The sequence below is a fragment of the Diabrotica virgifera genome, chromosome 4, assembly GCF_917563875.1.
Source record: "Diabrotica virgifera virgifera chromosome 4, PGI_DIABVI_V3a".
Taxonomy (NCBI): Eukaryota; Metazoa; Arthropoda; class Insecta; order Coleoptera; family Chrysomelidae; genus Diabrotica; species Diabrotica virgifera.
The window spans coordinates 238,291,954-238,364,042 of NC_065446.1; the positions used below are offsets into that span (position 1 = coordinate 238,291,954).

The 72,089-nt window shown below is 33.2% G+C and overlaps 1 protein-coding gene across 1 annotated transcript; it reads right to left on the minus strand.

The window, feature by feature from the left end:
- Positions 1–2,679: 2,679 nt before the first annotated feature.
- On the minus strand, positions 2,680–57,052 carry LOC126883356 (uncharacterized). Its single transcript, XM_050648815.1, has 4 exons — positions 56,935–57,052; positions 38,034–38,206; positions 34,744–34,881; positions 2,680–3,519 (listed from the first exon to the last, which is right to left on the minus strand). The coding sequence occupies exons 1-4, from the start codon at positions 57,026–57,028 to the stop codon at positions 3,244–3,246; spliced, it is 681 nt and encodes a 226-aa protein (XP_050504772.1). The 5' UTR covers positions 57,029–57,052; the 3' UTR covers positions 2,680–3,243.
- Between the last annotated feature and the right edge of the window lie 15,037 nt (positions 57,053–72,089).

A 72,089-nucleotide genomic window follows, 5' to 3' on the forward strand; every position in this document is an offset into this window, starting at 1 on the left:
CTTAAAAGCTTAAAAGCTTTAAGGAGTGACATGAAAAAATAATGACAATTTGCTTTAATCCCGGGAGTAGTCGCGCTCACTTCTGTAACGTCGATAGTCGCGTGTGAGATTCTATCTCAAAATACGAATTTAAAACAAATTTTTATTTTGTACTATTTTTATCTACTTTTTATATTGAAAATATACATTTCTAACAATTTTATTATAGAAACCTGTGTTAACGGCCACCTGCCAACATCGGCCACCTGTCCTAACGGCCAGTTTAAAAATTTCCCAAACCAATTTATATGTAGACTACAAAAACTGGCAATACCGTCCACCTTTCTATATCGGCCAATAGTTCTTTCATTTTTAGTGGCCGTTACTGACAAATTTTACTGTACAGTAAAACCTGTGTTAACGGCCACCTGCCAATATCGGCCACCTGTCCTAACGGCCAGTTTAAAATTTTCCCAAACCAATTACAGTAAAACCTGTGTTACCGGCCACCTTCCAAAATCGGCCACCTGTACTAACGGCCAGTTTAAAAATTCCCCAAACCAATTACATCTGGACTACAAAAACTGGCAATACCGGCCACCTTTCTATATCGGCCATTCGCTTTTTCATTTTTAGTGGTCGTTACTGAAAGGTTTTACTGTATATGTAGACTAAAAAACTGGCAATAGCGGCCACCTTTCTATATCGGCCAATAGTTCTTTCATTTTTAGTGGCCGTTACTGACAGGTTTTACTGTATTACGAAAAAGGATGAAATGTGAGATTCTACCTAACGGCGCAACTACTCGCGGGTTAAAGCTAATTGGCTCTCCCCAAAGCCATAAATTCCACAAAAAGAAGAAGAAAAAAAATTCCTACGCATTACTACACCCTTCCTCGAGGTACTTACGAATTTTTTTCAAAATTGCAAAATTTTTCATCAAGTTATCGCGAAAAAGGATAAAAATTGAGATTCTATCTCACCGCGCGACTACTCGCGGGTTATAAACGTATGTTCGGAAATGCCTTGTTTCCGAAATGCGGGGTGTTGAAATTTTTATTTCAAACTGCGAATTTTTTAATTGCTCTAAGACCGTTTAAGCTATAGAAATTAAATTTAGTGGGTTTTAAGAGGTAGTTAGTTATTGCGCATTTTTTGACATACAAATAACAATTTTGTATTCATCATTGGCGCGCCTACGGGTAATGGTATAAATTTTTTTAAATGAAAAAAATAGTACTCCACTGAAATATTTCAAGTTAAAATTTATTTTTGCATTCCACGTTTAATTTATGATAAAGAACCTTTCTTGTCTTTTTTCCATATGGTGCATTGTTTTTATGCAAAAAAATAAATCATGTTCGCGCTTATTTTTCATTTCTTAATACATTATCAAGAACTCTCCAATATAATAATACCAAACTGGAGCAATAACAGAAAATATTTCTAAAAAGATTTTAACTATGTGCAAGGCTACAACAAATGTTCAAAATTACCTCCTTTAAAGGTGACAGAGTAATTCTATATTAACCATTGTCGCGCGTATGGATAATGGTCTGAATTTTTTAAAGAAAAAAATAGTACGCCACTGACATATGTAAAATTAAAAATCATTTTTGAATTCCTCGTTAAATTTACGACAAAAAATCTTTCTTGTCTTTTTTTCACATGAGACGCCGTTTTATGCAAAAAAAAATAAAATCTCTTAACGTTTACAAAGTATTTGAAATAAGTTTCTATGCACATGGAATCTACCTCGAATAATTTGTAACAGTTAAGATGTTTTATTTTTTTTTATAAAAACGACGCCACATATAGAAAAAGGTAAGAATGATTTTTTTGTCTTAAACTGAACGAGGAATTCAAAAATGATTTTTAATTTTACGTATCTCAGTGGCGTACTATTTTTCTTCTTTAAAAGAATTCAGACCATTACCTGTACGGGCGCCAATGGTGAATATAAAATAATTATGTCACCTTTAAAGGAGGTAATTTTGAACATTTGTTGTAGCTTTGTACCTAGTTAAAATCTTTTTTGTAATATTTTCTGTTATTGTTCTACTTTGGTATTATTATATTGGAGAGTTCTTGATAATGTATTAAGAAATGAAAAATACGCGCGAAGATGTTTTATTTTTTTGCATAAAAACGGTGCACCATATGAAACAAAGACGAGAAAGGTTCTTTATCAAAATTATACGTGGAATACAAAAATAATTTTTAATTTGAAATACTTCAGTGGTGTACTATTTTTTTCTTTAAAAATTTCAGACCACTACCCGTAGGCGAGCCAATGATGAATATAAAATTGTTATTTGTATGTCAAAAAATTTACAATAACTACCACTTAGAACCGACCAAATTTAATTTCCATAATTCAAACGGTCTTAGAGCAATAAACAAATTCGCAGTTTGAAATAAAAATTTCAACACCCCGTATCTCGGAAACGAAGCATTTGCGGACATATGTTTATAGAACAAACTGTCATTATTTTTTCATGTAGAATAACCCCTAAAGTTTTTCATACTTATTTACTAACATCCTGTATATTTGATTTGGTCACTTTGTATCCTTTTTTTTCTATGTAATCTTTTGCAGATCATTTCTAATGCAAGTAGGCGTCGCTCCATAGAGCACTATACTTTTAAAGATGGAGTTAAAGATGAATAAAGTTAAAGGTAAATAACAAAAATAGTCCAAATAGTTGAAAGTTTTATTGCAAAAAGTTAACAAAAGTGCAATAACACGGATAAATATAAATAAAGAAAAATTATTATAAGTCGCATGTTTTTTGTACATAATCAATCAGCCAATCAATCACTAAAATTAACGATATAATTAAATTATTCTTCGAATACAATCTTGTCGTTTCCAAATTCCAAAACGGTCGATATCTAAAATTTATTCAACCATAAACTTCAGACACTATGAAATAACTCGTATAAGCCTAAACTACTGCCAAAACTTCATTTAATATGCAGAAAATTATAATTTCCATAAAACGAAGAAAATTGCAAACAATGGCAACGTCTTAACATAATATTCGTACAAGTAAACCACGCTGACTTTAATGGATCTTTTCCGAATTTAATTTAAACTAACTTTACAGGGTTACATTACATACAAACTTTTAATGAATAAACCGTTCCTAGAAGTACAAAAAGTAAATGAGACATTACCGCGTTGCCACGTTTCGCTAATTTTCTTTATTTTAAGTAAAAAGCGGTATATACGAGTTCAACCAGCCAGGATTTCTGTAATTTTCATGACCGTATCGGCTTCAGAGTTCTCGTCGGTGGTGGGGGGATCCTGGAGAATCCGGCGGAGTCGAACACTGGCAGAAGTTTCTCCTTGCTGCCTCTAAGTTGATTCAATTGGTCCTTTTTCAGCGGCTCTGTAGGGAAGTACGTGGCCCCGTAGAAGTCTAGGCCTTGCTGGAGCAGAGCGTTGTATTCGTCCAAGGAGGCTACTGTTATGCGAATTGGAGGAGGGGCTCCTGGAGATTGGTCTAGACGACCTGGAAGCCTAGTAACTTCGACCTGAAAAAATATTACAACATTAAAAGTATTCTAACGGATCAGAGTAACTTGTGACCTGGTGCAAAAGTTGTTATATACTAAATTTAATGCTCTACGTTCAGATGGTTTAAACTTAAAAATGTTGCTTCAATGTTGCCCATTAATCATTCCTTATATAACATATATAATTAACTGTTGCCTCCCTAGTAACTATTTTATTAATTAGACCCATACCTAAATGTAACGAACCAACCGAATATAAGTATCTAAGACCTATTATTATTCTGCCAACTCTATCAAAACTGTTAGAACGCATTATGGAAATGCAGCTTCGTGATTATATTTCTATATAACAATAATATATTACTTGATTTTCAGTCCGGGTTTAGGCTCTTTCATAACTGTGAAACAGCACTAATCAGTCAATAACTGATGACATTTTGAGAAAAAGAGATGTGGGTAAGGTAACCATTTTAGTTTTGATCGATTTCTCTAACGCGTTTGACACTCAATAATTCACTACTCTGCGCAATTTTGAAGTCAATCGGCTTTTCCATGGATGCATTGAATATGGTTGAGTCTTAGTTGCACCACAGGAAACAGAGAAAGGAGCTCTGATTTTCTAACATTACGTCAGGGGTGCCTCAGGGCTCAATCTTATGTAAAATTTTATTTACTTTATACTCCACCAATATTAGCACTTCCTTGAATACCTGTAAATTCCATCTCTATTCAGACAATTTACAAAGCTATAACTCATTTTACCCGGTTGACAGAGCAAGTGCTGTTGAGACTGTTAATCAAGATATGAAATCATTGGTTGATTGGACAAGATATCATGCATTAAAATAAACTAAAAAAAAGAATATTTTGGTTTTTGATCCAAACAGGATTATTTGGAGATGAGTAATACCATTGAAATAGTTGATGGATTTCATTTTATCTAACAATAAAACACTGAAAACGTTTGTTTTCTATAATTCAACAAAATTTATTACAACTATGTTTCGGTACAGTGCCTTTCTCAAGTGATTTAGATTACTATGGGTTTGCCTTTTTAAAGTCTTTAACTGAAGAGGTTGAGGAGTGGGAGCTGTTTGTTTCGACTTGGTCATTCAGAATTATATCTGTATTTTTCAATTTATTAATTTCCATAGATTCTAATAAAGATAGCTTAAGGCCTTTATTTTGAATATGCAGAATTTGAAACTGTTCATTAAAAGTATGATTATGAACTAGAAGGTGAAGTGCGTATGTAGAAGTGTCTGTTTTTCTATTGTTGAAAGCCCTTTTGTGTTCTGATATCCGTTTGTCAAAGGTTCTGCCAGTTTGACCGATGTAAGTTTTCGGACAGTCACCACAAGTTAGTTTGTAAACACCACTCTGTAGTTGTTTTCTCTTTCGGCTCTTATTGTTCTTAATATATTTGCTTAAGTTGTTGTTAGTTCTGAAAGAAAGGAATAACACCAGCTTTCAAAACTAACAACAACTTAAGCAAATATATTAAGAACAATAAGAGCCGAAAGAGAAAACAGCTACAGAGTGATGTTTACAAACTAACTTGTGGTGACTGTCCGAAAACTTACATGGGTCAAACTGGCAGAACCTTTGACAAACGGATAGCAGAACACAAAATGCTTTCAACAATAGAAAAACAGACACTTCTACATACGCACTTCACCTGCTAGATCATAATCATTCTTTTAATGAACAGTTTCAAATTCTGCATATTCAAAATAAAGGCCTTAAGCTATCTTTATTAGAATCTATGGAAATTAATAAATTGAAAAATACAGATATAATTCTGAATGACCAACTCGAAACAAACAGTTCCCCACTCCTCAACCACTTCAGTTAAATATTTTAAAAAGGCAAACCCATAGTAATCTAAATCACTTAAGAAAGGCACTCTGCCGAAACAGCTGTAGTCACATAGTTGTAATAGATTTTGTGGAAGTATAAAAAACAACCGTATTCAGTGTTTTATTGTTAGATTGAAATAGTTGTTGATAATGAAATGATTAAACCTGTAGCTAGTGCAAAAAATCTAGGCATAAATTTAGATCGTCATCATCAATCAGCCCTTTGCATCGACTGCTGGATATAGTCCTCCTCTATTCCCGCCCACTGGCTTCTGTCCTGGGCGCTTTGAATCTAATTTGTGGTCATTCTTTTTATATCGTCTGTAAATGGCGTGGGTTGTCTTCCTCTACTTTTTTTATCGGATCTTGGTCTCCATTCAAGCAACGTCTTTGTCCATCTCCCATCTGTCAGACGGGCCACATGACCAGCCCAGTTGCATTTAAGTTTAGCCACCCGACATACAACGTCTGTGACTCCTGGGCCCGGATTACGTACACTCGATACGCATCGTATCCGCCATGTTTTACCGTAGGGAGTGATTACGAAACCTCTTTCCCTACGTTGTCGATGCGAGTCAACTCGAAGGCACTGCTCGATACCAACGACCCTGTCGAGTTGCCAACTCGAACTATCTATCTCTCTCTGATAGATCGCTGATCTCCTATAACGCTTTCTCTCTTGCCGATCCAAGTATAAAAATTAAGAAAAGTGAATAAATAACGACATAACCTACTTACTTCATACTTTGATTTCTTCAATTTAAAAATAATGTATATCGTTAATCAAACGATATTTAGATTATACGATTTTGATAATAATTCTCATGTTTTGAACATTAAAAAAATATATTGTTTAAATCTCCCAGTGAGGTGTTATTACACTCATTACACGGACAGAAGTTCTCTAATACTTATTCCTATTTTAAAAATATATGAAGGAAACGTCCATGGTTAATTTTTATCCTTGTAATATTTGCAGAGTAAGATTTAATGGCGAAAAGGTAAGATAAGGAATGCTCTGAGACAAAATTCAATGAAGGGAATATGTAGTTAGCAGTGACCATTACGACCTTTAGTAATATTTTTATATAACGTCTCCCATCTTTCAATGGCTATTTAATCTTTAATAACAGTGAAAAATCATAATTAATCTCAAATTCTACTCAAGTTCGAAAATTATATATTTATATATCTAGGTACACGTTATCACTGTATCATCCTTAGAATATAAAATAATCGTTTATAACAATTAAATATGTAATAAAAACTTTATTTTATATTCTATTGTAATAATTATTGAGGTTAATGAGAGAAATTGCTTGGCATATAACGTGCACATCATTCCATTTGTTCGAAATATTATCCCGCAGGTTCAAAAATACGATAATTGCCGATTATTTTCTGACAGTCTACTCCAGGAGTGGCCAAACTTTCTTAACAGTGTGCCACTATCTGTTTATGAAAAGTTAGTCGTGCCACCAAAAATTTTCTAACAAAAAATTCAATAGGTATAAGGTGGAATTTGTATGAAATAACAAAAAATATATGTAGCTACAATAGTATATTATTCCACGAGCATGTAATGATGGCTATTACTCACGATGATTGAGTAATAGCCATTACATGCGAGTAGAATACTATACTTTTTCTACGACTTTTTTTATTTTAAATAGTAAAAAAATATAATTATCAACTACTCGAGATTGTTTATTAATTTATTACTAGTAGTACAGTACATGTTTATGGTTGATGTGGTTAATGTGGCTTGTGAATCTGAATTTTCTTAATTAAATCTTGAATGTTGGGGTCAATTTTTGTTACAGCTAATAAAATTAGATTTTTCAAATGATTATTGGTTAATTTTGAACGATATTGTGATTTAATAACATTCATAATTGAAAAAATTTCTTCACAAACATACGTCGAACCAAAACGACAACAATACCGCAAAGCAAAATTGTGAAGATATGGAAAATCAGCTGTGGAAACGTATTTCCAAAATTCAATATAATTTGAATTACTTGTACTTGAAACAAGCTCGTTATGTTTATTTTTCAACAAAATATTACTTTGCAAATCTATTATTTCCATTTGGAATTCCGGCGGATAATTTTCAACGTCTTTAAGTGAAATGGAAAGAGGATTTGCGAAAATTTGAATATTTTTATTTTCCTCCTGGAAATCCTAAAATCTCGTAATAAATGAGCTTTGAAGACTTGACATTAAATTTTTAAACTTATCGTAATTTGAAACATTATTTAATTTGATGGCTAATTCCTTCAAGAATTTAAAATAAGTGAGTTTTTTTTTTTCATTAAAATCTGAATAAAAAAGTGATATTTTGTTTTTGAACGAGCTTACGTGGCTAACTAAGGTTGGAAAAATACAATCTTTTCCTTGTAATCTTAAATTTAATATGTTCAAATGTCCCATTATGTCCGCAAGGAAAGCAAATCCCATAGCCAGTCTTCATTTTTCAACAGAGAGCACTCATTTGGCAATTCCTCATTCTCCTCCAAAAATTGCAAAACACACTCTTTCAAATTCCAAAATCTTGCCAGTGCATTCCTTTTGGACCACCATCGAACACTCAATAAATGAGTAATTCACCTGCCTCCTCCGTTTCTTCCTGAAAGAGTTCTCGGAATCGTCGTCGACTCGTCGATTACTAGCTCGAGCATGTATTTTATTGATACACCGCGATACAGGCTCAATCACCGAGGATAGATCGAGGTCCTTGGCACATAACGCTTCTTGGTGGATTATACAATGGAATTTGAAAACATTTCTTCCTAAAAAGTTTTCAAGTAGCGTTGCAAATCCTTTGATTCGACCAACCATGGAAGGCGCTCCATCTGTACAAACCGACTCCAATTTCGACCACTCCACTTTGTGGCAGTGTTGTTTGATATGTGGCACTGCCATACAAATTCCACATATCAAAACAGCAAGGCTTGGAAGTGTTGTGATGAGTAAATAAGAATTGTTCTTCCCACTCAGTTTTAAATTGACGAATCGCGATATCGTCCTCATATTTACGTTTTGAAGTAGATGGCTTACTCGTGGTCATTTCGAAAACAATTGTTTTAAAAGAAAATAAACTGTAAAAACACTATCTCACAAGGCAAACAGACTTGAAGCGTCTCGCACAAAAGTTGAGAATCAACTGAGTAGAGAATAACGTGAACGTGTCTAGCGCGAGGCAGTGGCGTACAACAAAAAAGTGGCGTAGAATAAAAGACGAATTTTTAATTTGTTACTAAGTTAATTTTTTTTTATTTTTTTTTATTTTTCTAAAAAGTCCTCGCGTGCCACTTCTAAGACACCGCCGTGCCACACCGTGGCACGCGTGCCGTGGTTTGGCCACCCCTGGTCTACTCGAACCCAGTTCGTAATCACTTTTTGGTTTCGATGCGTATTCGCATCGAGTTTGCCTACGGTTCGTTTTGCGATCTCGCATCGAGTGTTCGTAATCCCGCTGCTGTTCTCAATCGTAGGCCTTCGTTTGTTATATGGTCCCGCAATGACACACCAATCATCGACCTTTCCATCTTACGTTGAGCATTTCTTAGCAGATGAGGTTGTTAATGTAAGAATTTTAGCACCATAGGTCTTGTATTAGCTCAGATGACAGGAGAAGAATTCAGGTGGTTCAAAAGTCGTGTCTTCGTCTGATCTGTGGTGTAAGAAGACACCTGCCTATTTCTCACAAATTAAAACATGTAAAAGGGTTGAGCATGGAAAAGAGAAAATTTCTATATTCTGCTTGTCTATTCCACAAAATTATCAAAAACTCATTACCAGCATAACTATTTAAAAAAGTTATATATAGAACTGACATATGTACCGGGTGTCCCAATAAGAATGGCTCTCGGCCATATCTCAGGAACCGTTTATAGTACAGCTTTGAGAAAAAAAATATTTATAACCAAAGTTGCCTCGGGAAAAGCCTGGAAATTATTTTCATAATTGTAGGTCCACCGCTAGAGGGCGTAATTGAATATCAAAAATTAAAAAATCTAACTTTTAGAAAATTTACCCAATGAAAGGGAACTGAAAATCCAATCATCGTATTCATAAAATTCTGCGCATATTTGATTTACAAGTTAAAGTCTACCTGTGCAAATAAGAGCTAGGGGTGAGTGAGAACCTTCTTATGAAAAAATGGCTGTAAGTCCGGTTCCGCTAAATCGAATTTTGCATACTTGGTCTTGTTGAAAACAGCTCTTTTTCGTCAATGTAAGTGTCTTATTTTCGAAATAGCCTAATAAGTAATATGCAAGCTAGGAGGCGTTATTTAATTAGTTTCAGAAATCTAGTTTTCTTTGGAAATTTTTAAAAACAAGTATGCATTTTAATCCTGTATTACAAAATTAGACCAAATTAGCAACATAATACCGAAAACCGCATTTCGATACCTTTCTTCTATCTCGAGATATCTTAAGAAATGTGTAAATATTTAACATAACTGTTACTGTCACCGGTAAACGAGGTTAAGGAAAATTAGTGTGCTATGGAAAAAACAAATAAACATTTTCCAGATGTAAACATGTATAATTAATTAAAACAACAATAAGATAAACAACACTATAAAATATAACAAGAAACAAAACAACTACTTACTTAGTCTTAGTGACTACCTAAATGTTCAAATTGTTGCCCATCATTTTGGATGCAAGCATTTACTGTTTCAAGAGTAGATTGAATATCAACAGATTTTATTTGTGGGGACGGATTAAAGACCTTGTTTTTGCCGCTAGGCCCACTATTCGAGAAAACATGATATTTAATCTAGAGAATACGAAACGCCATTCAAAGCATTGCGAAAGCAGAAATTGAGACTGCTGTTCAATCCACTCTTGAAAGAGTAAATGCTTGCATCGACAATGATGGGCAACAATTTGAACATTTAGGTCGTCACTAAGTAAGTAGTTGCTTTTATTTCTTTGTTATATTTTATAGTGTTGTTTGTCTTATTGTTGTTTTAATTAATTATGTTACATCTGGAAAATGTTTCTTTGTTTTTTCCATAGCACATTACTTTTCCTTAACTTCGTTTACTGGTGACATTAACAATTGTTTAAAATTTACACGTTTCTTAAGATATATCGAGATAGAAAAAAGGTATCGACTACTATCGAAATGCAGTTTTCGGTATTATGTTGCCAATTTGGTCTAATTTGGTAATATAGGATTAAAAATGCATACTTGTATTTAATATTCTTCAAAGAAAACTAGATTTCCGAAAATAATTAAATAACACCCACTAGCTGGCATATTACTTATTAGGCTATTTCGAAAATAAGACTCTTACATTGACGAAAAAAGCGGTTTTCAACAAGACCAAGTATGCAAAATTCGATTTAGAAGAACCAGACTTACAGCCATTTTTTCATAAGAAGTTTCCCACTCACCCCCACCTCTTATTTGCAAAGGTAGACTTAAACTTGTGAAATCAAATATGCGCATAATTTTATGAAGAATACGATGATTGGATTTCCAATGTCTATTTATTAGGTAAATTTTGTAAAATTTTGATTTTTTAATTTTTGAAATTCAATTACGCCCTCTAGCGGTGGACCTACATTTATAAAAATAATTTCCAGGCTTTTCCCGAGGCAACTTTTGTCATAAATATTTTTTTCTCAAAGCTTTACTATAAACGCTTCCTGAGATATGGCCGAGAGCCATTCTTATTGGGACACCCGGTACATCGATACAAGATACAAAAATACATACATATATGACAGTGAAACTCTTATTATTCTTTTAATGCATTTGCCTAAGTTCCTTGTTCTGAAAGCTAGTGTTAGTCCTTTATTTTTTATGTGGTCGGCTCCTTTTGTTGATATCTTGCATGTACTTTCACCAGCTTTCAGAGCAAACAACAACTTAGGTAAATACATTAAGAAAAATAAGAGCCAAAAGAAAAAGCAATTACAGAGTGGTGTATATAAACTGACATGCGGTGACTGTCTAAAAACTTACATCGGTCAGTCTGGCAGAAACTTTGACAAACGTATAGCAGAACACAAAAGGGCTTTCAATAATAGAAAACTAGATTCTACATACGCACTTCATCTTCTAGATCAGTGGTGGGCAAAGTGCGGCCAGCAGGCCGCATGCGGCCCTTTAGACATTTTTTTGCGGCCCGCGGAAAAAAATGAATTATTTTGATTTACAGATTTTTTTTATTTATTGGTAATATTTATAGATAGATAATGAAGCTACTAAGTAATTAACACTTTCGCTGCGGGTGATTTTTCCGCAAATTTTCAACATAACGCGGGCAATTATTTGGATTTTTGGCACAGAGATTTATCGTCTCCCTCAATGAAATACATGAAATTTCAAAAAATGGAAAGGATATTAAGTACTAAGTACTAAGTAGTCAGGAACTGTGTGGAAAATTTTAAATTAACCCGTAACCACCTAGTAACTGACGGAGCACCAAATTTAAGATGAGCAAATGGTTGAGAAAACTTATAGATTACGTTCAACAGTTTCCAGAACATGATTTATTATTCTTCACTGCATAATCCATCAGCAGGTATTGTGCAAAAATGTTTTGTAAGTAGACAACGTCATTTCAATTATAACTAAAATTGTTAATTTTATGTGTTCAATATGATTAATTAAGGTATCGTGCATTCAAAGCATTTTTGGAAGAATTAGAAACAGAACATGCTGATGTCATATACCACAATCGACAATCATATTCGATGGTTAAGTTTAGAAAAGGTTATTAAAAGATGCTGTGAATTAGGGGAGGAAATAACTGTATTTTTAGAAATTAAACACTGCTACAAAGGACCAAATTTGCTACCAAATTTGATAAAAGTTTGGTCAATGATACTTCTTGATGTGTAGATTAAAAAAGTCCATGGCATCTGGGTCTGAATAACTACTATTCTCGAGTTACAGCCTTCTGAAGTTATTGGATTCGGGTGCTCGGTTTACGTTAAGTGCACTAATTTACGGTCAAGTGAACGAAAATATTTATTATTAGAAGAAGAGAAACTCATGTTCTTCATACATACTTGCGTGTTGTATATGAATTTGTGGTCAAAAATACTTGGATCGTATTTTAGTCTCCAGAAAACCCCCGAAAAGTCTTCAGAAAACTAAAGAAGTGCAGTATAAAATGTGCTGCTAGATCGATATAAGCATTATCATGTTTTCATGAATGCTTCTCAGTTATGCAATACCAGCAAAACTGCAGTTCGGCTTTATCTTTAGAAAACTACTGAACAGGAGCGGATCTAGGGGGGATAGGGGTAATTCCACCGGTAACATGTTCCAGAATTAATGAAATAACTTTATTTAACGAAAATGAACGAGATGGAGCCATCAAAACACATTTATAACCAAAGAGCGGATAGTGTGACGAAAAGACGTAAGCTCAGAGCACGGGCGCCCATATAAAAAATTTTAGGGGGGTTGCAAACGTGAAGATGTTGCACATTATATTTTGTATACTTTGAATAACCATATATAATTCAAAGCACCCGAAAAGCCAGGGGGGTCACGGCCCCCTGCCCATGGGTATGGGCGCCCATGGCCCAGAGTACGATTTAAGGATCAGAGAAGGTGAGTTACGGGTGTTAAGAGTACGAAATTGGAAAACCAAGGCGGAGGATAGAATGGAATGGAAGCTGATTCTCGAACAGACCGAGGTCCACCAGGGGTTCTACAGCCAATGATGATGAGCTTTTTAATACAAAATAATGTGGAGAATAATTTTGTAGGGTTATTTTTATAACAACTATAATATTCATACTTAGGTATAATCATATAGAACAAATCGTCAATGGAGAAGACTTCATAATCATGATTTTGCTAACTTTCCTATTTTCGACTTAGACTACCTAAAAGACTTTACGATTGGGATATATCAAATTAAACTGGCACCATCTTACATACAAGAGAAAATGACGAAGAGTTTCAAATTTATGAGAATATTGATGAACCGGGATTCATAAGAGTTCGAATATTTTCTAGGTTTCGGCAAGCTACAAAACACCAAGTATTCATTTCCTATACGGTTGATGAAGATAATGATGAAGATGAGCCTGTAGAAGAACCGATTAACGGGTACTACTGTACCTGTCAATCTGGTGCGAGAACTGTTGGTACTTGTGCTCACATCACCAGTGTGTTATGGTTTTTAGGCTTTACAAGACATCAACCCAATGTTAAGTATCCTGATAGGTCGTTAATTAACACGACGTATGATGCATCTAACCGAAATCAGCAAAATGTTAACATACGAATAGTCGAAAATGATTTAAACCCGATTTTTCCATAGACAATTGTAATTAATATTTAGCATTCACAAACTACCATTTACATTTTTTTTTTTGTATTGAAATCAAGTCCATGCTCTCTACCTGTCTTATATCTGATATGCGGCACAAGTTTCATGTCACCTAATGTATTTTTTTATGTTTCAACAATTTTTTTCTTTAATTATTCTGGAACATGTTACGAGTGGAATTACCCCCGTCCCCTCTAGATCCGCCACTGTTCAGTAATTTTCTAAAGATAAGGCGGAACTGTAGTTTTGCTGGTATGAAAACATGATAATGCTTATATCGATCTAGCAGCGCCTTTTATACCGCACTTCTTTAGTTTTCTGAGACTTCTGAAGAGGTTTTCTGAAGACTAAAATACGATCCAACTATTTTTGACCACGAATTCATATACAACACACAAGTATGTATGAAGAACATGAGTTTCTCTTGTTCTAATAATAAATATTTTCGTTAACTTGACCGTAAATTAGTGCAATTAACGTAAACCGAGCACTCGAATCCAATAACTTCAGAAGGCTGTAACTCGAGAATAGTAATTATTCAGACCCAGGTGCCATGGACTTTTTTAATCTACACATCAAGAAGTACTATTGACCAACCTTTCATCAAATTTGACCGGGACCACTTTTCCATAAGGAGTGTTGCCTGGTCCGCTTAATTTATAAGTTTTCAGCGCAAAATAAAACTTTTGTAATGAAACCCAAACTATCCATTGATCATATAAAAAAGAAAGAATTAGTCCAATTATTAGTATTATTACCCTCATTAAAAGCATTAAATAATGTAGCAGAAAATAAGTTTAAAATTTATGAATAGTCCACAGTACATCGTCATTTTTGGAAGATGATTAGAAAAGTCTTAAAAATGGTCTTAACCGTTTCGTTTGAGCGAGTCTACCACGTTCTGAAAAATCTCAGAGTGCAGGTTGGACGCGTTTCCGCGTCCCGCGTCGCTAACAGATTTACGTTGTCGGACTAACGAAACAAGGCTGTAAATTTGTCGGACGAGAGATCGAAAATCTTTATTAATTAAATATAAGTACTTTCACTTGAAAATTAAGAGTTTTGTAATAACAAAACTACCGCGCTAGAGTGACATCTTGTGGGTATCGGACTTTACGATCGCGCCCTTTTTTGTCCGACAAAAATAATTTATTTTATTTTAACGTATAATATTTTTCGTGTCGGTAAAAATTTGCCAACATTGGCTTATTTTGCAATATTTGTTCTTAAAATTTTTTTTGAATGCCCTTTGAATTGTACTGCATATGTTTAATTAATTTAAAAATAAAATAATTCTATCAAGTTCTATAAGATAATTCCATAGTTTCAAACAGAATTAAAAAAAAAATGCTTGAAATGATGATTTTAACCCCCTCCCCCAAAATTAGTAAAAAGTTAAAAATTCGAAAACATGTTTAGGTATAACAAATATTGCGGCCCTCGGTAATAGTCCAAAAACATTTTGTGGCCCTTACTAAAAAAAGTTTGCTCACCCCTGTTCTAGATCATAATCATTATTTGAATGAACAGTTTCAAATTCTTCATATTCAAAATAAAGGCTTTAAGCTATCTTTATTAGAATCTAGGGAAATCAATAAATTAAAAAATACAAATATAATTCTGAATGACCAACTTGAAATCAACAGCTCCCAACTCCTCAACCTATACAGTTAGAAACTTTAAGTGCAGACGCATAGTAAAATACAATACTTGAGAAAGGCTTCTGCTGAAACAGCTGTAGTGACAATAAATTGTAATATGTTTTGTGGAAGTATTGAAAAAAATGTATTCAGTGTTCTATTGTTAGATACAATGAATTTCCATGAAGTAACGGTCGAATCCATCAATTATTTAAAACCTAAAGGCTGATTTATCTTAGAATGGGACGTGGACGGCACGGCTGTCTTGCGGGGCACGTTGAATAATCGTGTGATATGAAAGACATTGGTTAGTTTATAGTACAACGGGGCGGAGCGACAACGGGAGCGTGCGCCGTCTATTGCTCTACTGCCTGTGTCCTACACGCCCCGTCCGAACATAAATCCGGCTTAACGATGTTTTGTAACGCCACTGCTACTAATTTTATTGTCTACTCCAGCGGTTCTCAACCACCGTGTCGCGACACACTGGTGTGCTGGAAGAACCTATCAGGTGTGTCGCGAGATTTACGAATACGATATTTTTATTTATATTTTTTTACTTGTTATAATATACCAATCATGCATTCAACCATTTTTTTTTTAATTTAGAGAAGTAGCTCCGGATTTTTTTTGGATTTCAGTTAAGAATGAATACCCAGAATTAGCAAAGAAAGCAGTATCCCTTTACTGCCGTTTTCGGCCTCGTACTTATGTGAATCTGCATTTTCTGCGATGAAAAATATAAAAATCTAGCTACCGGTCTCGACTACTTGATGTGGACAGCGAGCTGAGAGTGTGTCTGTCTACAATTCGTCCTCGGATAGATATACTTTACCAAAGTCATCAGGGTTAAATTTCACACTAATTTTATGTATTCTTTCTGTTTTGTTTTTTGCTTGTTATGTTCTTACGAAATAAAAAATAATATGCTTAAGAGCACACAGTAGCGATCAACAGGTAGCAACAAACGCGGTCCAAGATTGCGAAAGTTCTGCGAACTTTCAAAAGTGAGGCAACAGTGCGTCGGTAATTCAACACTGACAGTGACGTTTATACTATCAAAAACAATAATTTTTATACACATAGGCGCAAAATGTTGCCAAGTCAGTGACGTTCGATTTCTTGTTACAAAAAAAATCGATTTTTAGTAGTTCCAATGTGACACAAAATCTAGGCACGGGATAAAAAAGTTTATTTGAAGAAAGTGTATTTTTTTGTCTTTCTTAATAGCGATACAGGCTCCTTTTTTCAATATTTTATTTAGTTATAGAGTAATTTCCACATATTTCTGAAATTGGGCTCTGTACCGCCATTCTTTATTATATTAGGAATATGTGTGTCAAATATATCGACAAAATATTAAAAATTAGAGCCGCAATCTTGGAACGCGTTTGTTGCTACCTATTGATCGCTACTGTTTGCTCTTAATTTATTCATCTGTACTTATACCTACCACTAGCAAAAATTTGTACATATAAGGGTGTCGCGAATCTGTAAGGAGTACGTTAGTGCGTCGCTGAGTAAAAAAGGTTGAGAACCGCTGGTCTACTCTATAAACAATTTCTCAAAATGTTATACTCAATTAGGAGTATCAAGGAGGATCAAGCTGTAGGAGTATGTTGATGTCGTTGCAAGGTTTTTATTAAATTTGTAAAGTTGTGTAGCTGTATTTCCATTAAGAGAACGGCAACTTTCTTCCTCCTGTTTTAAATAATATATAGATCCAGTCAGCGAAACATTCCTTTTAATTTATAGCTCAATTAATCAAAGAAATATATCTCCATTATCATGAACCATCGCCTACCTATAAAATTTAATCAACAAGTTGTGTGCTGCTTTAACGAAGTACTATTTATCTGTTCCAATGTGTCTTTGTTATCACAACACAACATACCGATGCACAAACGATTTATATGCAAGAAATATCGTCGTTATGGTGTAATTGTGTATTGCGGTAAGTAACACGTGTCTCTATGTGCATCGGGTCACGTGGTAGCACGTGCGAGCGTGCTTATTGAGTGTGTTGAGTTGATAGTATGGGCCAAGTGGGAGACAGAAATATCTGCTATTTTTTCAGTTCAGTTTTAGAATTTATAGCGATTTGAATATAAAATGCTTGTAAAAATATCATACGTTGATATAGTCTAGTAAAATAAAATTTCACTACATGTAAAACAAAATGTAAATTCGTACAGGTTGAAACAAATTTTATATCAAAGTTTAGGTGGGTACAAAAGATATTTTCAAGAAAGTATCCAAATCACACAAGGGGATCATTCTTTAAATAATTAAAAAGGGGTCATTTTTGCAAAAAAATTACTTTTTTAACTGCTGAGGTCATTCAATTACTAATGAAGGTCTATAGGATTATTTTCTGCAAAGTTGAAGGGTTACTCTTTCACATATAACTTACTAAATTAAATTTGACCCCCTATTTATTTAAATAATTATACATGAAACTTTAAAAACAAATTTGCAAAGAATTATTTTTAGCGTTTTAAATAAGCACTATAAAATATCTTATTTTACAGGAGAAGTTGCATTATGTTATCAGTATTAATCAAAAAAAAATTAGTCCAAAAATATTTAATATTTTTTGAGATATTGAATTTGTTTATTAAATATTACTCTATTTTAAATTGCAAAAACGCGGTTGTTGCCAAAGAAATATTTACCTGTATTAAATCTTATTAGTTTTATTTTTATATATATTTTCGATAAATGTATTGATAAATTCAAATTTCAATTAAACTTCCCCCTAAAATGACATTTGAAAATTATTCAAATTTGTTTATAATTTGTTTTTTTAATAACGTCGCGGGGATTAAATATTTTGAAATGCCGTTTCGATAATTGGATTTCTGGGAATTTTTTACTAATTAACAAATTTTTTGTCTTTTTTTCCTCTTCTTTTTTTTTCTTGGAATTATATTACTACGGGCCCTTTTAGGGTTAAGTTTCATTAAGAATGTCGAATCTCTAAGTTATAGATTCTAGACCTAAAAATATTAAGATTGGTCTAAAATCTTTTAAATAAAATGTGGCTGGTTACTGAGTTACAGGGTGTTTAATTTAAAAATTATTTTTACCAAGTACTTTCAAACTATTTGACGCATCCTTATCATACTTGTCAGAAAGTGTGGGTACTATACAGTCTACTAAATTGTGACAAATAAAAGTTTCTAGCTACTACCAGAGGCGTACGACAGGGGATAGTTAATGGTTGACCCTTTCCAAATTCTACGCCACTGAGGGAATTACTATTTTAGCAAAATTTTTCGATTCTCCAATACTTTATATGTAAATAATATACTCTTTACTGGTAACGATTAAGTCATTAGTTTTCGAGATATTGGACGTTAAAAATGAAACGGCATAGTTATTTTGATTCATTCATTCATTCATTTTAAACTTCCAATATCTCTCAAACTGATGACTTTATCGATACCAATAAAGTTATTTACATACAAAGTATTGGAGAATCGAAAAATTTCGTTAAAATAGTAACTCACTCAGTGGCGTAGAATTTGGGAAGGGTCAATCATTCACTATCCCCTGTCGTACGCCTCTGGCACTAGCTAGAAACGTTTATTAATCACAATTTAGTAGGGTGTATAATAGCCACACTTTCTGCCAAGTATGAGAAGGATACGTTAAATAGTTTTAAAGTACTTGGTAACAATAATTTTTAAATTTTTAAATAAAACACCCCGTAACTCAGTAAGTAGCCACATTTTATTTAAGAGATTTTAGTTAAATCTTAATATTTTTAGGTCTACAATCTAGATCTCATAGACTCGACATTCTTAATAAAATTTAACCCTAAAAGGGCCCGTAGTAATATAACTCCAAGAAAAAAAAGAAGAAGAAAAAACGACAAAAAAATTGTGTTAATTAGTAAAAAATTCCCAGGAACCCAATTATCGAAACGGCATTTTAAAATACTTAATCCCCGCGACGTTATTTAAAAAACAAATTATAAACAAATTTGTATGATTTTCAAATGCCATTTTAGGGGGGAGTTTAATTGAAATTTGAATGTATCCATATAATTATCGACAATATACATAAAAATAAAAATAATGAGATCTTAAACAGGTGAATATTTCTTTGGCAACAACCGCGTTTTTGCAATTGAAAATATAGTAACATTTAATAAACAACTTCAATATCTCAAAAAATATTAAATATTTTTTGACCAATTTTTTTTTGCTTAATACTGGTAACATAGTGCAACTCAGTCTGTAAAATAAGATATTTTATAGTGCTTATTTAAAACGCTAAAAATAATTATTTGCGAATTTGTTTTTTAAGTTTTATATACATTTATTTAAATAAATAGGGGGTCAAATTTATTTTAGTAAGTCTTATGTGAAAGATTTACCCTTCAGCTTTGTAGAAAAAATCCCATAAACCTTCATTGATAAGTGAATTACCTCAGCAGTTAAAAAAGTATTTTTTTGCAAAAATGACCCCTTTTTAATTATTTAAACAATGATCCCCTTGTATGATTTGGATACTTTCTTGAAAATATCTTTTGTACCCACCTAAACTTTGATATAAAATTTGTTTTAACCTGTACGAATTTACATTTTGACTTTTTTCTATTTTATTAGGCTAATACTCCATTCGTTTCACACTCCTGCCAACAGTATATACATATTTAACGGTACGTGACAAAATTGAAAGTGACGATTATAGCACGAAAGAGAAGACAAAGAAAAGAGGAAGTGATTTGAAGGACAGAAAATGTAGCAGAAGTAAAACAAATAGACCTACGAGAAGCGCAAAGAGAGTATAGAGCTTAAATGAAGGAACTCAGACAAGAAAATAAAAACTGAAACAAGAAAACAAATAAAAGTGAAAGAATTGGAAAAGAAAGTAGATGTAGTAGAAAAGTTTAAAATAATAAACGAAGAAATAATATAATATTACAAAATGGACTTTAACATTACATAATAAATAAAACATAAGCATAATAAATATTCATGCACCAATAGAAGAAGCTAAAGATAAATTATATGAACAACTAGATTTCGCCTGATAAAAAAAACAACAAATGAAATAGACCACATATTAATAGAGAAGAACACACCTATAAAGGTACCTATAAAAGGCATTAGAGAGGGGCGGAAGAGAGGGTAAAAATGACTGCTAATATAAATAATTAAGGGCCGGTTGTTCGAACGCTAATCAACAATGATCATTATCAAATAATTAATTACTGACAATGTCAATTGTTAAAACATAATTAATTACAATTCTGAGACTATAATCAATTAATATAACAATAATTATTAACATAATTAATAATAAATCTCATAATTGTAATTAATTATGTTTTCAGCGACCCAAACAAAGTTGACATTGACAGTTTTGGTGACAGTAATTAAATATTTAATAATGATCATTGTTGATTAGCGTTCGAACAACCGGCCCTAAGACAATCAAATACCACATCAATATAGGAATATTAATAGATAATAATACATACTACACAGAACAAGGAATAATAATGAATAGCCAGCAGACTAAACGAAGAATCAGAAACACAAGATCCGGAAGAAAAGCGGTAAAACATCATCATCATCATCATCATGGCATTTACACTCCTAGCGGAGTGATTGCCTCCCTCTTTGGGCTCTTCCGATTCGTTTGTCGCGGTGAATCAATCCGTATTAACATTTTGGTTTTACAATTGGTTGTGTGACTTGGCATCTTCTGCAATTTTCCTCCATTCGTTCCTGTTTTTGCTTCTGGTTACCCATTCTCTGACTCCCATCTTCTTAAGGTCCTCCACTATCTGGTTCTCCCATCTAGTTTTTGGGTCTTCCCCCTGGTCTGCCTGATACAGGTCTCCATTTGGAAATTTTCTTGATAACGGCTTCTGTATTCCTCCTTTCTATATGTCCCATCCATCTGAGTCTCTGCGCCTTGATAAATCTGAGGATGTCTTCTCCTTTCAGAAGTTCTCTTACTTCGTGGTTCATGAGTTTTCTAAATTCATTATTACCTAAGTTTAGTGGTCCTGCTATCCTACAAATTATTTTCCTTTCTAGGATCCTCAATCTTTCTTCCTCTTTCTGTGTCAGACACATTACTTCAGCACCATATGCGATTACTGGTCTAATTGCTGCTTTGTAAATTTTCAGTTTTGTATTCTGAGTAAGCTTCTTATCTTTGAGGAAGTTACTGTATTTCCAGTAGGTTCTGTTTCCTGCCTGGATTCTTTCATTAATTTCGATACTTGTATCATTAGTTCCATTAACTGAGACTCCAAGATATTTAAAATGTTCTATCTTTTCTAATTTATATTCACCAATATTTAAGCTTATCATATTAACTGGGTTTTTTTCTTGAACATTAGGGATTTTGTTTTGTTTTGATTTATTTAAAAAAGTTTAAAAAAGAATTCTTTTTTAAACAATTCTGTTACCTCTGCCGAAGTGCCGAATAATAATTTCTTTTCGTTTCCAAGTGTAGTCCGTAGTAGAAGGAAGTTTTCGGGTGTCTATTATCGTGAAATTTCGGTCGAATTTTTTAAATTTTTTTCGAATCCTGAGAAAACTAATTAGTATTTTTGAAAATTTAAACGCAGAATAAAATATTACAGTATTATCGAGGGTCTGAAGTCCCTGAGAACTTCTATAATGATTATTTTAATAAGTCACAGGGGCGAAAAAGAGAAAATTTAGTATGATTTTTAATTTCAAATATACTATTCAAAAGAAACTTTTTGTTTATTCTAAGGGACTTTCAGCCCTCGGTAATAATGTAATCTTTTATTCTGCGTTTAAATTTTTCAAAAATACTTAGTAGTTTTCTCAGGATTCCAATAAAAAATTAATGCGTTTAAAAAAAATTCAATCGAAATTTTGCACCTGCGCTCTCAAAAAGGATTAAAGTGTTATACATTTTTGGAATCACTATTTCAAACGCTTTTAAATAAGCTGTCACATGATGTACTTTCCCATTTAAAAAAATCAAAGTTATGCCTGTCACCTGAAGAGGGATCGTGTAAAGTTCGAAACATTGATGTTATAATATTCCTTGATTACTTTAAAAATCGACCTGTGAGAGAGTTTTGCTTATGTGCTAAAAATAAATAAGTTAATAATGGGAGGGGGGAGTGTAACACTTATTCCAGCTCACTCATGATATGGCTCAGTGTAAAATCCATTAGGTTTAGGACAAAAAAGGGGGATTTAAAAAATTATTATTAATCAATATCATACATTAGGCTAATGCATTCAATAATTATTAATATAAAATACGTTCATAGTAGGAATGAAGGAAACTGATTGTAAGCATGAATATAATTGCTTGTAAGAATAACCGTATTTATTGTGGGAATGAACGGAATTAATTGTAAGAATAAACGGAAATAATTATAGAAATAAGCGAAATACGTTAGGAGAAATAACACTGTTATTGACACAACGAATAGTCTTCGTCGGTCAATTAACGACGTTGTTGTTTCAATGAATAGTATTCGTTGACTCAATGAACAGAGTTCATAATATCAATAAAGTGATATTATGGTATACATAATGAATGTTCATCCATTCAATAAATATAATTCATTGGCTCAACTAACGAAAATAATGAACTGATGAACATCGCTTTGTTGTTCCAATAAAACCAAGAATTGGACAAATTTTAAGTATTGCGTTTGTTGTCTGAATTAACATTTTTATTGATATTACGTACCTTTTTCGTTGAGTGTAAATAAATCATAAGCTGTCTTTAAGTTTTCATTTTATACTCATGTTTTGAGTACACAAAATCAACTTTCGTTGAAATTTTTCCTAGACGAATAGACGGAATGTGACTGCATATGGTAGAGTCCATTTCGTCTCCTTTATTTGTCGTCCCCTTGCCTTATAAATTGTAAAAGGCAGAGATTAAGGATATTACCAGTGTTCCACCTGTATTAAAGTGGTTCCACGAGAATTTTTAGATTTATTGTTTACATCTGGGACTTCTCATTTCTTTAATTGATGTCACCAGAGTGTCCGATGCGTGAATTATTTTTATAATTCTGCTGAAATAGACAGCTTGGTTTCGATTCGATTCCGAGTTGATCATGTATCCCCACTGAAGAGGTCTGGAGAGACCGATATGGACGTATGGGGATGGTGGATCATCTCAAAACCTAAATGAAATATAATCTGTCTTTAATTTTTCATTTTATTCACATTTTGAGTACACGGAATTAACTTTCGTTGGAATTTTTCCTCGGCAAATAGACGGAATGTGACTACATTTTGTAGAGTCCCTTTCGTCTCCCTTATTCGTCGTCTTCTTGCCTTATAAATTGTAAAAGGCAGAGATTAAGGATGTAACCAGATTTTCAGATTTATTGTTTACCAAAAATTTTCACTAGTAATACCACTAGAGGTCAAATTATTTCCGGAAATTTTTTTGAGATCATGAATATTTTGAAATTTTCATGATCTAAAAATTTTCTAAAAATATTCATGATCAAAAAAAAAAATTCCGGATATTAATTTGACTTCGCGTGGTATTCGATAAGAAAATTCCACACCAAATTTGCATTTGAAAATCCAAAGCTGCATGAACAGATTAATAGCGCGCCATAGCTTTGTCAGCAATTATTTAGGCTTTCAAATTCGTAATTTCTACTCATTGTAGTTGCATGGGAATACCATTTCAAGATAGAAAATAGTATATTCTTCAATTTTACAAAAGTTTTGAGTAACTACAAGTGATAGAAAATGAATCAAAACTAAATTATGTAAACAAACAAAAACCAGTCTGTCAAAAATGTTCTGTTATTGTAAACGTCAAAAAATTTCCACTATAATTCGCTGTTGGGTACCCCACGAGCAAAAAATTTCCGATAAAATACCTCCGTTGCCATGGTGATCTGTCAAAATAACGTATTTTGATTGGTTCAAAATTACAGGTGTGGAATTTTCAGATTTATTTTTTACATCTGGGACTTCTCATCTCTCCACAAATAATGTCTTTCATTTTAAATTGAAAAATTGAAAAATACTGTATGACTTGTACACACTTCTATGTAGGTCAAACCGCAAACAGGTGTATGTTCTCAAAAAAATTGATAGTGTGTAAAATTTGTTTATTAAGAGTAAAAAGTAGCGATCAACAGGTAGCAACAAAATATACTTAATTTCGGGAGATAGTATCATAAACTTTGGCAACAGTGGTAATCTTTGACATTATCTAAGATTAATATTTTGACAATATCATAGTCTCGCTAAATGGAAGTAACAGAAAACGATTTTATTATTAATAAATAGATATTTATAAAAATAAACCAAAATGGGTGAAAATTTTATGTTAAGATAGGTATTTAGAAAGGTATTTGCATGAAATATCTAATAATAAAACAATAATAAATAATCATTTTTTGTTGTGAAGCGAAACAAATTATTTCGATTTTCGCATAATTTTGGCACGGTTTTTAATGGACTTTTTCTTGGAAGGTTTCACTTTATTTTTCGTTTAATTTACTTTTTCCGTTTTGTTAAACTATTGATAATATTTTTAGAATAAAAGATCCTCCTAAAACTTATATACTCGCATTCGAATTCGAAATATTTTTACGTAGAATATACTTACCTACCTACATATAACTAAAACTCATAATTAACAACAATCTATTCTTTCAAAGAGGCCAACAACTTATACAACAACAACAAATATACAAGGTGTCCCAAAAGTAGTGGAACGGTCGAATATATCGCGAACTAAACATCGGATCGAAAAACTGAAAAATATGTTTTCAATCATTTTCAAAAATCTATCCAATGGCACCAAACACCAACCCCCACTACACCCCCTGGAGGTGGGGTGGGGGGTAATTTTAAAATCTTAAATGGAAACCCAGAGTTTTTCTTGCAGATTTTAATTCGTTACGTAAAAGTAAGCAACTTTTATTCAAGACATTTTTTCGAACTGTAGATAGATGGCGCTATAATTGGGAAAAACGATTTATCCTGATACCATAGGTAAATTATAGAAACGGTCTAATATCTCACGAAATACACTTCCAAATGAGAAACTAGAAAACAGATTTTTAATCTTTTTCGAAAACCTTTCGAATAAATAAAACGTCAACGGTGGGGGTAACTTTAAAATCTTAAATAGCAGCCCCCACTTTTTATTACAGATTCGGATCCGTCACAAAAAATTAAGCAACATTTATTCGAAACATTTTTAGAATTGTTAATAGATGGCGCTTTAATTGGAAAAATACGATTTATTAGCGCCATCTATCAGAAATTTTAAAAAATGTTTCGAATAAATGTTGCTTAATTTTTTATGGCAAATCCGAATCTACAATAAAAAGTGGGGGTTGCTATTTAAGTTTTTAAAGTTATTTAAGTTTTAAAGTTTGGTGGGTTGAAGGGTCATGTTTGATGTTATTCGATAGGTTTTCGAAAAATATTAAAAATCTGTTTTTGGTTTCTCATTTGGAAGTGAGATATTAGACCGTTTCTATAATTTACCTATGGTATCAGGATAAATCGTTTTTCCCAATTATAGCGCCATCTATCAACAGTTCGAAAAAATGTCTTGAATAAAAGTTGCCTACTTTTACGTAAAGAATCCAAATTTACAAGAAAAACTGGGGGTCTCCCTTTGAGATTTTAAAGTTACCCCCCACCCCACCTCCAGGGGGTGTAGTGGGGATTGATGTTTGGTGTAATTAGATATATTTTTGAAAATGATTGAACACGTATTTTTCAGTTTTTTGATCCGATGTTTAGTTCGCGAAATATTCGACCGTTCCGCTACTTTTGGGACACCCTATATAATAAATTAACTATCAATAAACACTACTTTCCTATGAAACAACAAAAACGAATTCTTAAATTAACACACTACTGCACTGAACAGATATCGATAAAGATGACAGAACAGATTAGAGAAAATCTAACGCAGGTTTGTCAAAATGACAGTGATAATTTCTCTATGTTGCCTAATTAGTTATTTAGTTATAATATGTTCGATTTCTTGTTAGAAATAAAAAATTTTAGTAGTTCCAAGATTACACAAAATCTAGGCATGGGATAAAAAAATTTTTTGAAGAAAGTTTATTTTTTTTTCTTCTTAATGGCGGTACAGGCTCCTTTTTCAATATTTTATTTAGTTATAGAGTAATTTCCACGTATTAACATAATTCTGAAATTGGGCTCTGTACCGCCATTCTTTATTATATTACGAATATGTGTGCCAAATATCTCGACAAAATATTCAAAATTAAAGCCGCAATCTTGGAACGCGTTTGTTGCTACCTGTTGATCGCTACTGTATCCTCTTAAAATTAGTTGAGAACTTTCAGCACATCACGTGCCATCATCAGAGCTTCGTCATATGGGTATAAATCCTTCATAGAAGAGTAATTGCCAAACAATATATTAAAAATTGATAGATACTGGGATCACATCTAAATTCTTTTAAAGACAATATGGCTGCGCTACACCATTGTATATTCAAGTGAACAGCTTCTATGAAGGATTTATACCTATAGGATGAAGCTCTAATGATGGCAAGTAATGTGCTGAAAGTACTCAGCTAATTTTAATAAAAAAAAGAATGTGTGTGTACTTTGTACGCACGTAAGAAGTTATACTTTTATTATATGATTTAAACGAAATTAATATACTTTTTATTTATATTTTGTTTAAATATTAAACTAATTTATACTTACTACTTCTCAAACATTTTTATTAAAACAGTGCCAAAAATTAAAATAATAAAAGAATAAAACACACACAAACACATTAAACAAGCCACAAATGATGTCTGAACATTAATTGTCGAAATTTTTTTTAACTAAATACGTATTTTCTGAAAATACAATTATTATATAATAAATATACTTACAATCATAAAATGTATTAAAAAAAAAACAAAAAAGAAAGTTTCTATTGGGACTCGAACCAGCGCTGATAAGAGCGGTTGGTATTGGAATTCATTCGCCTTCTCCGCTTAGCCACGGACACTATGTGTCATTATTTACGAAGATCGACTAACTAAACGGATTAAACTTGTGATATTTTGATATTTTGAAAATTGATCAAATTATTTTAATTTTGAATTGAAATGATTTAGAATTGAAAAAATACAACAAAACATAGAGTAAAATAACAATATATTAGGTGAATATTGATAGAAATTTTGATGGTAATCAAATTATATAAATAAAAGTATTACATACTATGTATTTTGGCAGATCAAATAGGTAGGTTTATACCCATGATACAATAACAATTATTACGTACCTGTTGCTTTTAAAAACTATTTAAAAGTCACTACAATATTATAAACTTTTTTGTTTCTGTCCTCACAACAATAAAACTAATATATTATACATTTGTTTACCTTTACCTTTACCTCCAAACCACAGCTGCCATATCGGATAATTTTTGACATGTCATTTGAACATCCAATCAGAACAAAGTTATAATGCGCATGCGCCGGGCTGATAGGTTTTAACATATAAAAAAATCACCCTCTATCGCCGGTAAAGAAGTATAACTTCAAAAATTTTACACACTATCAATTTTTTTGAGAACATCCACCCGTTTGCCGGTTTGACCTATCTGTCATTTTAGTTTCTACAAAATCCCACGACCTTTATTAAACTCCTATGAACCAGAAAAGAACAAAGTTACTGTATCAACCAAGTGTTTATTAACAAACTAAATTAGGAGAATCTGGTTACGGTGGTTTTCCAGTATAAACTCGTGTTGTATCGCACATGAAACGAACTACACTATTGTTTTATTCAAAACCACCTCCAAGTGGCGAATACACGAAATCCGGAGTATCTTGTTTAGTTTGGCTGAATATAATGCAATTTCCCTCGTCTCCCTGTCCCTCGCGGCTTGTGCACCAAACTTTTTATGCAACAACTCCCGGAGTCGCTGTAACTCCTTCTAGATTTGCTAAAGCTATGTAATTGTTTGTAGGAATACTTTTAATGACAAAGTTTTGGTTGTAACTTTAAACTATTGTTATGGAATAATTGTTTCTGCTGTTTCTGGAGTTAGGAAAATACCATAAAAAGTAAGCGAAAAAGTTTCGTCGTGCATTGTAGAGGGTTTTAAAGACTTCGTACGCTTTTAGCGAAGTATGGAGTACAAAACAAGTGAATGTAGTCCATTAAAACCGGAACTGTAAATGTTATTATTGCGTGAATTTTTAACTCTTCGTTTACACAACTGTTTACTTCGTACCTATTCTTTCTATGTTCCACGGAGTTGCTGGTTGGCTTGGTTATAATGCAAAACTTTCCTGGACTTATAAAATGTGGCATTCAGTGTAAAAGAAGAATAATTTCATATTTAAAAAAAAAATTATAAAATATACCTATTGTTCCGTTGTTGTTGTAAGATAGTTCCGTAAGATTGAACCTACAATAAAAAGTCCCTTGACGAAAAAGAAGAAGTGTTCAAGTCGGGAATATTCGAGATGTCATCGAAAATCCAGAAATGTCGAGTGAAGTCTTGAACGCCACCAAATGTATATAAACTTAGTAAGTTGACATTCATAGAACAGTTGTATTTCAGTTTTTGAAGTTTATGGTTGTCAGATTGTTAAAACTATTGTAAACAAGTTCGTGTTAAATAAATTGATTATTTTCTACGACCGTTTAATAACATGCTCATTATTCACTATGTTTGAATAGATAATAACACCCATTACTTTACCCGTAAGTAAATTCTATGAGCGAGTAGCATGGTTGAAGTGGAATTGGACGGGCCATGTAGCCAGAATGAAGGACGGAGATGGACCCAAAAAATTACAGTGTGGAGACCAAGAGAAGACAGAAGAAGTAGAGGTAGACCACCTACACGATGGACCGACAACGTCAAAAGGATTGCTGGGAATTGGTTGCAGAAAGCCCAAGATCGACAAAACTGGAAGAAATTAAGGGAGGCCTATGTTCAACTTTGGATGCAGAAAGCTGGATGATGATGAAGTAATAGTTCATTACTCACCGGTAATTTCCATAGGCATAATAAAAATAGACTAGGTAAGGTATGGGCAGCTCTGTGCCGCTCTAGCCATCTTTGTCTGTCACAGGAGCGGGATCGCGCGGTGAAGAGAGATAGATAGAGTACCTATCGACTGCTCCGCGTTACACTATTTTGCCTACCATGCCTAGTCTATTCTTATTATTAGTCCATGTGGTGAGACCGCTCCCGTCTGGAAAAATTTCTGATTCGGTTTCTTTGTGGATTCCTATTCAAAAATGTCCCCTTTAAACAAATCTGAAGGGTGCCGGGCGGAATTTTTGGGCAGAAATTGTTTAAACAATTTTTTTAAACAAATACAAAAGATCACGTTTTTTTGCTCCGGAACATATACAGGGTGTCCAGAAACTCTACCGACAAACGAAGACAGGAGATTCCTTAGATAATTTTAAGGTAATTCAGCCCAATTCACTTAGTCCGAAAATGCTTCTTAAGGGAGCTAGAGCTCTTTGAAGATGGCGTCATGAAATTAGTTTTTCTTAAATACCTCTAGAACGCTTCTATTTACAAAAACGAAAATTGCTATGCATATTTACCTTTCAGAGATGAATTGATTCCATCCATTGCAAATTTATAGTACCGGTCATAGATGTCCGTTTTGGGTAGAGCAACGGGTATTTTATCGCATAACTTTTTTGTGCTTAACTTTTATGCATGTATGACACCGGATTATTAAATTGTGAGGTATTCTAGTACTAAAAGGTACTCTTGTTTTAAGTCGGTAGGACACACCGTTTTCTAGAAAAATCGATTTGAAAGTTTTTTGTTTTTGGAATTTGAAAAAAAAATTGAAAGAACTTTTCAACAAAAAACGAAGTATTTTACCAACATAAAGTAAGAGTAACTTTTAGTACTCGAATACCTCATAATTTAATAATCTAGTGTCAAAAATGCTCAAAAATTCAAGACAAGAAAGGTATGCTATAAAATAACAGTTGACCTATCCAAAACGGACGCCTATGACCAGTACTAGAAATTCGCAAATAATGAAATCGATTTATCTCTGGAATATAAATAAATGTACCAGTTTTCGTCTTTCTAAACAGTTTTTTTTTGAAATTTTTTTTTTAATTCATAAAGCGAAAAATTTTCTAATCGTTTTTTCTAGAAAACGGTGTGTCCTACCGATTTAAAACAAGAGTACCTTTTAGTACTAGAATACTTCACAATTTAATAATCCAGTGTCAGAAATGCATAAAAGTTAAAGATAAAAAAGTTATGCGATAAAATAACCGTTGCCCTACCTAAAACGGACGCCTATGATCGGTACTAGAAATTTGCAATAGATGGATTAGATTTATATCTTGAAGATAAATACGTGTACCTATTTTTGTTTTTCTAAATAGAAGCAAAGAGCTCTAGCTCCCTTAGGAAGCATTCTCGGACTAAGTGAATTGGGTTAAATTATCTTAAAATTACCCTGTCTTCGTTTGTCGGTAGAGTTTCTGGACACCCTGTATATTTAAGTTTTGTGGGTAATTCTAAACAAGAAAAGTATCTTGTAAGTTTTCTCAAAAATTGATAGTTTTTGAGTTATAGGCGATTCAAAATCTGAAAAATTCGAAAATACGCATTTTCGAGGCCTAAAAACTCATATTTAAATTAGTATTTTTGAGGTTGCCAGATACTTAAATTGAATTTTAGACATTCAGCTTCAAGATTCTAAAGAGTGATTGCGTCTAACCTTAATTTATACCGTTGTTTTTTAATTGTTAAATATGCGTGTTTATCCGATTTTTTTTGCCGGTGCGGCGAGCTCTATTTCAAAAATCTCCTATTTTCTTCCGAAAAATATTTTTTCTAGTTTCTTTGGAATATTCTAAATAAAATAAGTTTCTTGACATTTTTCTCAAAAGTTAACAGTTTTAAAGTTATAAGCGATTTAAAATCCAAGAAGTCGTTTTTTTTTGGTATTTTTCGGATTTTAAATCGCTTATAACTTTAAAACTATTAATTTTTGAGAAAAATCTCAAGAAACTTGTTTTATTTAGAATATTACAAATAATCTAGAAAAAATATTTTTCGGAGGAAAATAGGAGATTTTGAAACAGAGCTCGCCGCACCGGCAAAAAAATCGGATAAACACGCATATTTAAGAATTAAAAAACAACGGTATAAATTAAGGTTAGACGCAACCACTCTTTAGAATCTTGAAGCTGAATGTTTAATCTTCAATTTAAGTATCTGTCATAAATACTAATTTAAATATGAGTTTTTAGGCCTCGAAAATGCGTATTTTCGCATTTTTCAGATTTTAAATCGCTTATAACTCAAAAACTATCAATTTTTAAGAAAAATTACAGAATACCTTTCTTATTTAAAATGACCCAAAAAGCCTAAAAATATATGTTCCAGAGCAAAAAAACGTAATCTTTTGTATTTGTTTAAAAAAATTGTTTAAACAATTTCTGCCCAAAAATTCCGCCCGGCACCCTTTAGATTTGTTTAAAGGGGACATTTTTGAATAGGAATCCACAAAGAAACCGAATCAGAAATTTTTTCAGACGGGAGCGGTCTCACCACATGGACTATATGTGTATGGTCATTACCCACGGGTTTAATTAATCAACTGATGCATGCCTATACAGCGTTTCACGTTAAGAACGGACCATTGTTTATATAGGCCAATGTAGTTCTTATGGATGATAGAAGCGCGCCGATACCACACCGTACTGATTAGAATAAGTCGTATATCGGCAGTCGAGTAGCCACCCGTGCCCGAGAGGTTTGGCAACACTGATCCGCATAAGTGCAATGTTCTGTTCTTAAGGTGAAAAAAAGTGTAGTGACATAATATGTGACAGATATTAAGGTCGAAACAGACTGTCACTACGTTATATGAGCTTGCGTGCTATTACGTTGCAAACTTTAAATTTGATTCTCTAACAGAAATACACCTAAATAATGTTTATCTTTATACGAATAATCCTTATGGTCGAGACTTATTATACGCCTCCTAATAGTAGGCAACCAATTATTCAGCCGCGTAGTATTGGTGAACTACATTTGTTTTTGTAAATGTTAATTTTAATCGAGAGTAGTTGATAATTATATTTTTCTACTAATAAAAATAGAAGGTCGTAGAAAAAGTATAGTATTCTACTCGCATGTAATGGCTATTACTAACTCTGATGAATTACGACACTCGCCTTCGGCTCGTTTCACAAACTTCATCATCGTGAGTAATAACCATCATTACATACTCGTTGAATAATGTACTATTAAAGCCGAGTAACAATATTTTTTACGGTACCACTTTTTTTAACATATCATAGACTTAGGACGGATTTATTTGTAAGCGAATGTACCAGATTATAAATAATACAAGAAAGGTGATGATATTTTGATTTGTAATTAAAACTCCACAACAACGTTAAATTACCTATACCAGTATTTTTTGTCCCACAGTAACTGAAGGTGGATATGAGCTATTACCTACAATTTCGTTGAACCTGCATCGATTTGCATGAAAATTGGTGAGTAGTTAGAGGATATCTCAAGGAATAAAGGTGACATGGTGCCAACTTGCGCTTTTACCATTGGGGTGGATGCCACCCCTTCCCTGGAGTGAAAATTACTTTATTAAAGATAACCCCACAGTTCGATATAGGGACAAATTCTAAGCAAAATTTGTTATATAAAGTTGTTAAAATAAATCAAAACTTTTTGAGTTATTATAGATCAAAAATTCTAATTTTTCGTGAAGAAAATGCATGGTTTTAACCGATTTTTCATAAATAACTCAAAAACTATAAGTTTTTACAAAAAAGTTGCTAATACCAAAATTGAAGCTAGTAAAAAATGAAATAAACTCCTTACTAGAAAAACCTCTTATTGTTAACTAAAAGTGAGTTAGGTAATTGAATGTATATTTTTTTCGGCGAGTAACCAAATCTAAGTATACTAGATTAAATAACGGGAAACTGATGTATTTTATAACATAAAATTATTAAACATTTGTCAAAGTACTTAGAAATATCTATCAAATAAGCTCTCGAACAAGTTGATAGCATTAAAATTTATGCTCCAAAAATGTTTCCAAGTTTATCGTTTAAATTGTTTCCAAAAAATGATATTATTATTTTTTTAAATAACTTCAATATTTTTTAAGATATCAGGCTCACCTGCAAACCATTTGAAAGATAATTCCAATAAGATAACCAGGTTAAATTTAATCTTTTAAACTCCTTACTTTTTTAAAAATAAAAGGTTAAATGGCCCCGGTTACATGGTCCTCGCAGCATTTAAGCTTTAAACGTTTCGATCTCGCTTATTTTTTACCCTACAGTAATCGTAGACAAGTAAAATATTTGATATAGAAAAAACTAAAATTTGGTTATGTATCATTTTTTACGTATATATATTAAGTATTTTTGGTGTTATTATCAAAAGAAAATGAAAATAACTATAATTTTAAAAATTCTGATTTTTTTAAATTATTTATATTTTTTTTTTTCAAAAATATGCATTCTAAACCGGTCAAAATAGTTGAAGATATTACTTATGCGAATATAAAGAAATTATTGCAAAGATTACTATAAATTTTATTTTTTTTGGAAATTGCGTAAGATTTATTTTTCACTTTTCTCCAAAAAATTCGAAAGGATTGTTTTCATCAAAACTTGCTTAATTTTGATGCTATTAACTTCTTCTGGAGCTCCTTTGATAGGAATTCCGAAGGGCTTTAATAAGTGTTAAGCAGGTATATTTTATAAAATGCATCGTTTTTCCGTTATTTCAGCTTGAATACTTAGATTTGAGTACTCGTCGAAAAAAATATACATTCAATTACCCATAACTCACTTTGAATTAAAATTAGTTTAGATATTTAAGTGAGAAGTGTATTAAATTTTTCATTATCTTCAATTTTGGTAATGCTAATTTTTTTGTGAAAGCTTATAGTTTTTGAGTTATATGTGAAAAACAGCTTTAAAACATGCATTGTTTTTACGAAAAAATAAAAATTTTGATCTTTAATAACTCAAAAAGTATTGATTTATATTAATAAATTTTTTTAACAAATTTTGCTTAGAATTTGTCCGTCTATCGATTTCTGGTATTTTTTTAATAAAATAATTTTCACCCCCGAGGACGGGTGGCATCCACCCCCAGGGTAAAAGCACAAGTTGGCATCATGTCACCTTTGTTCCTTAAGGTCTCCTCTAACTACTTACAAATTTTCATGAAAATCGATGTAGGTTCAACGAAATAGAAAGTGAAAACTTTCAGTGACTGTACTATTTTAAAAACGCAAAACTTTAAAAGTTATTCCTTCTTCTTGTTTGATATGGCTATCTATCCATCCCTTAAATGGGGTCACATTATGATACAACACATCTCCAACAGCTGATAAAAATAGTGCAATCAATTAATAATGTTAATAGACTTACCACAGAGCAATATCTATAAAGACTAGCCCTTATATCATCTTCTGGAAGATCAGATGGTACCTCGTATACCAACAACGAGAAAGTTTTTTGAGGTCTGCAAGGGATCGCCACTTTTCTATATAATCTTCCACCAGTTACCTAAACAATTAATAGTGCATGTATTGTCCAGTATTACTATTTACTTACTTACTATTTACTTAAAAATCTGCTATCTGATTACTAAATTATAGTTGTTTATACAACTTCAGGATTAGGATCAGGATTCAAAGAAGTCTTCAGGATTAATATCTCAACTAATTTTTAATTTAAAAGAAAAAAATAAAACTACCGAGTAATCAACTTTTGAATATCCTTTCCGAAGAAAGTATTTACATACATACACATTATGTTGGCTACCAGGACATTTAACTTGAATCGTTTCCTAAATCCTCATATTCAAAAATTCATATTTTTCAATTACCGAATTATTCCACATTTTGTCTCTTTATTATATTGATCAGTTATGTTGGCTTGGTTCAGCCGTCTCAAACATAGGCCTACTTCCACGTTTCCAGTTCCACACCATACACTAGTACTGGAAAGACATAGTCATTCGAACGCGAAGGGCAATACTACAATCGTGGCTGTTCTATTCGGCTTTTAATTTCTATCTCAATCCCCGCTCTCATTAATAATACTACCAAGATACTCGACTTTCTTTCCTCTTTCCAGTTTCCAGTACAGAATCGCCGACTTTTACTCCGTCACCCTGTATATAATTTTGTTTGCTAACTATGACATATTTATTTACTTAACATTGAGTTTTAATCCATACTGATCTACAAGTCTGGTTTATTTTGTTTATTAGATTTAGACGGTCTAACGGAGAATAACTTCCTACCCATCGGAACAGGTGAGCTGAATGTGTTTCGAAGCCCGTCGATTTGGATTTGGTGAGTTGAACGTAATCGATAAATACCATCATAACTATCGACATGTGTGTTGACGTGGTCATCATTATCTTTCCGTCTGACGTGTTAGACGAGTAAAGCTGCACCTACATTGGATCCGTATTTCTCGGATCCGTATTTCTGGATTCGATCCGTCGTCGGATTGAAAACAAACTCAAGGTATTAAAGCGTAGTGTGTAGTATTAAAGCGTAAATCGCCCGATATCGGCTCGAGCTTCCCACTGCAGTGTAGGCACTACGCTTTAATACCTTGAGTTTGTTTTCAATCCGACGTCGGATCGGATCGGATCTGATCTGATCGAAGAAATACGCATCCAATGTAGGTGCTCCCTTAGACACTTCCTTTCATATTCAAGTTGAGAAATAAATGTGGCTTCTTTCGAAAGGATAAACGAATTCTTTCTTCGACTCCTATTTACTACCCGAGGTTATCACGTAGGACACAGCGACATGAGAAGAATAGCTTAGATGCAGAAGGTTGATGAGTCGTAGTTCTTTATTTACTCATTTTGATGGGGTGTTAATGGCATTTAATCCGACAAAAATCATCAAGCTGATATGTATTTAATCACAGTTAACACATTAGAAGAGCATAATAAATATTGGCGACGAAAAAACAGAAATACAATTTACATAATACCTTCTAGGTGCTTAAAATATTCATAAATTTTCTCTCTAAACTACTTCTCTCTCGTCCCAATATCCATTTTATATCTATTGTTTTGAATAGCTTCAAACCGAGCAAATCGAATATCGGCGAAAGTTCTCCGACAATACCCTCTTCCAGTTTCACTAATTGAATTTAAAAATTTTCTCGCTTGGAGTCGAGAAATCTTACCTTATGATGTCATTCTCGGTGCGTTGAACAGAGAACAACTACCTACTCATCGGAACAGGTGATCTGAACGTGTTCCGTAGCCTGTGGATTTGGTGAGTGGAACAAAATCGATAAATACCATCCTATCCAACGACTACGTGCATTGAAAGTGGTTATCATTATCTTAGCGTCTGACGTGTTGAGTTAGATACTTCTTCTATATGCATCTATTTCGCGTTGAGAAATAAATGTGACTCTTGATTAATTCCCCCGGTCGTCGCTTTATTATTCATGTATCAATTAATTTTCCATTTTTTGTTTGTTTAGGTCAACATAAATGTCTTAACAAAAACGAATGCTTTCTCCAACTGTTATTTCCTTCCCGATGTTATCATGTAGGGACACCAACATCAGAAGAGTATCTTAAATAGAGAAGATTCATGATTTGTAGCTCTTTATTTACTCATTTTGATGAGGTGTTACTAATCCGACAAATATTATCAAGCTGCTATGTATTTAATCACTTTTAGCATATTAGAAGAGCATAAATATTGGAGAAGGGACTACAGAAATACAATTTACATAATAACTTCTAGGTGCTTAAAATATTCATAAATTTTCTCTCTAAACTACTTCTCTCTCATCCCAATATCCCTTTTATATCTATTGTTTCGAATAGCTCCAAACCGAGCAAATCGAATACCGGCGAAAGTTACCCCGACAATACCCTCTTCCATTTTCACTTATTGAATTTAAAAATTTTCTCGCTTAGATTCCCGAAATCTTACCTTATTATGTCATTCTCGGTTCGTTTGAACGGAGAATAACTACCTACTCATCGGAACAGGTGAGCTGAACGTGATCCAAAGCCCGTCGATTCGGCGAGTTGAACGAAATCGATCGATCCCATTCTGCCTAACGACTACGTGAGTTGAACGAGGTTAGCATTATTTTACCGCCTGGCGTGTTAAGTTAGACACCTCCTTCCGTATGCATCTATTTCAAGTTGAGAAATAAATGTGACTCCTAATTAATTCCTCCGGTCGTCGGTTTATTATTCATGTATCAATTAATTTTCCATTTTTTGTTTGTTTAGGTCAACATATGTAAATGTCTTAAAAAAACGAATGCTTTCTCCAACTGTTATTTCCTTCCCGATGTTATCGTGTAGGGACACCGGCATCAGAGGAGTATCTTAAATACAGAAGATTCATGATTTGTAGCTCTTTATTTACTCATTTTGATGAGGTGTTCATCACGTTTAGCATATTAGAAGAGCATAAATATTGGAGAAGGGAGTACAGAAATACAATTTACATAATACCTTCTAGGTGCTTAAAATATTCATAAATTTTCTCTCTAAACTACTTCTCTCTCATCCCAATATCCCTTTTATATCTATTGTTTCGAATAGCTCCAAACCGAGCAAATCGAATATCGGCGAAAGTTTCCCCGACAATACCCTCTTCCATTTTCACTTATTGAATTTGAAAATTTTCTCGCTTAGAGTCCCGAAATCTTACCTTATGAAATCCCTTCCTGAAAACTTGCTGGAAGTCCTCGGGCTCTGAAAATTTAAACAATATGCCCGTGGCCGTTTTAGTCAAACTGAAACTTCCTCGGAAGTTGAGTTTGTCGCAAATGTTGGCAGCCTTGTCTAGACTTAGGTCGTGCGAGGGGGTGAGCAGGAAGGCGCCTGAAACGATTAAGTATTTATGTTTTAAATCTCGATTATGATTTGAGTTGATTTGAGGGATGTAGGAATGAAACCGGAATGTACTGGGTGGCTAACTAAAAATGACACTCGGTCATATCTCGGGTGTGGATTGTAATAGAATAGAGCCTCAGGTTAAAAATTTTCATGACAAAAGTAACCTAGAGAAACACCTCGATTTACAGATTGATGGGTCAACCGCTAGATCCAGGACTTAAATTAGGAAATATAAAAATAAAAAAGGTTTTACAAAATTTATTATTCATAGTGATCATGTTTATCATTGTCATAGTGAATGTTTCAACACCATAGGATAAAACCGAAAGTATAGTAGACTCGCAAATCGACTAGTAAATTTAAACCGAATATAACAAAATTCAGTTTGGCAACATTGTGTGAAGACCATGTCTTCTCGGATATCAACAGAACCGTAATTTAGTCCAGACAAATTAATATATTTTTTTACCAACAAAAATGAGATGTTTTAACCAAATAAATCAAATAAAAGCGGCAATCTTCATAGCTGAGTGCATACCAAACACGGCAATCTCCACTGCGGCCAATAAGAGACACGTAGCCCTCGCATGTGATCAACTGTGAATGTCGTGAACTCTTTAGAAACCTATACCCGAACTTACGGATATTTTAGTTTAAGTGATATGCATATAAATTGCTTTAACATATTATATTATTTTCTTCTTCTTGCAGTGTGCCGTCTCCTATCGGAGGTTGGCTACCATAACAGCAATTTTAACTTTGTTGGCTGCAGCTCTGAACAATTGTATAGAATTGCACCCGTACCACTCCCTTAAATTTCGCAACCAGGAAATCCTCCTACGTCCCACATTTCTCTTTCCCGAGATTTTTCCTTGGATTACGGGCCTTAGCAGGGCATACTTTTTCCCTCTTATTAACTATGTGGCCTAGATATTCCAGTTTTTTTGTTTGTATTGTTTTTATGACTTCGCATTCCTTCCCCATCTTCAGCAAAACATCTTGATTTGTTACTCTATCTTTCCATGGTATGTTCCACATTCTCCTGTAGCACCACATCTCGAATAACTTAATGTTTTTGATGTTTATCTTTTTCAGTGACCAAGCTCCCATGCCGTACAACAGTACGGAGAAAACATAACACCTCAACATTCTCGTTCTTAATTTCAAAGGGTACCACCCGTTAAGATAGGCAAAATGCCCTCACTCCCAGAATTCAATTTTATTAAATTTTTTACGTTCTATGCAATTAAAAAATGAGATAACGCGGATTTTTAGCTCGCCACCCCCCTTACCCCTCCCTCACAGCCAAAAACGTAGATTTTTAGATTTATTTTTTTTTTAGTTGGGTTGTAGCTGAGGCTTTTATAAAACATGTCCATTTTTTATAGACCCATAGGTCGAGTGTACATAACCTCAATTTTTTTTAACTTTTTTAAAGCCTATAACTTTTTTTGGAGGGGGCTGCAGGTCCAATTTTTTTGCATTTTTGTACTTTATCAAAAGCTATCTCTCTGATTTTTTTCCAATTTTTTCATCAGGTGCGCCATCTTGAAAAATCAAGAAAACTGTTTTTTAGGGGGTTTTTGGGGAGTTTCTCCATTTTATAGACTGCAACATAGATCAACTCAAGGTTTTGTTAATAGATTATGTATAATTTAAAATAACTGAGTATATTAGGATATTCAAAAATTGGGCGAAACACTTTTAAACCCCCCAAAAACCATGTTTTTTTTTTTAGTTTTGTAAGGATTTTTGCGGGTCTAATTATATTTTTTGAGATCGATAGAGCCTGAATATTTTTTTCATATTTTTACGTTATATGTGATTAAAAAATAAGACTAATCGCATTTTTAGCCCACCACCCCCTCCCCCTGTCCCCACAAAAACGTCAATTTTTCTATTTTTTTTTTGTTTAGTTTAGTTGCAATTAATTTAAAAATTTTATGAGGCTTCTACAAAACATATCTATTTTTTATAGACCCGTAGGTCGAGTGTACAATACATATAACCGCAAAATTCCTTTTTTATTTTTTTAAAACGCATTTTTGACTTCCAATCGATATTTGTTTAAAACGTCCAATGAATTTACATCTCTCTCGCGGACGGCCGGTTCAATACGTGCTTAGCTCTCATTTTTAATTATTAAAAATAATAGTAATACAATAATGACAAAAATTTCTTCAGGCTCCTGCGGGAGGGGGGGGGGGCTTTAAACTTTGAGTTGGTCACTTTATGACTTTCATAATAATAATTAAGCCTTGAAAATTGCCATTTTCGCCTAATGAATCGAAATAATTTACCTAATGGGGACAAGCATACACCATGAACTATTTGCATTATGAGCCAAACGAAGATGGTTCGGAAAACATTAAACGATAGATACTGTTGTAGATGCGAGTTGCGCAAACGGCAACATAACCATAGGCTGTTGTTCGCATGTAGCTGCCATAATATAATATTTATCGCATGGAAGATATTTTACAAAAACCATCAAGCCAGCAGAATATCTTACAAAACTCTTTGACAATACAGATGTTATACCTATAATAGACGAAGACAGCGAAGACTTTAGAACTGAAGTGTAATACCAACGAATATACTCTCCGAATACTCTACGAGTATATACGGAGCTATACTTTGGTAATACTTTCCTTATTCTTTTTATTGTGTTTTACGTGGCAGTAAACGTGAATCAAAATGACATTATAATAGGCAGAGCAGGGATATAGGTTATGTAGATGGTACAAGCACATGTTTGAATAATCAGAATATGCATAATGGAAGGTAATATTAGGGTACCTACTAAATACAAACTAACAAAGAACAAAATGTTTTGATTCACAAAACGACAAGAAGTAGGATATATTAAAATAATATATTTTTCTTAAATTGATAATTCTGTTTTGTTTTTGTTTTTTGTATCCTACCCAAAAGATATCACAATGACATCTTTACTTTATATAAAAATCTTTACTTTATATAAAAATATTGCAAAAATTTGAAATTATTTTGATAAATGTAGTTTACTTGAGGACAAACTGAGCAACAGATATACTGAGAAAAAAAATTAAAACGAAAAAATGATGATTTATTGGGCAGGTTGAGAGGGAGGAGGGCTAAAATTGGGCTAAGGGTTATTTTTTAAACACATCAAACGTAAAAAAATGAAAAAATATTCAGGCTGTATTGATCTCAAAAAATATTAGGCCTGGATCCCGCGTACCAAAAAAGTTGATCAATAGCAAGCTGAAAATATCTGAATAGTTTAACGGTGTCTAGTCTGACAAACTTTTATGTAGGTATTTAAACAGGGAAAGTTTTAATTGTGAAACGTAATTTTAATTGTGGAACGTGCCATCCTGACAACTTTATGATTGTGACAACTAGCAGGTTGTTTTTAAGTTTATTCAATAGCAAATTATATAAAATATCCCTAAAAACTCAGTTATTTCAAATTATACCTACATTACCTATAAAAAACCTTGAATTAATCAATTTTGAAGTCTATAACATGGAGAAAATCCCTAAAACTACCGAACAAACCAGTTTTGCGGATTTTTGAAGATGGCGAACACGGAAAAATCTGAAAAAAGTCAGAAATATAGTTTTTGATAAAATACAAAAAACACAAAAAAATAGACATAAATCCATGACAAAAAAAATAAACGTATTAAAAAACAAAAAAAAGAGGTTATAATATGTACTTACACTCAACCTTCGGGTCCATAAAAATAGTTGTTCTGTAAAAGCCTCAGCTGTGCGTGTGAATTTTTTGTAATTTATAATTTAATAATTATTAACTATTCTAAATGGGAAATAAGCCACAATTTAACTAAAAAATGACCATTTAGAATAGTTAATTACAAAAATGCCACAAAGAAATAGCTTCAGAATAACATTCATAATTTAATTGCAAACCAACTTAAAAAAATCGAAAAATTGATATTTTTGTCTGTGGGGGAGGGGGAATAGGGGAAGTGGGCTAAAATTGCGGTGAGTCCTAATTTTTTAAAATCATATAGAACGTAAAAAAAATAAAAAAAATATTCAGGCTGTATCGACCACAAAAAATATAATTAAATCCGCAAAAATCCTTACAAAACTTTAAAAAAACATGATTTTTGGGGGGTTTAAAAGTGTTTCGCCCAATTTTTGAATATCCTAATATACTCAGTTATTTTAAATTATACATAATCTCTTAACAAAACCTTGAGTTAATCTATGTTGCAGTCTATAAAATGGAGAAAATCTTCAAAAACCCCCTAAAAAAACAGTTTTCTTAATTTTTCAAAATGGCGCACCTGATGGAAAAATCTGAAAAAATCAGAGAGATAGCTTTTGATAAAATACACACAATTCAAAAAAAATTGGACCTGCAGCCCCCTCCAAAAAAAAAAGTTATAGATTTTAAAATAGTTAAAAAAAATTTGATGTTATGTACACTCTACCTATGGGTCCATAAAAAATGTACATGTTTTGTAAAAGCCTCAGCTACACTTGTGAATTTTTTGAAATTTTTAAATCAATTGGAACCCAACTAAAAAAAAATAAATCTAAAAATCTACGTTTTTGGCTGTGGGGGGAGGAGTAAGGGGGTGGCGAGCTAAAAATCCGCGTTATCTCATTTTTTAGTTGCATAGAACGTAAAAAATTAATAAAATTGAATTCTGGGAGTGAGGGCATTGTGCCAATCTTAACGGGGGTACCCTTTATGTCCCGGCAGCATAGGAACTTTTTCATTTTGATAAATGATTGTCTCGCTATTTCTATTCGCCTCTTAATTTCTCTGGTCTGGTCGTTAGTATCAGTGAACCGAACCCCTAAATTATATTATTGTTCAATATCAAAATATATTTTTCTTCACTAAGTAGCCGGCATAATTATTTATTAGTTTCAAAACTGGCAATATCCTTATAGATCATTTTCATATCCGTCAACCTCCAAACATTCCAAACAAAAACGGCAATCTCCAAACTAAAATATTAAAAAAAAGGGAAAGAAATAATTTCTTAAGCCCCTCTTTCTGGACATCCGATCACAAACCAAATTTTATATGATTATTGATCAGTTTTATTGTTTTACTTTCATTTTGTTAGTTTCTACAGTTTTTCGCGGTTTCCCAAAATAATGGAAATGGGAGATTGCCGACTTTGGTTTTACACCCCTTATCTGTGATCTTCCTCTACTTGTTCTGTATGCATATGGTCTCCAGTGTAGCATTTTTGATGTTCCACTTATCGTCTCTGTGTCTGATGTTGTGCCCTGCAAATTTCCATTTAGATTCGGCTACTTTTTCTCTTTATCCTTGAACTTTGTAATATTTCGAATTAACTCGTTTCTTATTTTGCCCTTCAAGCGTATTTACATCTCTGTCTTTCCATTTAATTGTGGATAGTCCAAGGATCAAAATCTATATCATGCCGAAAGGCGCTTTTACCATGGGGGTGGTTGCCACCCCATCTCAAAAAACGTTCTATACATTTTTTTGATACAATTGATAGTTTTCGATTTATTCGCTATCGAAAGTATTAGTTTTATATCGAAAGAATCAATGTTTTTAATAAGTTTTCTGCTAACAACTCCAAAAGTTTTCGTTTTATAAAAACAACTTTACTTAACAAAAATGTACCTTTCAAAAAAATAAACAAAACTGTGTTTTTAAATGTTCTTTAAGGCCAATAGTAATCGAGCTATACTTTATTATATGTTGGCTCTTCTTCGTCAAATCCTAAATATTGTAGTTTCAAAGTCAAAATACGGGAAAACTATGCATTTTTTGAGGACAACTTGTTCAAACTAATTTAAAGTACTTAAAAATATCTAGCTCCAGAAATAAAAAAAGTCTCTAATCAACTATTTTTAATGGGAATAAGCCACAATTTTACCAAAAAAATGATTTTATTAACGTTTCGAAGCCTAAATCGAGTTTCGTTGTCAAAACTACTTGTAGTATTTTGTATTTTGACAACGAAACCCGATTTGGGCTTCGAAACGTTAATAAAATCATTTTTTTGGTAAAATTGTGGCTTATTCTCATTAAAAATAGTTGATTATAAAAATGCCACAAGGAAATAGCTTCAGAACAACATTAAAAAAGTCTCTAGCTCAAAAATTAAGTGACTTACAATGAAAAGAATGTCAGTCCCTATTTTTTTTTCAGCGAAAAAGTGATCGCAAGCAACCCCCTAATCACCACCCTAATTAAAATTATTCATTGACCTTATGTGTCTTTTTTATTTATGTATTATTAATAGGTTGTAGAAGTTTGACCGGCTTAGAAAAGCGAATAACGAATTTTTGTAGTTTGGAAAAAAATGGCTTTTCTTCAGAATAGCAAGAATATCATCAGAGATGTGAAAAATGTTTATATATGAAATTGTAGAATACTTAATTCTCAAGAAACTGGTTTGCAAAAATTTTTCTACGGCAGACATTGAGTGATCTATTGACAATTAAAACTTGTAATAACATGCTAAAACCACCTTTACCAACCTTTTCAAAGTCACCTCTTTTTGCGACTGAGGATTTTTAAAATGTTTAATATTAATAGGCTTATAGATCTTGTAAAAACCTACCAAATTATTTTTTACCAAACTTTCTAAGATAAAAAGTAAAAAGTTACGGTTAAAAAATCAATATATTTTTTGAAAAAAAAATAAGGAGAAATCCAATTGGAAGCATAATAATGTAAATTAGCGGTGTTTTTAGTCATTGACCTTATGATGTATATTAATGTGTATTTTATGTGTATTATTAATAGATTCTAGAAGTTTGACTGGCTTAGAATGATTAGTTTTTAAAAAACTGGAGTTAAAAGCGAATAACAAATTTTTGTAGTTTGGTACAAAATGTCATTTTCTTCAGAATAGAAAGATTAGCATCAGAGATACGAAAAAATGTTTCAATATAAAATTGTAGGTTATTTAATTCCCAAGAACTTGGTTTGAAAAAAATTTTTCTACCGCAAAAATTGAGTGAATCGTAATTGAGTATATCGAAAAACATTGATTTTTTCTATTCAAAACTAACACTTTCGATAGCGAATAAATCAAAAACTATTAATTTTATCAAAAAAATGTGTAGAACATTTTTTGTTTAGAATGAATGTTATTATCAACTTTTGTAGTCAAAATATAATAAAAAATGTCCATCCTCGAGATGGAGTGGTAACCACCCCCATGGTAAAAGCGCCTTTCGGAATCATATATATTTTGATCCTTGGACTATCCACTACTTATTATCAAATTTTCAAACAAATCGATCCATTCTGTAAAATTTCGAGGTGAAAAGGTTTGGTTCCTGGCCTAGCAGTTTTATTCTGGTTGTAGCATTTCTGTAGATGTTGTCTATTAATTCTGTGTATCGGTAGTCAATGCTGCTACTGTGTAGTGAGCTTTTTATAGCCCAGTGCTCAACACTGTCAAAGGCTTTTTCAAACTTAACAAAAGCGATGAAAATCGGTATGTTATATTCATTGGTTTTTTCTATAAGAATCTTCATTGTCAAGAGGTGGTCACAGGTGCTAAAACCTTTCCCAAATCCTGCTTCCTCTTTTGATTGATACCCTTCTAATTTTAATAATAAGCGGTTTGAGATTATTAAGGTAAACAATTTATAAATCGTATTGGGAAGGGTTATTGGTCGGTAATTATTTAAATCAGATTTTCCCCTTTTTGTATAACAGGATTGTAATTGACTCATTCCCATCACTGGGGATCGTTTTTAAATATTAACAATAAAGTGGAAGTGAATAATTTTTCAAACATAATTTAATAAGGCAGTAAGCGTATGCCGCATCGATCTCTGTGTTACATGTCGCTACGCTTCTGAGGATTATACACCTCCTTGTCATTTTCATTTCGTTCACCTGGTTCAGCGTTATTAGTATCAGCATAAATGGCAAGACATGGCGATAAAATGCTAGAAGATATTTCCCTAAAGGTTAATTGAGTCGAAGATCGTTTACGCCTTGATAATGTTTCTTCTAAAATGTGTTCCCGCCATAAACTCGAGCGGCCTGGACCTAATGGGGTGTGCAACTGGAAACGGTGTCAAAACTTTTTATTTTCCGTGATGAATGTGTATATTAAAGCAAGAGCTTTCTAATTTGTTCCTCTTTTAAGGGATTCGCTTGTTTCTGGCGTAAATTAAATACAAAATATCCGGCAGATGAGTTCTAAATTTCTGTTTTAAATAACTGAAAGTAATTTTTATCATTATTTATTATTAGTATGTAGTTACTAGATTTTTTACTTCTCTGTTTGATATTGCTTATGTTCGTCTATTAATTGGGTCATTTGTTTGCAGCCACTTTTGATATGTTTGTTTCTTGTTGTGTACCGCATTATCGATCTCATTTGTTCACCACAATGGGGCATCCTTTTTGTTCCTTGAAATGGTGCCGAGTGCTTCATAAGTTGCTTCATTGATTTTATTTATTGTCTCTTGATATATATTCTGGACTGAGTAGAAGATCACGTTTGTTAATTTTTGGCTAAGCCATAACTGCATAACTTATATAAAAATTATGTTTAGTCTTTTTGCAGTGCATGAGTATTTTATTTGGGTGGATTCATTTCCAGTGGCTTAGGTTGTGCTGGTTGGTTTTCATAATAGTGGTCGCAGTCGATACTGTAGGTATCATTGATCTTACCTTATAATGATCAGTTCTGCACTCCGATCCTCTTAATACCACTACGTCTTCTACTTGTATCTATGTTTCTTGTTACGTTATAATGTTATAATATAATCTATTATAATTGACTAGGCGTTTCTCGTTGATTGCACCCAGATATATTTATGTATGTTTTTATGTTGACAGAATCCGTTTAGGGTTTTTAGAGAGTATTGTTCACGGAAGTCGATTACCTGTTTTCCATTTTTATTTGATTTAGCGCTCCCTTAATTTTCCTACAACTTTGACATTTGTTTTTTTTTCCTTGTCCAAGCATTAAAATCTACTAGCGGTAAAATTTATTTGCGGCTATTGATATTTTCAATAAGTTCTGATAATTTTTCTTAGAATTTTGTTTATTTATTTTTGATCAACTTTCTGGTGGCCTTCCCTTTCCACATAATATATACTCGATTCATTATTTCATCGATTTGTTTCATTCTTTACAGGTTTCCTTTTTTGCCAAGTTTTTTTATCAATATTTATACCCCCACTTGTGCTCTCTTGTCTTTCTCTACTTCAGTATAAATATGTATAAAACCTACTGTCTTCAATACCTTGGTCTTTATTGTTTTTTTTTTCGGTAAGAACTGTGATATCTAATTTTATTTTTTACTTCTGCTATAACTTCGTCTGACTTGATTGGTCACCCTTAGATATTCCATGTGTTTACCTATACTCAAAATCCTTGTTTGTTTAAAAAATATTATCTGTGAAATATTTCAAACCAAAAAATATTTCCTGGGAAAGTAAATGCGGTAACGGGCTCGGATGACGCCCCGGATCTCGAAATCTCAGATGCTCAAAAAATCAAGAGGACCAAAACTTTCAAGTACATAGGCTCCACTATTTCTAGAGACGGCACTATAACTGAAGATATAAAGAACAGGCTAGGTCAAACCAGAGACTGCATGAGACAATTAAATGGAGTATTATGGGACACACATACAACAAAGACCACGAAAAAAAAAGGATCCTTAACACCCTAGTCAGAAGTATTATGTAGACCGGTCTAGTTAGACTCAAAAATAGGAGTGAGGCTACAATAATTACCATCAAGCTGAAAATTGGCAGGATTGTTCAAAATACCATCATAAATGAAATCTAAAAAGTCCTCATAAATCCGACCCCTGCTAAAAAATTTACGCGGGGTCAAAGGTCACCAAATATGGTTTTTAGCGATTTTCAGCGAAACGGTAAGTTTTATCGTAAAATTAGTTCTAACAAAAAATGTAGATTAGATAATTATCTATAAAAAATACCTTACTAGTTTTTTTCCTACGAGGCACTGTTTTTGAGATACAACGATTCAAAGAGTTGAAAGACTTCTAATCGTCATAATATTATATGTATGTATTAGTACACCAGGTATATACATCACTGAAGCTGTAATACAAGTAAACATAATATTCTACGGTCAACTTAACTTATATTACACATAATAATATAAGATTATAAATATGATAATGTTTCTACTATACAGCTTGCGGTCTACCGAGGGATGCAATCCATAAGCTGTATTATATTACAGTGCCAACAAAAAAATCTTTACAAAGTGAATGTAACGCGAAAATAATAAGAATTATTTGAATTTTACGGCTTAATCCCAACAAGAATACACAACAAATGACAAAGTATTAACTTATAATAATTATTTTTATTTATGTGCCTTAGTTCAATTTGCAAAGATGGGTTTTGTCGGAATAAACACGTTCGTCAGCTAATCTAATCACTCTACATATTCTCTTCTCCGAAGGGTTTGAACATAATAATGAAAGACAACTTTCTAGGCAAAATGTTTATTGCTAAGTACTAATAAATACTTATGCAAATTACACCGTAATTTTCCTGGGTGGCGAAATCCTTCAGATAGATGACACCCTCGAGGTATTAATTAGTCTTGAGTACTACTCCGGAGTGAAAATACGTGTTAAACCTATATTTTTTTTATCGTGTATTTCGTGTTATTTTCATTGTTATAACAAAAATGTCAGAATATTGTTTTATTTGCGCGTATTTGCGCGTAGTATTTGACGTAATGATAATTGAAACAGCCATAGAGCAATTCAATTTAACAAATACAACTATTGTTGTAGGTGAAGATGTAGACTTGCTCGTATTACTCACTGGTAGAACTCCAATCGAAAAAACTATCTTTTTTTTAAACCTGGAAAAGCTCAACACCAATCGGAAATATATTCATCGAAAAGTTTATCTACTTTTGCAAAATGTCAAAATTATATACTATTTTTACACGCAATAACTGGCTGTGATACGACATCTGCATTTTTCAGGAGAGGTAAAACGACTGTTTTTAAAATGTTTGAAAAACAAGATTTACTTGAATGTGCTGAAGTTTAAAAAAAAACTAATTCAACTCCACAAGAAGTTATTTCCAACGGAATTAGCTTTCTTCTCTCTATGTATGGAGCGCCTAAGAAAACTACGTGCTTAGATAAGTTTCGATATGCATGTTTTTTTAAAAGTACTCGAAACAAAAAACAAGTGCAGTTATCTTGTCTTCCTCCAACCTCAGCGGCTGCTCATCAACATCTTTTTCGGGTATATTACCAAGTTCAAGTGTGGCTTGGTTATCAGCTAGATCCAAAAGACTGGGAATGGAAATTAATCGACAGTTAATTAGAACCAATTCAAACTTTACTCCCCCCTGCGCCGGAAAAACTCCTGAACACAATTTTTTGCAACTGTAAAAAGGATGTAGCGCTAAATGTGGTTGCAAAAAAGTTGGACTGTTTTGTTCGGTAGCATGCACTAATTGTCAAAACCGGTCGTGCTCCAATGTTGAATCACCAACAATTGAGGATTCATTTGATTCTATCGAGGAGCCATGCAATGTGTCATTATTGGGACAATTTACTTGCACCCAGGATGAACAAGAAGAAGAAGAAGAAGAAGAAGAAAAAGAAGAAGAAGAACTAGAAGATGAAGAAGAGGAAGAAGAACAATGAGAAGAAGAACAAAGGAAGCAGAAGTATTAGAGAATTATGAACCAGTTTGATAAATTTCCCTTTTTTTTAATTTATACCGCTTTATATAAAGTTTAATCATTTTTAACCCTTGCCAATATCAATTATTAAATAGCTTTAAATTAAACAGAATCATAACAGATCCGTAGAATAGGCCTACTGGGGAAACCACGTTAAAAAAACGCGCTAAATACACTACCTCAAAAGTGGTGTGGAAACGTGTGCGCATATTATGACGATTCCCACTTTTTGAATCGTTATATCTCAAAAACGGTGGCTCCCAGGAAAAAAGTAATAAGATATTTTTTATAGATAATTATCTAATCTATATTTTTTGTTAGCACTAATTTTACCATAAAACTTACCGTTTCGCTGAAAATCGCTAAAAACCATATTTGGTGACCTTTGACCCCGCGTAAAATTTTTAGCAGGGGTCGGATTTATGAGGACTTTTTAGATTTCATTTATGATGGTATTTTTAACAATCCTGCCAATTTTCAGCTTGATGGTAATTTTTGTAGCCTCGGATGCGTAAGTTGACCGGAGTATATGACGTATGGAGCAGAGAATTGGATAGTCAACTAAAGATAACAGAACAAAATATTAGGGTCACAAGGGCAGATCAAATCCGAAGGGAAGAGATAAGAAGAAGAATCTCAGTAGAATAAGACATTATTACCTACACCGAATAAAAGCGTCTTATATGGTATGGTCATGTCAAAAGGGCACTACCCGATAATTAGAGTTACTGACTGGAGCCTGATAGGAAGACGCAAATGAGGAAGACCCAGAAGATCGTTACGGGAAGTAGATCAAGCCATGGAAAGGAGAAATCTAAAAGAAGGCAGCTGGAACAACTAGGATGAATGGAGAAACCGGTTGAGGGAGGGCAGGCAGCGGCAGCTGTAGAAACCCGATATAGGTATAAAGTAATTCTAAAATAAAGTAGGTAATTTTAAAAAAACAAGCATCTATAACCTAATAGTTAGAATATGGCAAGCAGAAGAACTGCCCGAGGATTGGAAAGAAGGCAGAATTATACCAATATTTAAGAAAGGAGAAGTAACAAACTGTAACAATTATAGAGCAATATCTCTACTGAGTACAACATATAAAATTCTAACAGCCCTCATCAAACAAAAACTTAATCAATTCACAGAGAAAAAAATTGGGGACTACCAGCAAGGATTCAGAGAAGGCAGATCCACTACAGATGCGATCCACATAGTTACACAAACAATCGAAAAATGCCACGAACACAACATAGAACTCCACATCCTCTTCGTAGACTTCAGACAAGCCTTTGACTGTATTGGAAGACATAAATTATTTATTGAAATGAAAAAGCAAGATATACCAGCAAAATTAATCAGATTAACAAAAATGACCATGGATGGAGCTCGAGCCAAAGTAACAACAGAAGAAGGTAGCACAAAATCAATTGCAATAGAAACAGGAGTGCGACAAGGCGACTCCCTGTCAACCACATTATTCAACATAGCACTAGAAGGAACAGTCAAGGCCAGCAAAATTAAAGGAACTATAGCCCACTCCTCAACACAAATAGTTGCATATGCAGATGATTTAGTTCTTATGGGAAGAGACAAGGAAAGATTAAAAGAAGCAGTAACAATCCTGGCAAAAGAAGCACGGAAAAGAGGTCTAGATATTAACGAAGGAAAAACAAAATATCTACTCTGCTCTAGAAGAGAAGATAACAGGATGAGAGAAATCAAAATAGAAGACTACACTTTTGAAAGAGTCCAACAATTTAAATATTTGGGAGTAATAGTGAATGGCCAAAACAAGAGAAGTGAAGAAGTAACGGAACGAATACTAACAGGCAACAAAACATACTGGAGATATCATAGGCTTATGAAGGACAAGAACTTATCCAGAAATACAAAACTGAAAATATACAGAGTTGCAATCAGACCAGTAGTTACGTACGCAGCTGAGACAATGTGCCTCACGGAAAAAGATGAAGAAAAATTGAGAATATTCGAAAGGAAAATCCTCAGACGCATTATGGGCCCGATAAGAATGGACAACGGAGAAATGAGAAGAAGAATGAACCATGAACTAAGAGACATAATGAAGGGAGAAGATATAGTTAGATTTATTGAATCACAGAGGCTGAGATGGCTGGGACACATAGAAAGAAGGAAAAACGACCGACTGATTAAGAAGATCACCAAATGGAAACCGGCAACTGAAAGACCAAGAGGAAGACCCAGAGAGAGATGGGAGGACCAGGTCATGAGAGATATCAAAATTCTGGAAGTGAGAAACTGGAGGGAACTATGCACATATCGAAATGAGTGGAAGAAAATAGTAACGAAAGCCAAGTCATACAACAAACTTTGACAACATACAAGTGGAATGCGGAGTGATTCACCGCAATAAGCGAATCTGAGAGCTCTAAGTAAGAGCGGCAAACATTCCACCTGGAATGAAAAGCCCTGATGATGATGAATTCTAAAAATAATAGGCATAAGTCAAGAAAAATTAACACGTATAGATTTGATTTTCAAATAAAAAATAATTTTTTTGTAAAATTTATCGTTAAAAAATATTATTTATAACTATAATACATAAATATTTAAGTTACTCATCATATCATAACATCATAATCATCACGTAGCGATACAACCCTTAGTGGGTCCTGGCTGACTGTACAAATTTCTTCCGATTTCTTCGGCCTTCCATCAACCTAGGGTCAAATGGAATGTTCATTTTCATCTGATTGGATGTTATCTCTCCATCGCATTCTGGGACGCCTGAGTGGTCTTTTGCCTGTAGGAATCTCCTCCCATACCAGTGTTACAAGTCTCTCGTTATGAAGTCTGTGCACGTGGCCTGTCCATCTTAGTCGCTGTGATTTAATTTCTTGGACAATATCGGTGTCATTGCAGAGTGCTTTTAATTCGATGTTGGTTCTGATCCTATACTGGTTTGTGTTAATGTCGTGGTGAGGTCCGAAAATTTTTCTAAGTATTTTTCGTTCAAAACGTCTGAGCTTTTCTTCGTTTGATTTGGTCATGGTCCACGTTTCGCATCCATATGTTAGTACTGGTCTGACGATGGATTTATAAATTTTGATCTTAGAACTTCTTGTAAGATTTTTTGATCTTATAAGCTTATCCAGTGCGAATAGATAGCGATTTGCTGATTGGATTCTGTCTTTTATTTCTTCAGTAACATCGTTGTCAGCTGTAATTACGGCCCCCAGATATTTAAAACGTTGTACTCTTTCGAAATTGAAGGTGTTGACTGCCACATTTTGTCCTATCCTGTCTCTTCGTGTCGTTCTATTTATACACATATATTTCGTCTTCTCTTCATTAATCCTCAGCCTTACTTCGCTCCATCATATCATAGCCTTTACTACTAATAATACACTGCAACAAAATTAACTCTTCTTCTTAAGGTACCGAGACCGCTTGTCGATCGTTGGCTCTCATGTTGCCCAGCATATTAACAATCATTGTCTTATTTACAGCCGCACGAAATAGTTCAGTGCTAGTTTTCCCAAACCATTGGCGTAGGTTTTTAAGCCAAGAAGTTGTACGGCGGCCCACACTTCTTTTTCCCATTAGTTTACCTTGCATGACAAGGTGAAGTATGTCATATTTTTCTGGGTGACGCATTATATGACCAAAGTATTCCAATTTGCGCCTTTTAACCGTGTTCACTACTTCGCAACTTTTATTCAAACGTTGCAAAACCCTTTCGTTTGTGACTCTTTCTACCCAACTGATCTTCAGGATACGGCGGTAGACCCACATTTCAAATGCTTCTAGGTTTTTTAAAAGCGATTCTGTCAGTGTCCATGCTTCGACCCCGTAAAGTAGTACTGGGAATATATAACATCGGACCATTCTTATGCGAAGTTCCAAATTTAGATCATGACTGCACAGGATTTTCTTAAATTTCATAAGACTTGTTCTTGCTTTGGCAATTCTACTTTTTATTTCAGTACTAGGGTTCGAGCTTTCATTAATATAGCACCATAACAAAATTAACGCACCACCTTAAAAATGGGATATTTTTGATATCTCGTATTTCCTAAACCTGTTGTCCGATTTGAGTTATTTTTGTAGTATAGGTATTATAGCTTTATTCTTTAAGAATATCTATGTAATAATATTATTGCTATACAGCTAAGTGTCATTGTATACCGGGTGTAACAATGATAGTGGGTTTTTTCCTCAAAGTTTGGAACACCGTGTGGAATATTCTAGAGTATATAAAATATTGAAATTAAAACTCAACTGTAGCCTTAGGCGTTCTTAACATTTTCCTTTTTGATTAATTCGCTTATGTTAGATAATAAAAAGTTAAGTACTTTAACAACTAGCAATGTTATTCATCAATACAGGGTGTTTCTAAATAAGTGCGACAAACTATATGGAGTAATTCTGCATGAAAAAATAATGACCGTTTGCTTTATAAATATATGTCCGCAAATGTTTTGTTTCCGAGATACAGGGTGTTGAATTTTTTCTTACAAACTGACGATTTTTTTATTGCTCTAAAACTTGTTGAGATATGCAAATGAAGTTTGGTAGGTTTTAAGAGGTAGTTATTGCGCATGTTTTGACATACAATTAAGAATTTTATATTCACCATTGGCGTGCATACGGGATGTATCTAAAATGTTTATACCTGTATGCACGCCAATGGTGAATACAAAAATTCTTAATTGTATGTCAACAAATGCGCAATAACTACCTCTTAAAACCTATCAAGTTTTATTTGCATATCTCAACCAGTTTTAGAGTAATAAAAAAATCGTCAGTTTGTAAGATAAAATTCAACATTCCGTATCTTGGAAACAAAGCATTTGCTGACATATGTTTATAAAACAAACGGTCATTATTTTTTCATGCAGAATTACTCCTTAAAGTTTGCCGCACTTATTTAGAAACACCCTGTATTGATGAATAACATTGCTAGTTGTTAAAGTACCTAACTTTTTTATTATCTAACATAAGCGAATTAATCAAACAGGAGAATGTTAAGAAAGATTAAGGCTACAGTTGAGTTTTAATTTCAATATTTTATGTACGCTAGAATATTCCACAGGGTGTTCCAAACTTTGAGGAAAAAACACATTATCATTTTTACACCCGGTATACAATGACCCTTACCTGTTTAGCAATAATATTATTACATCGATATTCTTGAAGAATAAAGCTATAATACCTATACTATAAAAATCACTCCAATCGGAACAGGTTTAGGAAATACGAGACATAAAAAATATCCCATTTTTAAGGTGTTGCGTTAATTTTGATGCTTAGTTTAAGAGAAGAGTAATTTTTTCAAAATAAATATTTATTTCAAATTGTTTAAATAAATTAAGTACTGGGTTTAATAAAAAAAAAACAAAAACTAACGAATTGAGTCTTTATAACCTATGCAACCAGGTACCCTAAGTTAAAAAAAGAATACAAAACTTCGTTGATTAGAACCTGAGATATTGCAACTTTTATAAATTTGAAGTTATGAATTCAGTTTTTAAATAAACCAAATAAAAATCGCTTCGCTTTTAAATCCTTCATCTTTAGCGCCTCATAGACTAATTATTGTTAAAGAAAAACTAAAATTTTATTTCAAACTTAAATTGTGGCTTACTCCCAAATAAAATAGTAAATTGCATATGGTGTCACAAGGAAATAGCTTCAGAACAATATTAGGGAAAAAAGAAATAGGTTCATAGATAAAATAAAAATAAATAAATATATAGATACAAATAAATTTAAGGGAAATATCATGCTTAATTAAGTGTGAATGCTGTTTATGGGGGACGGGTACGGTTTGAAAAATTTGAAATTTTTGATTTTTTTATTATTTTAAATGAAAGTACATAAATAAATAAATAAATAAACTTCAAGAATACTTTCTAAAATTTTCAGCTTGACCGGAGTAAAATTACCGGAAGTAAAGCATGTTTAATATCCCTGCCTTCGACTCGCTTTGCAGTAGCTTGAGCGTAGTGAGATACGTTCAACATCTGTTCCCGTCTCTTTTGTAAATTACTCTGCGATTCAAAACATATTCCAGCGTGCATCACTTTACGATTTGACAGAAAAAAACAAATTGAAATAAAAGTTGTCAAACCAAACGCGTTTTTCTCAAAACTGCTTTTTTCAAGGCGGTGGACATTGTAACTCAAAAACTACCTACTTGACAGATCCACTTAAAATTTTTCATAGATGTTCTTTAGACATTTCGTAAGGTAACTCTGTCGAGATATGTTTTGGTTAACAATAATAAATATGTTGATTTTCACCCTTTTTTACAAAAATTACGTTATTTTGACTTGTATTTTGAGTGATATCAAAAACTCAAAAAACGTTAAAACTAAAAAAACTCAACAGCGTTACCTCAAGAAACTCATAAACTAATAAAATATTTTTGAATTTTGTTTTTCATATGATCCATTGACGAGTTCTACTGTAAAATCCATATTTTGGAGCTGCCTGTAAAAATTTGCCACCGTTGGCTTATTTTTCAATATTTGGTCTTGAATTTTTTTTTTAATAATTTTTGAATTGTACTGAATATATTTATTTAATTTAAAAATAAAATAATTTTACCATAATTTCAAACAAAATTCAAGAATAGGTGCATGAAATGTTGATTTCAAACCATGCCCTCCTTAAATAAAATTAGTAAAAAGTTAAAAATTCGAATATCTTAAGGTAAGAAATATTGCGACCCTTGGTAGTAGACCAAAAATATTTTGTGGCCCTTACTAAAAGAAGTTTGCCCACCCCTGTTGTAAAACAATAGAATATCTATATATTATCTTTTAAACAAACTAAAAAGTTAAAACAAATTTAATGGACTTGATGGCGTAAAAATTGACAATATAGAGCAAAAATTAGTATTAAGGGGTCACCTTTGGTTAAAATTGGCCTTACAAACGCAATAATGTATAAAATAGAGTAAAAATTAATGTGAAAGGGTCACTTTTGGTTAAAATTGGCTTACTAACGTAAAAGTTGGATAAAACAGAGTACAAATTAATAATACAGGGTTACCTTTGGTTAAAAATCTGTGCTCACTCAATTCACTGTTGTCATCGTCGTTTTCACCCATCATGTCAAATTCGCACCACATAATATGCTCCACCATTTTTTCTTCGGATCTTTTATATACCAACCTACCATTGTACCTACGCCTTCAACTAATGATACATTAATTTACTATTTCTATTAGAAATAATTGAAGATCGTTATAGATCTATGGGCCTAGGGTAGGACTTCTAATTTTTCAAAGGGGTCTTCGAATAAAAATTTTTAAAATTTTGGCAATTATGAGATTGTTATATGAAGCATTTAAATGGTTCTTTTTCTTCTTCTTTCCAGCTCTACAATTCTAAGTGAGTATTAGCGGGGTTTATTATTTCCACCACTCTTGCCAGTCTTCTGCAGCCATTATCACCATAGATCACCTTATTGCATGCTTTCTTTTTTCACCCAAAAGGGTAAAACCTTCTTTCGCATCTCTGGTGGAATGTGCAATTGAGTAGATATAGTCAGCAAAAGCTAAAAGTACCTTCGTTTCCTGAGCAGCAAAGCCATTTGATCATTCTAGTTTTCCTTTCAAAACTGCGTGTTCTAAAGCGAAGTTAAAATTACAAAGGGGCAGGTGCATTACCTTGTGTTAGACCTCTTTCGATTTTTAACCTCACCTGATGATGTACCTACTACTGCCAGTTCTGCTACATGCACATGAATTCTACACACACGTCTGAGCTAATCCGACCAGCTTTTTGGGTCCTCTAATTTTCACGATTACCTTACACAGTATATCTCTACAGAATTATACTCTTTGTTTAAGATCTACAAAAATTTGACTCACATCTTTGCTGTATTCCCAACTCTTTTCTAATGGTTGGCGCAAGATTAAGATCTGGTCTATTTTTTAACTTCCAGGTCTGAAGCCACACTGGGAATCACCTAATATTTCTTCTGCGTAACGAAATATGCTTTGCGGTAGAATAATCGACATTAACTTTGTAGGTTGTATGAATGAATGATATTCCTTTATGGTTCTGACGCTCATGTTTATCTCCCTTTTTGTAGACGTACTATGTAGCTTTTACGCACTTCTTTCAGCATTTCTTGTCTTTGTGCTCTGCACAAAAGATTTGAAGTTGGAGCTAAAAGTTAGGTTGGCTAGGTGCTACGTGTTCTCGACTTTGTTTTATGGAATGGAAGCTTGGACCTTGAATGCTGCATCCATGAAAAAACTAGAATCATTCGAGCTGTGGGTGTATAAAAGAATTCTGAAAATATCGTGGACAGAACACGTCACAAACAAAGAGGTTCTGAGAAAGATGAATAAAGAAATGGAAATCCTAAATACCATCAAAACAAGAAAATTGGAATATTTCGGACATATTACACGTGGAGAGAGATACAGCTTGCTCCAATTGATTATGCAGGGAAAGATTCAAGGAAAGAGAAGCATAAGGAGACGCAGAATATCGTGGCTACGCAACCTGAGAGAGTATCACCGAAGAATAGGGAAGCCCAAAGAAGAAACAGATACCGAGTATAACGAAAGACAATGTTGTCGTTGTTTTAGATAGAATGAAGAATAGTTGGACAGTAGGGCCTAATGGAATACCTGTGGAGGTCTTGAAGGTCCTAGGAAAGGCAGGAGTTGATATTGTTGCAAATGATGAGTAGGATATATGAGGAAGAAAGGCTGCCCAATACAAGGAGGGAGAGCTTGATGGTATAAAGATAAAGATGATGCTCAGGCCTGTAAGAACTATAGACAGATAAAGTTCCCATACAATGAAAATTTGGGAGAGAACTCTAAAGCGAAGGTTAAGGAGGGATCATCAATAGAAGAAGAACAGTTTGAGTTTATGCCTGGAAGGAGGACAACGGATGCCTTGTTTGCTTTGAGACAGTTGATAGAGAAATACGGAGAGAAGAAAAGAGAGCTACATTTAGTATCTATTGTTCTTAAAAATAATAATAATAATAATAGGAAGGAAATATTAGACCAATACCTGCGACCGAAAAAGACAGAAAAGAAAAAACCATGGATGGCCGACGGTATATTACAGATGATGGACAGAATAAGAGAATCCAATCGGGAAGACTATGTTGCATATCAGTTTCTAGACAAAGAGATAAAAAAAGCTATCAGAGAAGCTAAAAACAGAAATCTGGAAGAACAGTGTGAAGAAATTGAGATATTGGAACGTAAACACGATTCCTTCAACCTCCACAAAAAGATCAAAGAAGCAGCAGGCATCTATAAATCCAAAAGGCCGGGAGACTTAACAGACGCTCAAGGAAATCCAATAGTTGATATTGAAGAAACAAAAACAACATGGATGAACTATGTGACAACAACATTTGAAGACGATAGGAATGTCACCAGCACACAAAATGAAAATAACGATACCGGGCCACCTATTCTCGAAGCGGAAGTAGAAGCTGCTATAAATAATATTAAGGAGGGAAAAGCCGCAGGACCAGACGAGTTCTACTCAGAATTTTTGAAAATTATGGATAAAGACGAAGTCAAAAGACTTACCTTGATCTTCAACAATATATACCAAAGTGGAAAAATACCCTAACAGTGGCTAAGATCAACTTTTATAACAATCCCTAAAAAACCCAATGCCAAAAAATGTGAAGATTATCGAATAATAAGCCTTATGAGCCATCTCCTGAAAACTTTTTTAAAAATTGTACATAAAAGAATATATAAAAAGTGTGAAGAACACATGACAAACACACAATTCGGCTTCAGGGATGCATTGGGTACTCGAGAGGCACTTTTTGCAATATAAGTTCTCTTTCAAAGATGTTGAATTGTGATATATATGTGTGTTTTGTTGATTACCAGAAAGCGTTCGATAGAATAAAACATGACGAACTGATGAAAATATTAAATTCAATTGGTTTAGACAGCAGAGATCGCCGTGTAATAAACAATATCTATTACGAACAAACTACAGCTGTTAGAGTAGGGGATCAGTTAACAGACGACATAAAGATAAAAAGGTGTGCGACAGGGATGTATATTGTCCCCATTATTGTTCAATACATATTCAGAGCACCTTATGAACCTAGCGCTAACGGACATAGACGAGGGAATACTTGTAAACGGAGAACGATTGAACAAGATAAGATACGCTGATGATAATGTCATTTTTGCAGACAGTCTTGAAGGTCTGCAGACACTTGTCTCCAGGGTGGCAGAAGTAAGTAGCAGGTTTGGGCTTGATTTTAACATCAAAAAAACCAAATACATGGTTATAAGCAAAAATAGAATACCACCTGGTCTATTACTAGTTAACCAACAACCTATAACACAAATCACCAACTTTTGTTATTTGGGTGCAAACTTAAATGAACACTGGGACCAATCGACGGAAATTAAGATAAGGATCGAGAAGGTAAGATCAGCTTTCGTCAAAATGAAAGAAATCTTTAACAGTCATGATATAAAATTGGAAATAAAGGTTTGTTTACTAAAATGCTACGTATTCTCCGTTCCTTTATATGGCGTGGAGTCATGGACCTTAACTGGAACATCACTGAAGAGACTCGAAGCATTTGAAATGTGGTGCTATAGACGCATGTTGAGGATTTCCTGGATAGACAGAGTTACCAACGAAGAAGTTCTACATAGAATGGGTAAAGAGCGCGAACTAGTCGTAACCATAAAACGTCGCAAACTGGAATACCTGGGCTATATAATGCGCAATGAACAACGATATGACCTACTTCGGACCATACTTCAAGGTAAAGTGCATGGGAAAAGAGGTCCACGACGAAGAAGGATATCGTGGCCGCATAACCTGCGAAAATGGTTTAACTTAACCACTACCGGACTTTTCAGGGCAGCAGTCAACAAAGTCAGAATAGCCATGTTAGTGTCCAACATCCGTAACGGATAGGCACTATAAGAAGAAGAAGTTCTTAAGAAGATGTACGACACAGTTCATAGACAAGAGCTATGAAGGTATATAAGATAAAAATGGGTTCCTGAGAAGTAGGTAGGGCTCGTGAAGGATATATAGTTGAGAAAGCGTACACCAAAATAAGGAATTCTGTCGGATCTATCGAAAAATTTTCAGTGACAGTTGGTTTGTATTGAGGTTCTTCACCTGTCCCTACTACCTGTTTTATCATTTTATGGATTTTCTAACGGAAAAGGTAAAGGAGGGGTCAATGCTCCCTGCGGATGATATCGTATTAATGGAGGAGAGCAAAGAAATGGAGGAGAAGTTGGAGGGTTGGAAATTGGGGCTATTGAAGAAGGAATACTTAATCTTAGCAGATTAAAAAGGGAGAATATATGGTTGGGGAGCGTTCAAGTATTACGTAACGCAGTTTGGGGGTGGGAGGGGGGTCTTGTAAAACGTTACGGCACGTTACATGGGGGGGAGGGGGGTTTGAACAGCGCGTTACGTAACATTATTTTTTTTTTAATTAGTAAATCCTTTATAAAAGGTATCTATTTTAAGGTAAATATATACCTTTTATAAAGGATTTACTATTTTTTGTATTACATGGCATACAGCCAACTACAGGAAAACGTTTTCCTTGTGGATTCTTTTTTAACTTAAATGAAAAAAAACTATGGAATTTCTTTTATGTTTTACATAGACCCCTGAATTGTATTATGTTGCACCCTCACGCTCCGGTCATGTTCCGACAACAGGACAATAATTAATAGTACCTATTCAAGTGAGAAAATCTTAAATTTGTAACACAGATGAAGCACAGTAACATCTGTTTCCAACAATTAGATGGACCTGTCTCCACAACAGGTATTCATTAATGTTTTAAATACGCAAATTTTCAAATTATTTAAAAACGTCTTTAAATAAAAAGCATTAAATACAAAACCCACTATATTGATACTTAGTTTAGAAAATTGATAGATATTTAAAAAAATAGTACCCTTATTTAAAGTGTGATTTCAAAATTTCAAGTGAATTTCAAAATTTCACCTTGCATTATTCATAATAGACCCTACATAATACACATTTTTGAGATGAGGTTGTTAAGCAGCTTCTAAAAACAAAAATATACATGGTGTTTAATTAAAATTAAAGATAATGGACTATGCTAGACTTGAGTGAATCACCCTGTATATTCAAATTTATGTTTAAATAGTCCATAGTTGAATTTAAAAGTTGACGTATCCTAGCGTTTTTATAATTTTCTAAAATAATGACACATGACAAAAACAATTTTATTCCATAAGTGGTTTCCATACATTATAATTTTAAATGATCACCCTGTATTATTCATAAAGACCATAAATTCAGATTGTTAAGCAGCTTTTAAACATATAAAAATATACAGGGTGTTAAAAAATAAAGCTTATGGACTACGGTAGTCTTGCATGAATCACCCTGTACATTTAAATTTATGTTTTTATATATGAAAATCTACGGGTCTCAGCGTTTTTTAAAATTGATTAAAACATGGATATAAATAATTTTATTCCATAAGTGCCTTCTTATATATACAGAGTGTTTCAGAAAAAGGTAACACGATCTCTAAGATATGTGAAAAACTGAAAAATAATTGGGGTTTGCTTAGTATAAAATTTTTGTAACGGCATGCGTTTTCACGATACAGGACGTTGAAGAACAAAAAGTTTTACACATTTTTTTCAATATTTTTCCGAAACTACTGGCAACATCGTATAATATTTGTTATACAAAAATTTTTACTAAGCAAAATAAAATATTGAAATAATAAATATGTTATTTTATTTTAAGTTTTTATTAAAGAAGATCAAATAGAAGAATGCATGAGAAGAACAAATGGAAAAAGAAAAAGAGGCCGACCCAGAAAGAGCTGGAGAGAAGGAATAGACAGAGAGATCCGAGAGAGAGGTTTAGACGAAGACCTTTGGGAAGATAGAGATGCATGGAGATTGGGCATCGGAAGACGTCGGAGGACGTTTTAAACCGATTATATATATATATATATATATATATATATATATATATATATATATATATATATATATATATATATATATGAGAAGAACAATAAAGGATGAAGCCTAAAATGTATGTAAGGATGGGGCCAAGCAGGGAAAATGTAAATGTAAAATTAGTAATAAAAGATTATTATTCTAAGTTTCGGACATATTTCATGTCATGGGACATGAAATTACGATTGGCAGGGATAACCAGACACATGAACTAAAAAGAAGAATCGTTCTTGGGTGGGCAGCATTTGGAAAACTGAGAGAAACTTTTAAGAGTGAGTTGCTCATATGCCTAAAGAGAAAGGTATTGATCAGTGCGTCCTCCCAGTCTTGACGTACGGATCAGAAACACTTACCTTACCTAAAGCCTCGGCTACCAAACTAAGAGTAACGCAGAGAAGAATGGAGCGGTCAATGTTAGGAATAACTCTGCGAGACAAAATCAGAAACGAAGAAATCAGGAGAAGAACAAAGGTGACTGACGCCATCAAAAGGATAGCTAACTTGAAGTGGAGATGGGCAGGACACATAGCGAGAATGACACATGGGCGATGGACAAAAAGGTTATTGGAATGGAGGCCAAGAGAAGACAAGAGAAGCGCCGGTTGACCGCCTACAAGATGGACAGACGACGTAAGAAAGTTAAATAAAAACTGGATGAGAGCTGCGCAGGATAGACGTGGTTGGAAATGAGGGGAGGAGGCCTATGTTCAGCAGTAGACTTTTGAGGCTGGATGATGATTGTAAGTTTTTATTATTACCTCAAATGCGATTAAAATAATAATTCCGGTACTTTTTGCAACCTAGTTTTCCATTTAGGTTCAAATGGTGACTTGGGTGTTACGTAACGTTTAGGTAGGGGGAGGGGGGGTACATAAAAACGTTACGGTGCGTTACATGGGGGGAGGGGGGGGTCAAAAATCTTCAAAAATTGCGTTACGTAACTTGAACGCTCCCTTGGGAGGAACAGGAATGGTTCGGGATATCGAATTGCTTGTCTCCCTTAAAAATACCTTGGCTCCCGTGTAACATAAAATGAAACACTAGATCGAGAAATTACCCACAGGATAAGGGCTGGTTGATTTAACTGGAAGCGAATGAGAGGGATATTCTGTGATCGAAAAATGGAAGAAGGGCTGAAAGGAAAAATGTACAAGAGTAGAGTATGGTGAGAAGTGTGGCCCATAAAAGAAAGTTCAGGGAAAGAAGACGGATGTAGCTGAAATGAAAATTGATAAGATCAGCAACTACATGATTAAGGAAAGACCCGGGATGACTGCACTCTTAACAAGGTTCAACAACAAAGACTGTAATGGATTGGTTACATTGGACGTAGAAATGAGAACTATGAGGACATATTATAGAGCTGTTAGAATTTGAGGAAAAAAGAAGTAGAGGAAACCCGAGGAGACTATGGAAGGACTTTCTGGCAGAGGACTTGTGAAGAATACAAGGCGGACAGCTATGAGTGGAGAAGAGTAAGGAATAGTGACCCTTAAAAAGTTAAAGCTGAGGAAGAAGAAGAGCTTACTATATTTTTACCATATTTAAAAAAAACGATAAAATCTTTTATAAAAGGTATATTTTGTCGGTAAACCTCCTATCTTCTTTTTTATGTATTTTGTAAGAGAGATTTCAAACTTTTTTTAGGGTCACCTTCTGTTTTCATAAGATATTTTTGGACTTGTTTTATAGTAAATTCAACTACAGTGGAACCCCGTTAACTCGGATTAATCGGGACCGCGGCCGATCCGGGTTATCGAAAATCCGGGTTAGCCGGAGAAAATTTTAAAAATTAATAAAATATGGTATGCTTACAGATAAACTCCGTTATAATTGTCACACAGACACTGGTAAACCACGTTCGCGTTCTGCACAAAACTACACATACAAAGGTTCGTCGAGAGTCTCATTTTTAGCTTTATTAGCTTTGCACCGATTGTCCAAACTGTCTTTTGTCTTTTGTTATCATTTTGAAAAAAATTCTTCGATTTTAGTTCTATTTTTCTTCCAATCCGATACTGTAGATATACCGACACCATATGATGCTGCAAGATTCGCCTTTATCAGTTCTACTTAATGCTTCTAGTTTCTTTTCCATTGTCACTACAACATTTTTACGTTTAACAATAAAACACTGAAAACGTTTGTTTTCTATACTTCCACAAAATTTATTATAACTAAGTGACTACAGCTGTTTCGGCGGAGTGCCTTTCTCAAGTGATATAGTTTACAATGTGTTTGCCTTTTTAAGTCTTCAACTGAAGAGGTTGAGGAGTGGGGAGCTGTTTGTCTCGAGTTGGTCATTCAGAATTATATCTGTATTTTTCAGTTTATTAATTTCCATAGATTCTAAAAAAGATAGCTTAAGGCCTTTATTTTGAATATGTAGAATTTGAAACTCTTCATTGAAAGAATGATTATGATCTAGAAGGTGAAGTGCGTATGTAGAAGTGTCTGTTTTTCTATTGTTGAATGCCCTTTTGTGTTCTGCTATCCGTTTGTCAAAAGTTCTGCCAGTTTGACCGATGTACGTTTTCGGACAGTCACCACAAGTTAGTTTGTACACACCACTCTGTAGTTGCTTTCTCTTTCGGCTTTTATTGTTCTTAATATATTTGCTTAAGTTGTTGTTAGTTCTGAAAGCTGGTGTTTTTCCTTTCTTTTTTATGTATCTGGCTATCTTTGTTGTTATCTTGCCAGTATATGTGAGAGAGCAGAAGGTACTGGGTTCTTTCTGTGGTGGTGGATACACTAATTTCAGGGCTTTCTTATGGAGTTTTTGGTTTAAAATTTTGTTAACTGTTTGTTCGTTATAGCCGTTGTTTACTGCTATTTGTTTAATGATGTTTAGTTCTATCTCGAAGTTATTTTTTGTCATGGGAATTTCTGTCAGTCTATGTATCATGCTATGGTAGGCTGCTAATTTGTGTTGTGTAGGATGGGATGATGAATTGTGTAAAGTTGTGTCAGTATGGGTAGGTTTATGATATACGGAGAACTCATGTTTGTTGTGTAGTCTGGAATAAGACTAATAAGACCTGTAGTTTCTTTTTATACAGCTCCGTCATATAAACTTTCAAAAAAACTGTCAGATATTATTACAGAATACACTAAATTTTCACCTAAATTCACCGTAAAAAATACACTAGAACTAGTTAATAAAATACAACATTTTCAATTGCCCAACAACTCCAGACTAATTTCATTTGACGTAAAAAATCTTTTTCCTAGTGTTCCTCCTACAGAAACTTTTGTTTTAGTTAAAAATCTTTTAGACCATAATAGTACAAATCCGATCATTGCATCTGAAATTTTACACCTTCTTGAAATTTGCATAAATCAAGACTATTTTGAATTCAATAATCAAATATACACAAACAACAGTGCAGGACTTATTATGGGTAATCCTCTAAGCCCATTGCTATCAGATATATTTATGAACCAACTTGAAACAACAATTTCTAAACATCCCGTATTTAAACAGTTCTTATATTGGTGGAGATACGTGGATGATATACTAGTATGCTTTACAGGTACTAACAGACAACTTGACCAATTTCTATCATATATTAATTCACTTCATAATAATATTGAGTTTACAATAGAAACAGAACAGAATAACTCCATAAACTTTCTAGATGTAACGATTTCCAGACTACACAACAAACATGAGTTCTCCGTATATCATAAACCTACCCATACTGACACAACTATACACAATTCATCATCCCATCCTACACAACACAAATTAGCAGCCTACCATAGCATGATACATAGACTGACAGAAATTCCCATGACAAAAAATAACTTCGAGATAGAACTAAACATCATTAAACAAATAGCAGTAAACAACGGCTATAACGAACAAACAGTTAACAAAATTTTAAACCAAAAACTCCATAAGAAAGCCCTGAAATTAGTGTATCCACCACCACAGAAAGAACCCAGTACCTTCTGCTCTCTCACATATACTGGCAAGATAACAACAAAGATAGCCAGATACATAAAAAAGAAAGGAATAACACCAGCTTTCAGAACTAACAACAACTTAAGCAAATATATTAAGAACAATAAAAGCCGAAAGAGAAAGCAACTACAGAGTGGTGTGTACAAACTAACTTGTGGTGACTGTCCGAAAACGTACATCGGTCAAACTGGCAGAACTTTTGACAAACGGATAGCAGAACACAAAAGGGCATTCAACAATAGAAAAACAGACACTTCTACATACGCACTTCACCTTCTAGATCATAATCATTCTTTCAATGAAGAGTTTCAAATTCTACATATTCAAAATAAAGGCCTTAAGCTATCTTTTTTAGAATCTATGGAAATTAATAAACTGAAAAATACAGATATAATTCTGAATGACCAACTCGAGACAAACAGCTCCCCACTCCTCAACCTCTTCAGTTGAAGACTTAAAAAGGCAAACACATTGTAAACTATATCACTTGAGAAAGGCACTCCGCCGAAACAGCTGTAGTCACTTAGTTATAATAAATTTTGTGGAAGTATAGAAAACAAACGTTTTCAGTGTTTTATTGTTAGATAAAATGAACTTCCATCAAGTAACGGTCGAATCCATCAATTTTTACGTTTTGTTGCCCTTACGCAAAAACAAAATCTGAATAGATTTACGAACGATTACAGAACGGAAGCGAACAATATGACTTTACTACACACAATACCGTCTCTGATGTTATGTTATTTAATAACAGTGATGACTAAGACCATTGTTAAAAAAAGAATTTTAATAGTTTTTTAGTCTTTTCTAAACAATGCTAAGACAGTTTCAAATAAATAAAGGATACTACAGGTGCCTGTTATTTTCGATAACACCACAATGAATGTGGAGTGCCATGAGTCATTTTTACTATGGTATGTGTAGTTCAAATTACACAAATACCCATTATCTCTCAAATATTATATTACATACATTTTTATTGTTGGAATGTTTGTCTGATAAAAATCGGTCCGGGTTAGCCGGAGTTCCGGGTTATCGGGGGCCGACTTATCGGGGTTCCACTGTATTTGTTTACTACAAAATAAGTCAAAACTTTTATATGAAAACAGGACGTGACCCTAAAAACAGTTTGAAGTCTCTGTTACAAAATTCTCAGTGTTTACGTGAATCTAACATGCTAACCACCAAAATAAAAAATATGTGGGTAAAAACCCTTTACAATTGATCCGTCATAGGAACATAGATGAAAGATGTGAAATTAAACATGGATGTTTAAAATATCCAATGTTTCATGCTCTAGGTACCATTGGGCTCGAATTTGACTTGTTCACATCATGACTATATGGTAGCAAATATATATTTTATAAAGGATTTTATCGTTTTTGTAATATATGGTATACAGCCAACTACAGGAAAACTTTTTCCTCGTGGATATTTTTTTAGTTTTGCCATATTTGCATATTTTCATGCATATATAAAAAAGCTAGTGGACCCCATTTATATTCTTCGAACTGCGCTATTGAGTCTCATCTTAAATCTAATGGGACAATAATTTTTTCAACTCGATGGGATGGCCATAATTCTTTAATTCGATGCTTTTGTTTCCTTCGATTGGCAGCTTGATTGTTTTTGTGTAGTTCGGTCTTCCGTAACGAATTTAATGAAGGTGACGCAATAATACATCCAGATAAACTGTTTAAAGCCCATAAATGACTGTTTTAATTGTTGCTATTAAAAATTGTATTTGGTAAAGTCGGAAACACCATCTAATAAAAGAATATACAGGAACCATCTCGAAGTGAGTAGTCGATTACGATGTTTTCATAAATTTTGAAAGGGTCACTTTGCTTTGAAAATAATTATCTTCTCTGCAAATACACTCTGGCCAAAATTAACCGCCAACCTTAAAAATTGGTCATTTTTGATGTCTCGAATTTTCTAAACCTGTTGTCCGATTAAATTGATTTTTTAATATGTTATAGCCTTATTCTTTAAAAATATTTCTGTAACAATATTGTTGTTAGACAGGTAAATTTTTATTGTATACGGGGTGTACGAATCAAATTGTGTTTTTTTTCTCAAAGTTCGCAGCACCTTGTGGAATATTCTAGCATTTGTAAAATACTGAAATTACAACCCAACTATAGCCTCATGTTTTCTCAACATTTTGTTTTTTGACTCATTCGCTTATGTTGGATAATAAAAAAGTTAGGAACTGTAACAACTAGCCATGTTTTTAATCAATACAGGGTGCTTTTAATACGTCTTAAAACCCACAAAATTTCATTTGCATATCTCAACCGGTTTTAAAGCAATAAATAAATCGTTAGTTTGGAAGAAAAATTTCAACATTCCCTATCTCATTCTACATACGCTTATAAATCAAACTTGCCTTACACCACTATGTGGTAAAAAGGTTTTTTGAAAATATATATATAAATCAAACTGTCATTATTTTTTCATTCAGAATTACTCCTTGAAGTTTAACTAACATACTTATTTAAAAGTACCCTGTATTGATGAAAAACATGTCTAGTTGTTAAAGTATCTCACTTTTTTATGGTTCAACATAAGCGAATGAATCAGAAAACAGAATGTTGAGAAAACATGACGCTATGGTTGGGTTTTAATTTCAGTACCTATATTAAATGCTAGAATATTCCACAGGGTGATGCGAACTTTGAGAAAAAAAAGAATGTGTGTGTACTTTGTACGCACGTAAGAAGTTATACTTCTATTATATGATTATATGATTATAAACGAAATTAATATACTTTTTATTTATATTTTATTTAAATATTAAATTAACTTATACTTACTACTTCTCAAACATTTTTATTAAAACAGTGCCAAAAATTAAAATAATAAAAAAATAAAACACACACAAACACATTAAGAATGCCACAAATGATTTCTGAACATTAATTGTCGGAAAAATTTTTAACTAAATACGTATTTTCTGAAAATAAAATTATATAATAAATATACTTACAATCATAAAATGTATAAAAAAAAAATAAAAAAATAAAAGTTTCTATTGGGATTCGAACCAACTTACCACGCGGCTGGTATTCTCCTTTTCATGAACATTTTTCAGTGCGTCACAAATTATAGAAGAAAAGGTAAGTCCGTGATAATACACATTTATGACATTTATTCTAACGTGACATTTTAGTTAAATCTGACAGTTGTCAACTTTTATTTTCAATTTGGAATAAAACCAAATCAATTGTGTCTATTGCATTTATAAAATGGTATTTTCTTTCATTTGTACAGTCTTATAAATTGTACAGATTATATTGATAATAGTATTATTTTATTTAATAAATAATTATTTTTTGATTATGGCGCCATCTATCGAAAACTAGAATAATCACCAAACTAGAATAATTACCAAAGTATTCACAGACGTGCCTTTTTTTCTGTCACATACAATTTAATGCGTTAGAGAGAAATCGAAAAACTGTGACGCACTGAAAGATGATCATGAGAAAAAGAATATTTGCGTTTTCACTCGCATTAAAATTTCGCCACAGAGGCAGCTTGTCATTACGTGCGAAGATCGTCTAACTAAACAGATTACACTTTTGACATTTTTAACTTATGTAAATCAAATTATTTTGATTTTGAATTGAAATGATTTAGAATTGAAAAAATACAACAAAACATAGAGTAAGACGAATCAAATTATGTAAATAAAAGTATTACATACTACTTATGTATTTTGGTAGGTTCAAGGTAGGTATCGGAGCCCGTATAACGACTAATAAATTTCGCAATCACTTGCGTCGTGCAAAGTGGCTATGCTCAAATATCATAACAAAATTTGATCAACTATTTATAACACTTACCAGTGAAAGATTCTTTAGCTTTGAATAAGCGAGATCTGCGGCACTCATACTAGGCACAGTTTGATGAGCTTTCACATTGGCATGCAACAATCATCTCTTCTATGTAAATAAGTCCAAAAATATAATATGAAAACTATTTAAAAAGGCAGTATAACCATTAACTAACTTTTTGTTTGTTGTTTCTCTTCCTACAAATTTTAAAACGCAACAAGCATACATTATAACCAAACACAGTCCCACAGCTGTGCCACAGCCGCCATATTGGATAATTTTTGTCATGTCATTTGAACATCCAATCAGAACAAAGTTATAATGCGCATGCGCCCGGTCGCTAGGTTTTCCCATATAAAATTTCACCGTCATTACGCCCGTAAAGAAGTATAACTTCAAAAACACAGTTTGATTGGTACACAGGGTATACAATGAAAATTTGCCTGTTTAGCAACAATATGATTACAGCGATATCGTTAAAGAATAAGGCTATAACGTATTAAAAAATCACTTAAATCGGACAACAGGTGTAGGAAATTCGAGTCATAAAAAATTATCCATTTTTAAGGTGGGCTTTAATTTTGGCCCAGAATGTATTTTTATAGGTGAACTTGTTATAATTACTTACATAGATAGAAAATAAGTTCTTGATTAAAAAATTTCTAGATTTAATATCAAAACAAAATTTAGAAAAATACTCCCAGAGGTAGGCGAACTAAATAAACCAACACAAACCAGAAAATCTATCAAAAATTTGCGGAAAATTTTTATTTTATCTTGAGAAGATAGGAATATTATCTAGATAAGCGGGCAGGTAATGAATGTATATTGTAGATTCTTCCATTATCCGTTATTTATTGGCCGGTACGATTTATAAATTTGTAAAATGCTCAGGCAATAGACAGTCACCAAGGATTTTCTCTTTCTCTAGACAGATGTCGCTAACGTGTCCGTACGCATATAATATTTTATTATTTTGCTTAGTGGACAGCCAGAAAACATGAAACTCCAGGAGACGAGGTCCACCCTGGGTACCAGGTAGCTCTAGTACCATCTTCGTTATCATATTCGTGTTCAGCGACCTCAAAACCTCTGAGTAATCACTGTCGACTGATTTAGAGTGAAATAAACATAAAACTTCAGGAGACGATATCTACCCACGGCACCATGTAGCTCGAGGTACATCGTTCTTATCGTATTCGTGTTCAGTAATATCTATAACCCCCTGAATTTCTGAATTGCAAATTTTTCATTATCTATGCATTTTGGAAAGGCACACAATGCAGTTTTCTTTTACCACCATGAATTTTGTTTGACTAGACAAAAGACAACATCCCAAATAAACTAGACGGAGTTTTCCCTGTTCAGACTGCCGCCGATCTTACATAGGCCA

Coding starts and splice junctions, on each gene's coding strand:
- LOC126883356 (XM_050648815.1), bottom strand. CDS start 57,028: ATGGTGGAGCATATTATGTGGTGCGAATTTGACATGATGGGTGAAAAC. Junction 38,207..56,934: donor GCACAGATTTTTAACCAAAG/GTAACCCTGTAT, acceptor TAATCGTTTCAG/GCGCCTTCCTGCTCACCCCC. Junction 3,520..34,743: donor TTTATAGATATTGCTCTGTG/GTAAGTCTATTA, acceptor ATATTTTTTCAG/GTCGAAGTTACTAGGCTTCC.